This window comes from Triticum aestivum, chromosome 7D, assembly GCF_018294505.1.
Source record: "Triticum aestivum cultivar Chinese Spring chromosome 7D, IWGSC CS RefSeq v2.1, whole genome shotgun sequence".
NCBI lineage: Eukaryota > Viridiplantae > Streptophyta > Magnoliopsida > Poales > Poaceae > Triticum > Triticum aestivum.
This window is the reverse complement of record NC_057814.1, coordinates 543,168,288-543,240,376: the sequence shown is the minus strand read 5'-3', so window position 1 is coordinate 543,240,376 and position 72,089 is coordinate 543,168,288. Positions and strand designations below refer to the sequence as shown.

Below are 72,089 nucleotides of genomic sequence, written 5' to 3'. Positions count from 1 at the left end.
GAACTACAACATACGGATGTATGTAGACATATTTTAGAGTGTAAATTCACTCATTTTGCTTCGTATATAGTCATCTATTGAAATCTCTAAAAAGACAAATATTTTGGAACAGAGGGAGTACATGCTACATGTAAGTTAATCTTTCCTAATCCTAATAATAAAGCACCTATTGCTTCTGCCCGCTTACTCACCGTCGCGGCGGTTTTTCAAAAAAGCCCCTACTCTTTTCTGTATTCAACCCGCGGTCCCTACATAAGTGGATCTGCAAAAACGTTCCGATTTTGCAAATTAACCCCTGTATTTTGCGCTCCTTTCTTCATCTTATCCACCGGCTGGAAGGGGCGCACGCTCACCGACTGCACCCGCCGCGGGGACGCCGCAGCCGCCATGGCAACCTTCGACGCGGCCGTCTCCGGCCCGGACGCGGCGCCCGACCTCCGCCTCGTCGCGCACCAGTACAACCAGCTCCTCCACCTGCTCGCCTCCGCGGACGGCGCCGTCTTCCCCGTCCACCAGGCCGCCGCCGCGCGCCACGTGTTCGCCGGCATGCTGGAGGCCAGGGCGCCCCCGTCCGAGGCCACCATCACCTCGCTCGCCTGCGTCGTCGCTGCAGACGCCGAGGGCGCCTACGAAGCCTTCAGGCTCGTCTCCTCCATGCGGCAGAAGTACGGCCTCGCGCTGCGCCTCCGGTCCTACAGCCCCGTGCTTGCCGCGTTCCGGCGCGCCGGGGAGGCTGGCAAGGCCTACGCGGTCGAGGCCCACATGGCGGCCTCCGCTGCATCGCCGGAAGAGCCCGAGGTCGCCCGCTCCTTGTGGTCAGCGCGAAGGCCAGGGACGCAGACAAGGCGTTTGAGTATATGCACAAGCTGCGGTGAGCTGTCGGCTGTGTGACAGAGGAGATCACCAAGGGGGAGGGGTGGTTCCGGAGCAAGAAGGTGGCAACTGCTGGTAAGGCTGGTGATCCTCGACCGCCGCAGGACGCTGGCCCTATCCCATGCCGCCGCCGGCCGCCTGGACACTGCGCTAGAGGCCCTTGCGGCCGCTGGGAGCCGGGACGCGTTCCTCCACAAAACCTTGATCTGGAGCTTCGACGACGCAGGCCTCCATGCTGGGCTGAGAAGGAGAAGAAGGGGGGCACGTTGGAGGTTCCGGTCGAGCGCGCCATCGAGGACGTTGATGACGGCAGCACGGGCGAGGCCGGGGAGGAAATCATAGTTGATGCTTTACCGCCTGAAGTTGTTGACCTGGAACAAGAGGGTAAGGTGGATTTGAACAGCCGTGGTGCAGGATGTCGTGGTGTCCGAAGCACCTGAGGTGCCGGAACCAGAGGTGAAGAGCGAGGAGGTGGTGGTCCGGGACACAACCAAGGTGCATCCTGCACATCAAACAGAGACGAAGGCCGATGAGGTGCTGGTCAGGGATACGGACACGGCTGTTGTGGTGTAGGAACCGGAAGCAAAGGGTGAGGTGTCACGGTCTCGTGAGGCAGCTGGTGTGCAGACCACAGAATTACATAACGTTTCTGCTTGTTTACCATCCATCCCCAACATTTTGAAGCTGCGATGTCTCATTAGGCGGGCTACTTTTGTTGCTGGTGGTACGGGGGCAGGCAGTGGTGGTGGCTGCTGCTTAGATGTCTTTGCTGGTTCAGAGAGATAGATGGAGGTGAGTTCGTTCTGTGCTTATGATCGTGTTTGATAATGCCTGTTCCATGAGAGTGCCATTCGGTCAATTGTTTGTATGAACTCTGTAAAAGTTGTGTTACTGTGAGTGAACAAAATCTTGTATGCCGCACCTTTGAGTTTGAGATGCAGATTTGTATTCCCTGTGAATAACTTCACTCTGACATCTTTACTTAAAAAAATTGGATGCAACTGGGGAACTAGTATCATTTGTTAGGTATAAATGGCAGGAGCACAGCCTATTCAGTAAATACAAACTATCTGCATCTCATATTCAAAGGGACATCTTAAAGGCTTTGTCTTTCTAGCGCTGTCTGCTCACAATTCACCACCCTTCTTGATGAATTGGTATGCTCTTGGTATTAGCATTTAACATATTCAGTACAAACATGTCTTGAATTGTTTTTGTAGGATTAAATATAGCAGCACTTGTGCTTTTATCATTCCGTCTTAAAGTATTCACACTGCTGGCACCATATGTGTACTGTTGAAAATATGCCCTAGAGGCAATAATAAAATGGTTATTATTGTATTTTCTTGTTCATGATAATTGTCTGTTGTTCATGCCATAATTGTATTAACTGGAAACCGTAATACATGTGTGAATACATAGACCACAACATGTCCCTAGTAAGCCTCTAGTTGACTAGCTCGTTGATCAATAGATGGTTATGGTTTCCTGACCATGGACATTGGATGTCATTGATAACGGGATCACATCATTAGGAGAATGATGTGATGGACAAGACCCAATCCTAAGCATAGCACAAGATCGTGTAGTTCGTTTGCTAGAGCTTTTCTAATGTCAAGTATCATTTCCTTAGACCATGAGATTGTGCAACTCCCGGATACCGTAGGAATGCTTTGGGTGTACCAAACGTCACAACGTAACTGGGTGGCTATAAAGGTGCACTACAGGTATCTCCGAAAGTGTTTGTTGGGTTGGCACGAATTGAGACTGGGATTTGTCACTCCGTATGACGGAGAGGTATCTCTGGGCCCACTCGGTAATGCATCATCATAATGAGCTCAATGTGACCAAGTGTTTGGTCACGGGATCATGCATTACGGTACGAGTAAAGTGACTTGCCGGTAACGAGATTGAACAAGGTATTGGGATACCGACGATCAAATCTCGGGCAAGTAACGTACCGATTGACAAAGGGAATTGTATACGGGATTGATTGAATCCTCGATATCGTGGTTCATCCGATGAGATCATCGTGGAACATGTGGGAGCCAACATGGGTATCTAGATCCCGCTGTTGGTTATTGACCGGAGAGTCGTCTCGGTCATGTCTGCATGTCTCCCGAACCCGTAGGGTCTACATACTTAAGGTTCGGTGACGCTAGGGTTGTAGAGATATTAGTATGCGGAAATCCGAAATTCGTTCGGAGTCCCGGATGAGATCCCGGATGTCACGAGGAGTTCCGGAATGGTCCGGAGGTAAAGATTTATATATGGGAAGTCCTATTTTGGCCACCGGAAAATGTTCGGGATTTTTCGGTATTGTACCGGGAAGGTTCTAGAAGGTTCCGAAGTGGGGCCCACCTGCATGGGGGGACCTACATGAACGTGGGTAGTGGGGGCAAGGCCCCACACCCCTGGTCAAGGCGCACCAAGATCCCACATTAGACGGAATAAGATCATATCCCGAAGGGATAAGATCAAGATCCCTAAAAAAGGGGGATAATAATCGATGGGGAAGGAAAATGATGGGATTTCTTTCCCCCACCTTTGCCAACGCCCCAATGGACTTGGAGGGCAAGAAACCAGCCCCCTCCACCCCTATATATAGTGGGGAGGCGCATGGGAGCAGCACCCCAAGCCCTGGCGCCTCCCTCCCTCCCGTGACACCTCTTCCTCCCCGCTTGCGCTTGGCGAAGCCCTACCGGGATCCCGCTACTTCCACCACCACGCCGTCGTGCTGCTGGATCTCCATCAACTTCTCCTCCCCCCTTGCTGGATCAAGAAGGAGGAGACGTCCCCGCTCCGTACGTGTGTTGAACGCGGAGGTGCCGTCCGTTCGGCGCTAGGATCATCGGTGATTTGGATCACGACGAGTACGACTCCATCAACCCCGTTCTCTTGAACGCTTCCGCTCGCGATCTACAAGGGTATGTAGATGCACTCCTCCCCTCTCGTTTCTAGCATCTCCTAGATTGATCTTGGTGACATGTAGGAAAATTTTGAATTTCTGCTACGTTCCCCAACAGTGGCATCATGAGTCAGGTCTATGCGTAGATTCTATGCACGAGTAGAACACAAAGTAGTTGTGGGCGATGATTTGTTCAATTTGCTTGCTGTTACTAGTCTTATCTTGATTCGGCGGCATTGTGGGATGAAGCGGCCCGGACCGACCTTACACGTACTCTTATGTGAGACAGGTTCCACCGACTGACATGCACTTGATGCATAAGGTGGCTAGCGGGTGTCTGTCTCTCCCACTTTAGTTGGATCAGATTCGATGAAAAGGGTCCTTATGAAGGGTAAATAGCAATTGGCATATCACCGTTGTGGCTTTTGCGTAGGTAAGAAACGTTCTTGCTAGAAACCCATAGCAGCCACGTAAAACATGCAACAACAATTAGAGGACGTCTAACTTGTTTTTGCAGGGTATGCTATGTGATGTGATATGGCCAAAAGGATGTGATGAATTATATATATGTGATGTATGAGATTGATCATGTTCTTGTAATAGGAATCACGACTTGCATGTCGATGATTATGACAACCGGCAGGAGCCATAGGAGTTGTCTTAATTTATTGTATGACCTGCGTGTCAATAAAAACGCCATGTAATTACTTTACTTTATTGCTAACCGTTAGCCATGGTAGTAGAAGTAGTAGTTGGCGAGACAACTTCATGAAGACACGATGATGGAGATCATGATGATGGAGATCATGGTGTCATGCCGGTGACGAAGGTGATCATGCCGCGCCTCGAAGATGGAGATCAAAAAGCGCAAGATGATATTGGCCATATCATGTCACTTTATGATTTGCATGTGATGTTTGTCATGTTTACATCTTATTTGCTTAGAACGACGGTAGCATAAATAAGATGATCCCTCACTAAAATTTCAAGAGATGTGTCCCCCCTAACTGTGCACCGTTGCGAAGGTTCGTTGTTTCGAAGCACCACGCGATGATCGGGTGTGATAGATTCTAACGTTCGCATACAACGGGTGTAAGCCAGATTTACACATGCGAAACACTTAGGTTGACTTGACGAGCCTAGCATGTACAGACATGGCCTCGGAACACAAGAGACCGAAAGGTCGAACATGAGTCGTATAGTAGATACGATCAACATGGAGATGTTCACCGATGATGACTAGTCCGTCTCACGTGATGTTCGGACACGGCCTAGTTGACTCGGATCATGTATCACTTAGATGACTAGAGGGATGTCTATCTGAGTCGGAGTCCATTAAATAATTTGATTAGATGAACTTAATTATCATGAACATAGTCAAAAGGTCTTTGCAAATTATGTCATAGCTTACGCTTTAGTTCTACTAAAGATATGTTCCTAGAGAAAATTTAGTTGAAAGTTGATAGTAGCAATTATGCGGACTGGGTCCGTAAACTGAGGATTGTCCTCATTGCTGCACAGAAGGCTTATGTCCTTAATGCACCGCTCGGTGTGCTGAACCTCGAGCGTCGTCTGTAGATGTTGCGAAACATCTGACATACACGTTTTGATGACTACGTGATAGTTCAGTGTGTGATGCTAACGGTTTAAAATTGTGGCACCAAAGACGTTTTTGAAACGTTGCAGAACATATGAGATGTTCCAAAGACTGAAATTGGGATTTCAGACTAGTGCCCACGTCAAGAGGTATGAGACCTCTGACAAGTTTCTTAAGCCTGCAAACTAAGGGAGAAAAGCTCAATCGTTGAGCATGTGCTTAGATTGTCTGAGTACTACAATCGCTTGAATCGAGTGGGAGTTAATCTTCCAGATGAGATAGTGATGGTTCTCCATAGTCACTGCCACCAAGCTATTAGAGCTTCGTGATGAACTATAACATATCAGGGATAGACATGATGATCCTTGAGCAACTCGCGATGTTTGACACCGCGAAAGTAGAAATCAAGTAGGAGCATCAATTGTTTATGGTTAGTAAAACCACTAGTTTCAAGAAGGGCAAGGGAAAGAAGGGATACTTCATGAAACGGCAAATCAGTTGCTGCTCTAGTGAAGAAACCCAAGGTTGAACCCAAACCCAAGACTAAGTGCTTCTGTAATGAGGGGAATGGTCACTGAAGCAGAACTACTCTAGATACTTGGTAGATGAGAAGGTAGGCAAGGTCGACAAAAGTATATTGGATATACATTATATTAATGTGTACTTTACTAGTACTCCTAGTAGCACCAGGGTATTAGATACCGGTTCGGTTGCTAAGTGTTGGTAACTCGAAATAAAAGGCTACGGAATAAACTGTAGCGACCCGACCCGAATGGATCAAGTCTCTGTGCTTAAGTGTCATCCCTGGATCGGTATGCTGACACACACAGTACTCGAGGATTTATAACAGAGGTAAATCACATGTATAAAGTAACGTAAATACTATTACCTCAATCCAAAAAGCGGAAGTAACAAGGTTGTGGATTCCCATCAACACCAACGGCAAAGTTGAGTGTAGAAATCGTAACCCTAACGTATCACTTACTCGTCATAAGAATCCTACAACATGAAACGTTGCATCCCAAAAACGGGTTAGCACATGGAATATGCTGGCAATGTAACACATAGAGAGTAATGAACAGAATAATGCTATACTACATGCATATATGGCTGGTGGAAAAAGCTCTATGGTTATAATGTTTTTGCGAAAAGCCAATTTTTCCCTACTGCAAAGGAATAAATTTTATTTAACTATCATGGTGGTTGTTAAACATTGAGAAGGTACCTCCAACTTAATCCCAAATAAGTAACATCATTAACCCAACAAAATTAGTTAAAGTAACATGATGAGACCAACGGGATAATCCAAGAACTAGATACTCAAGATGTCCATAACCGGGGACACGGCTAATCATGATTAGTTTGTACACTCTGCAGAGGTTTGTGCACTTTTCCCCACAAGACTCGATCGCCTCCGCTTGATTTCTCGCACTGCATGATGTTTGAGAAACGGATGACCGAGACACAGTCTTTCAGAAGCTTAAACTCTCTACTCTGGGGTAGACAGTACCACCTACATCCCCTACATCTGCTAGTCTACCTCTTCAAGAGCTCACACAACTTAATCAACTATGCTAGAGCCCATAATAGCTTGTGGCTGCACACAGAAGTTTCTAGCATGAATAATCTCATGATCCCTTTGAGCCTTGGTGGCGGTCCATAGGATGATCACACGGGTACTCCGGGATATCCAAAAATACAGGCAGCACTAGGTTCTCCAGGTGCCTCAATCCACCAGATGAGAGTTTTAGTTGCCACCTTAAGTAAACCATTAATTAACAATCTCACATCTGTCATGAATATCTCTCAAACCCAATCCACATCTACAAGCATAGCATAGCGATATAAGCAACGTAGAAGTAACTCCCAAGGGTTTGATAATAAAACAAGTAATAGGTACTACCTCAACTACTTCCCAATACCCACAATTTAATTAGATCCTAACCATACAATGTTTGAGGATTGATCTAATGCAATAAAACTGGGTAGTGAAAAGTATGATCAAAGTGTTACTTGCCTGCAATGTTGATGAAGATGATTCGCACTCAAAACTCTTGATAGATCTACTCGTCACACTCCGTCAATCTATCGAGAGCAAGCAATAGTAACCACACATAAGCAATCACTCAAAAGATCAGAAAGAACGAGGAAAACAATTCGGAAAACTTCAAAACCAAGCAAATAACTCTTGCAACATAAAACAATTTCTAACAGTACCAAAATTATGTGAATTTGGCCTTATCAGAAAGTTTAGGTCAAGAGCTTTAATTTGCAAAAAGAATCAACTAAATCGGAGTTACGAAACTCAAGTTACGATCAAAAGAAGATTCAAATTCAAATCTGATCTAATTCAAATTTTAAAACTTCAAAAACATGTTTGAGTTGGATTACTGGATAGAGGGGATCATAACAAAGAAGTGGGCGTTGGTTTCGTTGGATTTGGACCAACGAGCAAAAAGTTGTGGTCGTTTGAAAAACAGGGGCTAAACGGTAAATAAAAATCATCACAGATAGGTCCCTTGCGAAAAACTGAAATAAAGAAATAAAAACTAAATAGCGAACGTTCGCTAGAGAAACTTACGCGACGAAACCGTTTGCTACAAAACCTAAACTAGCGAGCGGTCGCTAAATAACTAATCCTAAAAAACAGATCTAGGTTTTCTTAATAAAACCAAAAAAACCGGGGCGGTTCACGGTTTATACCGGTTGGGTTTTCATCGAAAACCGGCGGTTTTCGGCGGCGGATCGGGTCCGGCGAGGTCGGGGCAGTGGCGTGCTCCGGCGACGGCGGCGCGCGGGCAAGGCGAGCGGCGGCGTGGCTCAGGAGGAGGAGCGGCGGCTGCACGAGGCGGTGGCGCTGGCGGAGTGCGGTGACGGCGGAGCGGCGCAGCAGGCGGCGGCAGCGGTGCAGGCGAGGTGCAGCGACGGCGGCGCGAGGGGCGACAAGGAGAGGGGGCGGCGCGGGGCTCCGGGCGGCGCTATTTATAGGCGCGGGAGGCGAGGCCTGCCGTGGGCGAGGGGCAAGGGGAGGCGTAAGGCGGCGGCGGTTTCCGTGGAGGTCACGGCGCGGCGGCGTGCTGGCTCGGGAGTCCTTCCCGAGCTTGGGGACGACGAGGAGGTGGGCTGGGCCGCGGCCTGGCCTGGGAGCTGGGCCGACCCAGTTCGGTGGAGGGAGAGAGAGGAGAGAGAGCAGTGCTGGGCTTCGGCCTGGCACTGTTCGAAGAGTTTTTTTTTAACAAAGAGAAAAATAAAAGAAATAAAATATAAAATAAAATATTATATAGGCATATAATATATCAAAATTTTCAGAAAAAGATTTCCTACAAGATGAACATTTTTGTAAAGTCAAATAAAATCCACACAAATTTAAATAAATCAAACAGTGCTACTGCCTTAATAAAATCCAATAAAAATAATTTTAAAAATACCAAAATGATTTCAAATTTATTTCTCTCCAATTTTCTGATGTAGGGAATCATTTTACCCTAATTTCCATATATTTTATTTTTGGAGAAAAATAATTTGAATAACACTCAAATAACTCCAATATTGAAAATAATTTCAAAATGGATTTTAATTTTGCGTTTCTTTGAAACTCCCAACTCATATTTCATATATTATGAAGAAGTCATTTTATCTTCTCTCGTGAAAATCATTGAGTTGCATAAAGTTTTAGAATTGGAAATATTTTCAAATGAAATTCAAATATTTTCGACACCCCTTGTCATTTAAATAAATGGAAGAAGTCATGTCATCTTCTCTCCAGGGTTTTGTGGTGAAAAGAATTTGAATTCATGGAGATCATAACAACAAAAATGAAAGTTTGGGAAAGTCCTTTTATTCCTTCTCATTTAACTTTCAAAACGTTTCGAATTCCACTCAATTTCACTCAATCAATCAAACAATCAATCTAATCTATCTGTTTATTATAACATTCCATAATTTAGAATTTTGGGATGTTACAAACCTACCACCCTTAAAATGAATCTCGTCCTCGAGATTCGGAGAGGCTAGCAAGAAGTAGGTTAGGGTTTGGGGTCTTCTCAAAATCCATCGATTAACACAGGGGGTCTAGGGTGCTACCACCCTTAGAAGCATGGTTACGGTTCCATCAAAACTCATATACTCCATCCTTATTCTTGACAGGGTCGGTCTTCTCAGATTCTCGAGATTACTCCTTCTCTGGGCTCTTCCGGTGGTGGCATAACCTTTACCTCAATTCTTTTGTCCTTTTTCTTGGTAAGGTTGTTCCGAGACTGGGTCTTCATAGCTGACGGGTCTAGCGCCAATACTAAACAACTATCGACATCTCATGGTGGTCAACAATTTACGGTTTCTCCTGCAGGAAATGGGTCTGGGTTGAACCTCACCGTATAACCTACAGTTGGCAACAACTGCCGTGTACAAGGGACAATACCTATACCATTCTAAGGTTTAAACAAGGTTTAAATCGTCGTCACTCTACTATAGGTAAGTCACTCAGATTTACCATCCCGTATAGCAAGGCGAATAATAAGAGTAAGTCGGTATGGTGATCAATCCATCCCGCACCCAAATCATTACCTTGTATATGGTTTAGCGAATCTCGCATTCTAACACTCGGTCATCCTCACAAGCATTGCAGAATTTCTCTTGTCAACGAACTAGGTTCGGATAAATCCATTGATTCTGCAAGCCAAACAAACCTCTATCGTTCCTTCCCAACCCTCAGGTTTTGCGTAACTCCTATAAGATCGTTTGTCGATAAAATCGTAACTTCTTCCAGGGTTTTTCCTTCAGCAAGAATGTGCTTGCTTCCTGGCAGGTCCTGGGGCCTGTGGGTTATGGCCCATCTCATCACTTGTAGTTCCTTGAACTTATCATCGAGCAACTGATCATTATTCCAACATCCAGCTTCCAGCATTCTTAAATCCATCCAATTTTATTGTCTCACTTCCTTCTATTTGCACTAAACTAGGACATGTTTACTCAGACTCATCATGGAATTTCCATTGATCCATATTTCCAACATCATACCTCCTTTATATCCAATAGTAATTTATCTCTTCATCCTCGTGGGATATCCCACATACCAAGATAAAAAAAACTTATACTTATGAAGTCCATACTCCACTTCGTGGAACATCATTATCCTTTCCAGGGTCAAGCGTCCTTACAAGGGAATATTGGCCATCTCCGCATGGCACTCCTTCCACTGGGAAACGTGAAACACATCATGAACTCCTAACAGTCCTTCGGGTGACTCCAGCTTGTTGGCCACTTCACCCATACGCTCTAAAACTCGGCATGGTCCTACAAATCTCGGGGCTAACTTTCCCTTAACTCAAAATAGTTTAACTCCTCGCAGAGGGGACACACGAAGACATGCTCTGTCTCCAATTTCATAGACTACCTCCTTTACATCCAATAATACTCCATACCCTCATATTCTTGGGGTATCCAACATATCGAGATAAAACTCATACTTATTTTGTTCGAAATCCACTTCGTGGAATATCATTACCTTTTTCCAAGGGTCAAGTTTCCTCACAGGGTACTACCACCTTTAAAATGCACAATCTTCCATAGACCATATTTCTCATATCCTCGAAAATGGTCAAAATCTTTCTTCATAGAGTAACAACTCATAAAATCCAAATCAATACCAATGATGCTAACTTTATTGATTCTCAAATTATTACAATCTCCACACCTCACTAATAAAAGAAATGCCCACACTTCTACTACTATATTTCTCGTTGCACTCAACTATTTGTCACAAGTCTCCGTCTCCTTGGGGCATTTTCTGGCAAAGTGCCCTGCTTCATCACAACGGAAACATATTACTTATGACATATCTCGGGGTTTCCTTGTGATTATATAGCCTCCTGGGGTCCTCATCTTCCCTTTTGGGCAATCATTGTGGTAGTGTCCTGAATTTTTGCACCTGAAACATGTGATATGACTCAGGTCTCTCTTTGTAGAAATTGGGTTGTTCCTGGGATCCAATCTACTTCTCTTCCTGGACTTTTCCGTTCCCATCAGGGCTTCTATTTCCTGTGGGTCATACTCTACTTCCTCTGTCGGGAATTCTACTAAATCCCCATTCAGACAATTTTGGGAGATATGTCCTTCTTCTCCACATGAATAGCATGACTTGGTGCAGGGTTTAATTGGTTCTTCTTTGGGTGTGTCCTCCACCTCTTCCTTCATCACAGATTCCTCTAAAATTTCCATGAGGGCTCTTTTCATTGCTTCTTTCTTCTGCTGGATGGTCCTTTGTACCATGGGGTAGATGTGACACTGAGCAGGGTAGTGGGTAGTCCCTTCACACAAGAAACAAGTGATCTGCCTAGTTGGGCATTCTTCAGCTGGGTGACTTCCTTCACAATTAGGGCATTCATCCTTGTGTTCCTTATGGTTGTGTCCTATTTCTCCACAAGGCTTGTATGCACAAGGTTTCTTCACATCCTTTCCATAAGGCTTAAATTTCTGGGACACAAGACGAGATCTTTGTAGAGTCCACTTAAATTCTTTCCAAGTGGTTACTCCTTGCCATCCATTGGTGGTTTGGTACATCCTCCACCAAGTAGCAGCACCTCTTTCAAAACATTGAAGAGCATGCCGGGTCATATCCTTTCCGACTATAGGGTTATTCTTCATGTGATCCTCCATGTTCTGAATCCATCAGTCCGTCTCCAATTGAGTCATTGGTCCAGAAAATATAAGCTCATCTCCATTCATCCTCTATTGGGTCCATGGGTTTGGGGTGGGATAAGAGAGATAGAGAGAGATGCACACAATACAAACAATAGTTTTGAAGAGACAGGTTTTTTATTGTGGCTGTCGGAAAAACAACAAACAAATGACAGCTCACAAACGTCGCAACTAACGTAGGTATATAACAGGGGTTGGGTCTTCTAGAGGTCAAAATCTTCAAAGTCATCAAACTCTTCAAGTCTTGTTCATGTCTCCGGTGGCTTCTTCTGATCATGCTTGTCTTTCTCAAGTTTTTTTGCCAGATCATCTCTGTTGACGCGAAGTCTCTCATGACATCCTTTAATATTTGCGTTCCAAACTTCTGGGTCTCAACATCCTTGGCATGAACCATGGTACTACTGTCCTTCAGTTCCTGACGAGTCTCCGTTATCTCGAGGTTTTGCTTTCCCAGCTTGGCTACTTTCAGTTTCTGGGTTCTGAGTTCTTCACGAAACACTTCCTTGTCAAATACAGCTTCCTGCAGGTCCATCCTAAACTTCTTGATGTAATACTCCAGATCCTGGTGATACACCGGTCTAAAGTTAAAACTTCATCTTGCTGATAGGTGCTCCATCAGCCTTCTACCATCCAATCCTTCCATACATCTGCATGCTTAACTCCGCACGGTGACAATAACATAAACGGTAATAACACCATGGTCAGCCATGTCTATGCCCATGTTACTGCCATGAGCTTTCATTCCATAACTGATATCTCCTGTCTTTGGGTTTTCTTAACAAAACTTTGAGTTCTAATGCTCCATGTTCCGGTCTTTCCCCGATACACCTTGATCTCGGGCATTGACGGCTTCCATAGTCTGCCAACTTCCATAAAGGTAACCTTCCTAGGTCATACACATCTGGCAATTCTTCAGAGCCTTCAAAATCTCCTAGTCTTCGGAGTCTTCAACTGTTGTAGTTTCCATTACTATATTGCATGGTAAAATCCTCTTCATTCCAAAATGGTCTTAGTTGTCCAATATCTTGTACTTCTTGAAGTGGTCTTATCCGTCGAATCTTCGAGTGGTCCAAAAGGAAAAAGGGTATGGTCTCACTTAAAGGGAATATTTGAATAAGCTCAGGAAAGGAGAGAGGTAAAAGATCTTTTTGAAAAGGAAAGTTTTAGGGAAAATCCTTCCTATGGGCTTGCCAGTTTCTAGGGTCACGTCCTACAGTCAACATGTGCTCTGATACCATCTTGTAGCGACCCGACCCGAATGGATCAAGTCTCTGTGCTTAAGTGTCATCCCTGGATCGGTATGCTGACACACACAGTACTCGAGGATTTATAACAGAGGTAAATCACATGTATAAAGTAACGTAAATACTATTACCTCAATCCAAAAAGCGGAAATAACAAGGTTGTGGATTCCCATCAACACCAACGGCAAAGTTGAGTGTAGAAATCGTAACCCTAACGTATCACTTACTCGTCGTAAGAATCCTGCAACATGAAACGTTGCAGCCCGAAAACGGGTCAGCACATGGAATATGCTGGCAATGTAACACATAGAGAGTAATGAACAGAATAATGCTATACTACATGCATATATGGCTGGTGGAAAAAGCTTTATGGTTATAATGTTTTTGCGAAAAGCCAATTTTTCCCTACTGCAAAGGAATAAATTTTATTTAACTATCATGGTGGTTGTTAAACATTGAGAAGGTACCTCCAACTCGATCCCAATTAAGTAACATCATTAACCCAACAAAATTAGTTAAAGTAACATGATGAGATCAACGGGATAATCCAAGAACTAGATACTCAAGATGTCCATAACCGGGGACACGGCTAATCATGATTAGTTTGTACACTCTGCAGAGGTTTGTGCACTTTTCCCCACAAGACTCGATCGCCTCCGCTTGATTTCTCGCACTGCATGATGTTTGAGAAACGGATGACCGAGACACAGTCTTTCAGAAGCGTAAACTCTCTACTCTGGGTAGACAGTACCACCTACATCCCCTACATCTGCTAGTCTACCTCTTCAAGAGCTCACACAACTTAATCAACTATGCTAGAGCCCATAATAGCTTGTGGCTGCACACGGAAGTTTCTAGCATGAATAATCTCATGATCCCTATGAGCCTGTGTGGCGGTCCATAGGATGATCACACGGGTACTCCGGGATATCCAAAAATACAGGCAGCACTAGGTTCTCCAGGTGCCTCAATCCACCCAGATGTGAGTTTTAGTTGCCACCTTAAGTAAACCATTAATTAACAATCTCACATCTGCCATGAATATCTCTCAAACCCAATCCACGTCTACAAGCATAGCATAGCAATATAAGCAACGTAGAAGTAACTCCCAAGGGTTTGATAATAAAACAGGTAATAGGTACTACCTCAACTACTTCCCAATACCCACAATTTAATTAGATCCTAACCATGCAATGTTTGAGGATTGATCTAATGCAATAAAACTGGGTAGTGAAAAGTATGATCAAAGTGTTACTTGCCTGCAATGTTGATGAAGATGATTCGCACTCAAAACTCTTGATATATCTACTCGTCACACTCCGTCAATCTATCGAGAGCAAGCAATAGTAACCACACATAAGCAATCACTCAAAAGATCAGAAAGAACGAACAAAATAATTCGGAAAACTTCAAAACCAAGCAAATAACTCTTGCAACATAAAACAATTTCTAACAGTACCAAAATTATGTGAATTTGGCCTTATCAGAAAGTTTAGGTCAAGAGCTTTAATTTGCAAAAAGAATCAACTAAATCGGAGTTACGAAACTCAAGTTACGATCAAAAGAAGATTCAAATTCAAATCTGATCTAATTCAAAGTTTAAAATTTCAGAAACATGTTTGAGTTGGATTACTGGATAGAGGGGATCATAACGAAGAAGTGGGCGTTGGTTTCGCTGGATTTGGACCAACGAGCAAAAATTTGTGGTCGTTTGAAAAACAGGGGCTAAACGGTAAATAAAAATCATCACAGATAGGTGCCTGGCGAAAAACTGAAATAAAGAAAAAAAACTAAATAGCAAACGTCCGCTACAGAAACTTACGCGACGAAACCGTTTGCTACAAAACCTAAACTAGCGAGCGGTCGCTAAATAACTAATCCTAAAAAAGAAGATCTAGGTTTTCTTAATAAAACCAAAAACGAATAAAAAAAATAAACCAGGGCGGTTCACGGTTTATACCGGTTGGGTTTTCATCGAAAACCGGCGGTTTTCGGCGGCGGATCGGGTCCGGCGAGGTCGGGGCAGTGGCGTGCTCCGGCGACGGCGGCGCGCGGGCAAGGCGAGCGGCGGCGTGGCTCAGGAGGAGGAGCGGCGGCTGCGCGAGGCGGTGGCGCTGGCGGAGTGCGGTGACGGCGGAGCGGCGCAGCAGGCGGCAGCGGTGGCGCAGGCGAGGTGCAGCGACGGCGGCGCGAGGGGCGACGAGGAGAGGGGGCAGCGCGGGGCTCCGGGCGGCGCTATTTATAGGCGCTGGAGGCGAGGCCTGCCGTGGGCGAGGGGCAAGGGGAGGCGTAAGGCGGCGGCGGTTTCCGTGGAGGTCACGGCGCGGCGGCGTGCTGGCTCGGGAGTCCTTCCCGAGCTTGGGGACGACGAGGAGGTGGGCTGGGCCGCGGCCTGGCCTTGGAGCTGGGCCGGCCCAGTTCGGCGGAGGGAGAGAGAGGAGAGAGAGCAGTGCTGGGCTTCGGCCTGGCACTGTTCGAAGAGTTTTTTTTAACAGAGAGAAAAAGAAAAGAAATAAAATATAAATAAAATATTATATAGGCATATAATATATCAAAAATTTTAGAAAAAGATTTCCTACAAGATGAACATTTTTGTAAAGTCAAATAAAATCCACACAAATTTAAATAAATCAAACAGTGCTACTGCCTTAATAAAATCCAATAAAAATAATTTTAAAAATACCAAAATGATTTCAAATTTATTTCTCTCCAATTTTCTGATGTAGGGAATCATTTTACCCTAATTTCCATATATTTTATTTTTGGAGAAAAATAATTTGAATAACACTCAAATAACTCCAATATTGAAAATAATTTCAAAATGGATTTTAATTTTGCGTTTCTTTGAAACTCCCAACTCATATTTCATATATTATGAAGAAGTCATTTTATCTTCTCTCGTGAAAATCATTGAGTTGCATAAAGTTTCAGAATTGGAAATATTTTCAAATGAAATTCAAATATTTTCAACACCCCTTGTCATTTAAATAAATGGAAGAAGTCATGTCATCTTCTCTCCAGGGTTTTGTGGTGAAAAGAATTTGAATTCATGGAGATCATAACAACAAAAATGAAAGTTTGGGAAAGTCCTTTTATTCCCTCTCATTTAACTTTCAAAACGTTTCGAATTCCACTCAATTTCACTCAATCAATCAAACAATCAATCCAATCTATCTGTTTATTATAACATTTCAAAATTTAGAATTTTGGGATGTTACATAAACGGAGACTAGCTAAAGGTGAGATGACGATATGTGTTGGAAGTGTTTCCAAGGTTGATGTGATCAAGCATCGCATGCTCCCTCTACCATCGAGATTGGTGTTAAACCTAAACAATTGTTATTTGGTGTTTGCGTTGAGCATAGACATGATTGGATTATGTTTATCGCAATACGGTTATTCATTTAAGGAGAATAATGGTTACTCTGTCTATTTGAATAATACGTTCAATGGTCTTGCACCTAAAATGAATGGTTTATTGAATCTCGATCGTAGTGATACACATGCTCATGCCAAAAGATATAAGATAGTAATGATAGTACCACATACTTGTGGCACTGCCACTTGAGTCATATTGGTATAAAACGCATGAAGAAGCTCCATGTTGATGGATCTTTGGACTCACTCGTTTTTGAAAAGATTGAGACATGCGAACCATGTCTATTAGTATATATGCATGAAGAAAGTCCATACAGATGGATCGTTTGGACTCACTTGATTTTGAATCACTTGAGACCTGCAAATCATACCACATGGGCAAGATGACTGAAAGGCCTCGTTTTCAGTAAGATGGAACAAGAAAGCAACTTGTTGGAAGTAATACATTTTGATATGCGCAGTCCAATGAGTGCTGAGGCATGCAGTGGATATCGTTATGTTCTTACTTCACAGATGATTTGAGTAGATGCTGAGTATATTTACTTGATGAAACACAAGTCTGAATTATTGAAAGGTTCAAGTAATTTCAGAGTGAAGTTGAAGATCGTCGTGACAAGAGGATAAAATGTCTGTGATATGCTCACAGAGATGAATATCTGAGTTACGAGTTTGGCACACAATTAAGAAATTGTGGAAATTGTTTCACGACTAATACCACCTGGAACACTATAGTGTGATGGTGTGTCCGAACATCATAACTGCACCTTATTGGATATAGTGCATACCATGATGTCTCTTATCGAATTACACTATCGTTTATGGGTTAGGCATTAGAGACAACCGCATTCACTTTAAATGGGGCACCACGCAATTCCGTTGAGACGACACCGTATGAACTATGGTTTAGAGAAACCTAAGCTGTCGTCTCTTAAAAGTTTGGGGCTGCGACGCTTATGTGAAAAAGTTTCAGGCTGATAAGCTCGATGAAGGAAATATGCCCTAGAGGCAATAATAAAGTATTATATATTTCCTTATATCATGATAAATGTTTATTATTCATGCTAGAATTGTATTAACCGGAAACATAATACATGTGTGAATACATAGACAAACAGAGTGTCACTAGTATGCCTCTACTTGACTAGCTCGTTAATCAAAGATGGTTATGTTTCCTAGCCATAGACATGAGTTGTCATTTGATTAACGGGATCACCTCATTAGGAGAATGACGTGATTGACTTGACCCATTCCGTTAGCTTAGCACCCGATCGTTTAGTATGTTGCTATTGCTTTCTTCATGACTTATACATGTTCCTATGACTATGAGATTATGCAACTCCCGTTTACCGGAGGAACACTTTGTGTGCTACCAAACGTCACAACGTAACTGGGTGATTATAAAGGTGCTCTACAGGTGTCTCCAAAGGTACTTGTTGGGTTGGCATATTTCGAGATTAGGATTTGTCACTCCGATTGTCGGAGAGGTATCTCTGGGCCCACTCGGTAATGCACATCACTATAAGCCTTGCAAGCATTGTGACTAATGAGTTAGTTACGGGATGATGTATTACGGAACGAGTAAAGAGACTTGCCGGTAACGAGATTGAACTAGGTATCGAGATACCGACGATCGAATCTCGGGCAAGTAACATACCGATGACAAAGGGAACAACGTATGTTGTTATGCGGTCTGACCGATAAAGATCTTCGTAGAATATGTGGGAGCCAATATGGGCATCCAGGTCCCGCTATTGGTTATTGACCGGAGAGGTGTCTCGGTCATGTCTACATAGTTCTCGAACCCAAAGGGTCCGCACGCTTAAAGTTACGATGACAGTTATATTATGAGTTTATATGTTTTGATGTACCGAAGGTTGTTCGGAGTCCCGGATGTGATCATGGACATGACGAGGAGTCTCGAAATGGTCGAGACGTAAAGATTGATATATTGGACGACTATATTCGGACACCGGAAGTGTTCCGGAGAAGTTCCGGATTAAACTGGAGTGCCGGAGGGTTACCGGAACCCCCCGGGGAAGTATTGGGCCTTGGTGGGCCTTGAGGGGAGAGAGAGGGCAGCAGCCATGAGGTGGCGCGCCCCCTCCCAAGGGGAGTCCTAGTTGGACTAGGAGAGGGGGGCGCAGCCCCCTTTCCCTCTCCCTCTCCCTCTCTTTCCTTCCCCCCCTCTTTTCCTAGTAGGACTAGGAAAGGGGAGTCCTACTCCTACTAGGAGGAGGACTCCCCCTCTCTCCTTGGCGCGCCTAGGGCAGCTGGCCTCCCCCTTGCTCCTTTATATACGGGGGCAGGGGGCACCTGAGGACACACTTGATATATGATATTTTAGCCGTGTGCGGTGCCCCCCTCCACCAGATTACACCTCGATAATACCGTCGGAGCTTAGGCGAAGCCCTGCGTCGGTGGAACATCATCATCGTCACCACGCCGTCGTGCTGACGAAACTCTCCCTCAACACTCGGCTGGATCGGAGTTCGAGGGACGTCATCGAGCTGAACGTGTGTAGAACTTCGGAGGTGCCGTGCGTTCGGTACTTGATCGGTCGGATCGTGAAGACGTACGACTACATCAACCGCGTTGTGATAACGCTTCCGCTGTCGGTCTACGAGGGTACGTGGACAACACTCTCCCCTCTCGTTGCTATGCATCACCATGATCTTGCGTGTGCGTAGGAATTTTTTTGAAATTACTATGTTCCCCAACAGTGGCATCCGAGCCTGGTTTTATGCGTTGATGCTATGCACAAGTAGAACACAAGTGAGTTGTGGGCGATATAAGTCATACTGCTTACCAGCATGTCATACTTTGGTTCAGCGGTATTGTGAGATGAAGCGGCCCGGACCGACATTACGCGTACGCTTACGCGAGATTGGTTTCACCGTTGCGAGCACTCGTTGCTTAAAGGTGACCGACGGGTGTCTGTCTCTCTCACTTTAGTTGAACCGAGTGTGGCTACGCCCGGTCCTTGCGAAGGTTAAAACAACACCAACTTGACAAACTATCGTTGTGGTTTTGATGCGTAGGTAAGAACGGTTCTTGCTAAGCCCGTAGCAGCCACGTAAAACTTGCAACAACAAAGTAGAGGACGTCTAACTTGTTTTTGCAGGGCATGTTGTGATGTGATGTGGTCAAGACATGATGTGATATAATTTGTTGTATGAGATGATCATGTTTTGTAACCGAGTTATCGGCAACTGGCAGGAGCCATATGGTTGTCGCTTTATTGTATGAGATGCTATCACCATGTAATAGTTTTACTTTATCACTAAGCGGTAGCGATAGTCGTAAAAGGAATTATTTGGCGAGACGACAACGATACTATGATGGAGATCAAGGTGTCACGCCGGTGACGATGGTGATCATGACGGTGCTTCGGAGATGGAGATCACGAGCACGGTGGTTCGGGGATGGAGATCACAAGCACAAGATGATGATGGCCATATCATATCACTTATATTGATTGCATGTGATGTTAATCCTTTATGCATCTTATCTTGCTTTGATTGACAGTAGCATTATAAGATGATCTCTCACTAAAATTTCAAGATAAAAGTGTTCTCCCTGAGTATGCACCGTTGCAAAAGTTCTTCGTGCTGAGACACCACGTGTTAAGCGGGTGTGATAGGCTCTACGTTCAAATACAACGGGTGCAAAACAGTTGCACACGCGGAATACTTAGGTTAAACTTGACGAGCCTAGCATATACAGATATGGCCTCGGAACACAGAGACCGAAAGGTCGAGCGTGAATCATATAGTAGATATGATCAACATAGTGATGTTCACCATTGAAACTACTCCATCTCACGTGTTAATCGGACATGGTTTAGTTGCTTTGGATCACGTAATCACTTAGATGATTAGAGGGATGTCTATCTAAGTGGGAGTTCTTAAGTAATATGATTAATTGAACTTAAATTTATCATGAACTTAGTCCTGATAGTATTTTGCAAATTATGTTGTAGATCAATAGCTCGCGTTGTTGCTTCCCTGTGTTTATTTTTGATATGTTCCTAGAGAAAATTATGTTGAAAGATGTTAGTAGCAAAGATGCGGATTGGATCCGTGATCTGAGGATTATCCTCATTGCTGCACAGAAAAATTATGTCCTTGATGCACCGCTAGGTGATAGACTTATTGCAGGAGCAGATGCAGACGTTATGAACGTTTGGCTAGCTCAATATGATGACTACTTGATAGTTTAGTGCACCATGCTTAACGGCTTAGAATCAGGACTTCAAAGACATTTTGAACGTCATGGACCATATGAGATGTTCCAGGAGTTGAAGTTAATATTTCAAGCAAATACCCGAGTTGAGAGATATGAAGTCTCCAACAAGTTCTATAGCTAAAAGATGGAGGAGAATCGCTCAACTAGTGAGCATGTGCTCAGATTGTCTGGGTACTACAATCGCTTGAATCAAGTGGGAGTTAATCTTCCAGATAAAATAGTGATTGACAGAATTCTCTAGTCACCATCACCAAGTTAGTAGAACTTCGTGATGAACTATAGTATGCAAGGGATGACGAAAGTAATTCCCGAGCTCTTCGTGATGCTGAAATCGACGAAGGTAGAAATCAAGAAAAACATCAAGTGTTGATGGTTAACAAGACCACTAGTTTCAAGAAAAGGGCAAAAGGATAGAAAGGGGAACTTCAAGAAGAACGGCAAGCAAGTTGCTGCTCAAATGAAGAAGCCTAAGTCTAGTCCTAAGCCTGAGACTAAGTGCTTCTACTGCAAAGGGACTGGTCACTGGAAGCGGAACTACCCCAACTATTTGGTGGATAAGAAGGATGGCAAAGTGAACAAAGGTATATTGGATATACATGTTATTGATGTGTACTTTACTAGTGTTTATAACAACCCCTCGGTATTTGATACTGGTTCAGTTGCTAAGAGTAGTAACTCGAAACGGGAGTTGCAGAATAAACAGAGACTAGTAAAAGGAGAGGTGACGATGTGTGTTGGAAGTAGTTCCAAGATCGATATGATCATCATCGCACACTCCCTATACTTTCGGGATTAGTGTTGAAACTAAATAAGTGTTATTTGGTGTTTGCGTTGAGCATGAATATGATTTGATCATGTTTATTGCAATACGGTTATTCATTTAAGTTAGAGAACAATTGTTGTTCTGTCTACATGAATAAAAACCTTCTATGGTCATACACACCAACGAAAATGGTTTGTTGGATCTCGATCGTAGTGATACACAATAATGAAGCCAAAAGATGCAAAGTTAATAATGATAGTGCAACTTATTTGTGGCACTGCCGTTTAGGTCATATTGGTGTAAAGCGCATGAAGAAACTCCATACTGATGGGATTTTGGAATCAGTTGATTATGAATCACTCGATGCTTGCGAACCATGCCTCATGGGCAAGATGACTAAAATGCCGTTCTCCGGAACTATGGAGAGAGCAAGAGATTTGTTGGAAATCATACATACAGATGTATGTGGTCCAATGAATATTGAGGCTCGTGGCGGATATCGTTATTTTCTCACCTTCACAGATGATTTGAGTAGATATGGGTATATCTACTTGATGAAACACAAGTCTGAAACATTTGAAAAGTTCAAAGAATTTTAGAGTGAAGTGGAGAATCATCGTAACAAGAAAATAAAAGTTTCTACGATATGATCGCAGAGGTAAAATATTTGAGTTACGAGTTTGGCCTTCAGTTAAAACAATGTGAAATAGTTTCACTACTCACGCCACCTGGAACACCACGGTGTAATGGTGTGTCCGAACGTCGTAATCGTACTATATTAGATATGGTGCGATATATGATGTATCTTACCAATCTACCACTATCGTTTTGGGGTTATGCATTAGAGACAGCTGCATTCATGTTAAATAGGGCACCATCAAAATCCGTTGAGACGACACCTTATGAACTGAGGTTTAGCAAGAAACCAAAGTTGTCGTTTCTTAAAATTTTGGGGTTGCGATGCTTATGTGAAAAAGTTTTATCCTGATAAGCTCAAACCCAAATCGGAGAAATGTGTCTTCATAGGATACCCAAAGGAGACAGTTGGGTACACCTTCTATCACAGATCCGAAGGCAAGACAGTCGTTGCTAAGAATGGATCCTTTCTAGAGAAGGAGTTTCTCTCGAAAGAAGTGAGTGGGAGGAAACTAGAACTTGATGAGGTAACTGTACCTGCTCCCTTATTGGAAAGTAGTTCATCACAAAAATCTGTTCCTGTGACTTTTACACCAATTAGTGAGGAAGTTAATGATGATGATCATGTAACTTCAGATCAAGTTACTACCAAACCTCGTAGGTAAACCAGAGTAAGATCCACACCAGAGTGGTACGGTAATCCTGTTCTGGAGGTTATGTTACTAGACCATGACGAACCTACGAACTATGAAGAAGCGATGGTGAGCCCAGATTCCGCAAAATGGCTTGAGGCCATGAAATCTGAGATGAGATCCATGTATGAGAACAAAGTGTGGACTTTGGTTGACATGCCCGATGATCGGCAAGCAATTGAGAATAAATGGATTGTCAAGAGGAAGACGGACGCTGATAGTAGTGTTACTATCTACAAAGCTAGAATTGTCGCAAAAAGGTTTTTCGACAAGTTCAAGGTGTTGACTACGATGAGAGTTTCTCACTCGTATCTATGCTTAAGTCTGTCTGAATCATGTTAGCAATTGCCGCATTTTATGAAATATGGCAAATGGATAAACAAAACTGCATTCCTTAATGGATTTATTAAAAAAGAGTTGTATATGATGCAACCAGAAGGTTTTGTCAATCCTAAAGGTGCTAACAAAATATGCAAGCTCCAGCGATCCATCTATGGACTGGTGCAAGTATCTCGGAGTTGGAATATACACTTTGATAAGTTGATCAAAGGATATAGTTTTATACAGACTTGCGGTGAAGCCTGTATTTACAAGAAAGTGAGTGGGAGCACTACAACATTTCTGATAAGTATATGTGAATGACATATTGTTGATCGGAAATAATGTAGAATTATTCTGCAAAGCATAAAGGAGTGTTTGAAAGGAGTTTTTTTCAAAGAAAGACCTCGGTGAAGCTGCTTACATATTGAGCATCAAGATCTATAGAGATAGATCAAGACGCTTGATAAGTTTTTTCAGTGAGTATACACCTTGACAAGATTTTGAAGTAGTTCAAAATGGAACAGTCAAAGAAAGAGTTCTTGCCTGTGTTACAAGGTGTGAAATTGAGTAAGACTCAAAGCCCGACCACGGCAGAAGATAGAAAGAGAATGAAAGTCATTCCCTATGCCTTAGCCATAGGTTCTATAAAGTATGCCATGCTGTGTACCAGATCTATTGTATACCCTACACTGATTTTGGCAAGGGAGTACAATAGTGATCTAGGAGTAGATCACTGGACAGCGGTCAAAATTATCCTTAGTGGAATAAGGATATGTTTCTCGATTATGGAAGTGAAAAAAGGTTCGTCGTAAAGGGTTACGTCGATGCAAGTTTTGACACTAATCTAGATGACTCTAAGTCTCGGTCTAGATACATATTGAAAGTGGGAGCAATTAGCTAGAGTAGCTCCGTGCAGAGCATTGTAGACATAGAAATTTGCAAAATACTTACGGATCTGAATGTGACAGACCCGTTGAACTAAAATTATCTCACAATCAAAACATGATCACACCTTAGTACTCTTTGGGTGTTGATCACATAGCGATGTGAACTAGATTATTGACTCTAGTAAACCCTTTGAGTGTTGGTCACATAGAGATGTGAACTATGGGTGTTAATCACATGGTGATGTGAATTATTGATGTTAAATCACATGGCGATGTGAACTAGATTATTGACTCTAGTGCAAGTGGGAGACTGAAGGAAATATGCCCTAGAGGCAATAATAAAGTATTATACATTTCCTTATATCATGATAAATGTTTATTATTCATGCTAGAATTGTATTAACCGGAAACATAATACATGTGTGAATACATAGACAAACAGAGTGTCACTAGTATGCCTCTACTTGACTAGCTCGTTAATCAAAGATGGTTATGTTTCCTAGCCATAGACATGAGTTGTCATTTGATTAACGGGATCACCTCATTAGGAGAATGACGTGATTGACTTGACCCATTCCGTTAGCTTAGCACCCGATCGTTTAGTATGTTGCTATTGCTTTCTTCATGACTTATACATGTTCCTATGACTATGAGATTATGCAACTCCCGTTTACCGGAGGAACACTTTGTGTGCTACCAAACGTCACAACGTAAATGGGTGATTATAAAGGTGCTCTACAGGTGTCTCCAAAGGTACTTGTTGGGTTGGCGTATTTCGATATTAGGATTTGTCACTCCGATTGTCGGAGAGGTATCTCTGGGCCCACTCGGTAATGCACATCACTATAAGCCTTGCAAGCATTGTGACTAATGAGTTAGTTGCGGGATGATGTATTACGGAACGAGTAAAGAGACTTGCCGGTAACGAGATTGAACTAGGTATCGAGATACCGACGATCGAATCTCGGGCAAGTAACATACCGATGACAAAGGGAACAACGTATGTTGTTATGCGGTATGACCGATAAAGATCTTCGTAGAATATGTGGGAGCCAATATGGGCATCCAGGTCCCGCTATTGGTTATTGACCGGAGAGGTGTCTCGGTCATGTCTACATAGTTCTCGAACCCAAAGGGTCCGCACGCTTAAAGTTACGATGACAGTTATATTATGAGTTTATATGTTTTGATGTACCGAAGGTTGTTCGGAGTCCCGGATGTGATCACGGACATGACGAGGAGTCTCGAAATGGTCGAGACGTAAAAATTGATATATTGGACGACTATATTCGGACACCGGAAGTGTTCCGGAGAAGTTTCGGATTAAACCGGAGTGCCGGAGGGTTACCGTCACCCCCCGGGGAAGTATTGGGCCTTGGTGGGCCTTGAGGGGAGAGAGAGGGCAGCAGCCATGAGGTGGCGCGCCCCCTCCCAAGGGGAGTCCTAGTTGGACTAGGAGAGGGGGGCGCAGCCCCCTTTCCCTCTCCCTCTCCCTCTCTTTCCTTCCCCCCTCTTTTCCTAGTAGGACTAGGAAAGGGGAGTCCTACTCCTACTAGGAGGAGGACTCCCCCTCTCTCCTTGGCGCGCCTAGGGCAGCCGGTCTCCCCCTTGCTCCTTTATATACGGGGGCAGGGGGCACCTGAGAACACACTTGATATACGATATTTTAGCCGTGTGCGGTGCCCCCCTCCACCAGATTACACCTCGATAATACCGTCGCGGAGCTTAGGCGAAGCCCTGCGTCGGTGGAACATCATCATCGTCACCACGCCGTCGTGCTGACGAAACTCTCCCTCAACACTCGGCTGGATCGGAGTTCGAGGGACGTCATCGAGCTGAACGTGTGTAGAACTTCGGAGGTGCCGTGCGTTCGGTACTTGATCGGTCGGATCGTGAAGACGTACGACTACATCAACCGCGTTGTGATAACGCTTCCGCTGTCGGTCTACGAGGGTACGTGGACAACACTCTCCCCTCTCGTTGCTATGCATCACCATGATCTTGCGTGTGCGTAGGATTTTTTTTGAAATTACTACGTTCCCCAACACTCGAACCCAAAGCGGATAAATGCATCTTCATAGAATACCCAAAACAGTTGGGTATACCTCCTATTTCAGATCTGGAAGCAAAAGTGATTGTTTCTAGAAACGGGTCCTTTCTCGAGGAAAATTTTCTCTTGAAAGAATTGAGTGGGAGGATGGTGGAGACTTGATGAGGTCATTGAACCGTCACTTCAACTAATGTGTAGCAAGGCACAGGAAGTTGTTCCTGTGGCACCTACACCAATTGAAGTGGAAGCTTATGATAGTGATCATGAAACTTCAGATCAAGTCACTACCAAACCTCATAGGACGACAAGGATGCGTACTACTTCAGAGTGGTACGTAATCCTGTCTTGGAAGTCATGTTGCTAGAAAACAATGAACCTACGAGCTATGGAGAAGCGATGGTGGGCCCGGATTCCGACGAATGGCTTGAGGCCATAAAATCCGAGAGGATCCATGTATGAAAACAAAGTATAGACTTTGAAAGAACTACTTGATGGTCGTAAGGCTGTTGGGTACAGATGGATTTTAAAGGGAAGACAGACAATGATGGTAAGTGTCACCATTAAGAAAGCTCGACTTGTCGTTAAGATGTTTTCCGGCAAGTTCAAGAAGTTGACTACGATGAGACTTTCTCACTCGTAGCGATGCTAAGAATCTGTTAGAATTATATTAGCAGTTACTGCATTATTTATGAAATCTTGCAGATAGGATGTCAAAACATTGTTTCCTCGACGATTTCCTTGAGGAAAGGTTGTATGTAATAACACCAGAAGGTTTTGTCAATCCTGAAAGATGCTAACAAGTATGCAAAGCTCCAGCAATCCTTCTAAGGATTGGAGTAAGCATCTCGGAGTTGGAATGAACGCTTTGATGAGATGATCAAAGATTTTGGGTTTATACAAGGTTCATGAGAAACTTGTATTTCCAAAGAAATGAGTGGGAGCACTATAGAATTTTTGATGAGTATATGTTGTTAACATATTGTTGATCAGAAATGATGTAGAATTTCTGGAAAGCATTCAGGGTTATTTGAAAAGTGTTTTTTTAATGGAAAACCTGGATTAAGCTACTTGAACATTGAGCATCAAGATCTATAAGGATAGATAAAAAACGCTTAATAGTACTTTCAAATGAATACATACCGTGACAAGATTTTGAAGGAGTTCAAAATAGATCAGCAAAGAAGGAGTTCTTGGCTGTGTTACAAGGTGAGTATTGAGTAAGACTCATGACCTGACCACGGCAGAAGAGAGAGAAAGGACGAAGGTCGTCCCCTATGCTTTAGACGTAGGCTCTACAGTATGCTATGCTGTGTACCGCACCTGAAGTGTGCCTTGCCATGAGTTAGTCAAGGGGTACAATAGTGATCCGGGAATGGATCACATGACAGCGGTCGAACTTATCCTTAGTATCTAGTGGACTAAGGAATTTTCTCGATTATGGAGGTGGTAAAACAGTTCATCGTAAAGGGTTACGTCGATGCAAACTTTGACACTAATCCGGATGACTCTGAGTAGTAAACCGGATTCGTATAGTAGAGTAGTTATTTGGAATAGCTCCAAGTAGCGCGTGGTAGCTACGTCTACAAGATGACATAGAGATTTGTAAAGCACACACGGATCTGAATGTTGCAAACCCGATGAATAAAACTTCTCTCGTAAGCATAACATGATCAAACCCTAGAACTCATTGAGTGTTAATCACATGGTGATGTGGACTAGATTATTGACTCTAGTGAACTTTGAGTGTTAATCACATGGTGATGTGAACTAGATTATTGACTCTAGTGCAAGTGGGAGACTATTGGAAATATGCCCTAGAGGCAATAATAAAATGGTTATTATTGTATTTCCTTGTTCATGATAATTGTCTGTTGTTCATGCTATAATTGTATTAACTGGAAACCGTAACACATGTGTGAATACATAGACCACAACATGTCCCTAGTAAGCCTCTAGTTGACTAGCTCGTTGATCAATAGATGGTTATGGTTCCTGACCATGGACATTGGATGTCATTGATAACGGGATCACATCATTAGGAGAATGATGTGATGGACAAGACCCAATCCTAAGCATAGCACAAGATCGTGTAGTTCGTTTGCTAGAGCTTTTCTAATGTCAAGTATCATTTCCTTAGACCATGAGATTGTGCAACTCCCGGATACCGTAGGAATGCTTTGGGTGTACCAAACGTCACAACGTAACTGGGTGGCTATAAAGGTGCACTACAGGTATCTCCGAAAGTGTCTGTTGGGTTGGCACGAATCGAGACTGGGATTTGTCACTCCGTATGACGGAGAGGTATCTCTGGGCCCACTCGGTAATGCATCATCATAATGAGCTCAATGTGACCAAGTGTTTGGTCACGGGATCATGCATTACGGTACGAGTAAAGTGACTTGCCGGTAACGAGATTGAACAAGGTATTGGGATACCGACGATCGAATCTCGGGCAAGTAACGTATCGATTGACAAAGGGAATTGTATACGGGATTGATTGAATCCTCGACATCGTGGTTCATCCGATGAGATCATCGTGGAACATGTGGGAGCCAACATGGGTATCCAGATCCCGCCGTTGGTTATTGACCGGAGAGTCGTCTCGGTCATGTCTGCATGTCTCCTGAACCCGTAGGGTCTACACACTTAAGGTTCGGTGACGCTAGGGTTGTAGAGATATTAGTATGCGGAAATCCTAAATTCGTTCGGAGTCCCGGATGAGATCCCGGACGTCACGAGGAGTTCCGGAATGGTCCGGAGGTAAAGATTTATATATGGGAAGTCCTATTTTGGCCACCAGAAAATGTTCGGGATTTTTCGGTATTGTACCGGGAAGGTTCTAGAAGGTTCCAAAGTGGGGCCCACCTGCATGGGGGGACCCACATGAACGTGGGTAGTGGGGGCAAGGCCCCACACCCCTGGTCAAGGCGCACCAAGATCCCACCTTAGAAGGAATAAGATCATATCCCAAAGGGATAAGATCAAGATCCCTAAAAAAGGGGGATAACAATCGGTGGGGAAGGGAAATGATGGGATTTCTTTCCCCCACCTTTGCCAATGCCCCGATGGACTTGGAGGGCAAGAAACCAGCCCCCTCCACCCCTATATATAGTGGGGAGGCGCATGGGAGCAGCACCCCAAGCCCTGGCGCCTCCCTCCCTCCCGTGACACCTCTTCCTCCCCGCTTGCGCTTGGCGAAACCCTGCCGGGATCCCGCTACTTCCACCACCACGCCGTCGTGCTGCTGGATCTCCATCAACTTCTCCTCCCCCTTGCTGGATCAAGAAGGAGGAGACGTCCCCGCTCCATACGTGTGTTGAACGCGGAGGTGCCGTCCGTTCGGCGCTAGGATCATCGGTGATTTGGATCACGACGAGTACGACTCCATCAACCCCGTTCTCTTGAACGCTTCCGCTCGCGATCTACAAGGGTATGTAGATGCACTCCTCCCCTCTCGTTGCTAGCATCTCCTAGATTGATCTTGGTGATACGTAGGAAAATTTTGAATTTCTGCTACGTTCCCCAACATGTACAACTGGAAACATATTTTACCGAGTTAAGAGAAAATGATGCCAGGAGGCGTCAGCAGCAGCGGTGGCTCGGAGCACAGGCGAGGGCGTTTTAGAGAAAAATTAGTATTTTTTGATAGAGACTACTGGTAGTTAGAATGATTTCACTGTCGAGGCGATCCTTACACATTCATCAATATTTAATAACAACAGTGAATTTATCTCTATATATCTGCCTTCTTACCTTTTGGGGGCTTGGACTTGCTCTGTATGATATTACAGGGCTTGAATGAACTGCAGATTTCGTAAATCAGTAGTGTTGCTATGATTTTTCACTGCCACATGTTTTAACTTAAGTATTGGAATCGGGAGCCCTCTCGAATTACTTATGCCTCTGGTGATTTGAGAGCTAATATTCTGTTTCTCCAAATACCAGTATGATGATTGCATTAAGGATTGTTATACGGCTGTTGAGAGGGGAAGGGAACTTCATGCTGACTGTCCTGACTTCAAGATGGTCTCAAGGGCACTGATAAGGAAAGCAACTGCTCTTGCCAAACTTGCCAAGTCTTCCAAAGACTACGATGTTGCCATTGAGACTTTCCAGAAGGCTCTAACTGAGCATCAAACCCAGATACCCTGAAAAGACTAAATGATGCTGAACGAGCAAAGAAGGAGCTCGAGTAACAAGAGTATTATGATCCATAAAAAACTGATGAGGAGCGAGAGAAAGGTAAGCTGCGTGAATTATAATGTTAACACTGCTTTTCTGCCCCTAATAGTCTGGGGCAGTTAATGATGAGGTTCTCTATTCTTGCTACTGCCCTGCAGGTAATGAGTTCCCTAAGCAGCAAAAATACCCAGAAGCAGTGAAGCATTACACTGAAGCGCTCAGGAGAAACCTGAAGGATCCGAAGGTAATTCCTTGATCTTTTATGTTACTCAATTGCTTCAGCAAACACATTAGTTGAAACCATTTCACTGTTATATTCGAAAGAATTTTTTTTAATCTGACGGGAACCCGCATAAGATTAACCAATAATGCAGAGAACATACTGAACTGTGTATATATATGCCTTTTGAATTAGCCTGTCGATGACGACTGGTGCATCAGGTGCTTCTGCAGTATAGATTTGTCCTGTAGTGGGTTTGGTATAACTGCGAAGTTGTTGTTTGCGTGGATTGTATATTTCAGGTATACAGCAACAGGGCTGCCTGTTACACCAAGCTGGGTGCCATGCCTGAAGGGATGCCGAGAAGTGCATCGAGCTAGATCCTACATTCTCCAAGGGATACATCAGGAAAGGCACAATCCAGTTTTTCATGAAAGAGTATGACAACGCAATGGAAACTTATCAGGAAGGCCTAAAGCATGATCCGAGTAACCAGGAGCTGCTTGATGGTGTAAAGAGGTAAGTAGCACTGAAAGAGATCGCCAATCAGTCAATGGTTTCTCATCTTAGATTCCACCAAACAGCTCCTAACCGTTGCTGTCCGTTCTCAGATATATTCAGCAGATCAACAAGGCGAACAGAGGCAAACTTTACCCCAGAGGAACTGAGACAGACAGGGCAAAGCTATGCAGGACCCTGAAATCCAGAACATCCTGACGGACCCTGTGATGCGGCAGGTAAGTTCATCATCAGATGTCTGTTTACTCCTCTTTCTTGAGCCAGAGGTTGGTTTGGCGAACGGTGCGATAACATTGAGGTGTTTGTTGTCTGCAGGTGTTGATTGATTTCCAGGAGAATCCAAGGGCTGCTCAGGATGTCTCGGGAGCACGAACGCAACGGCGGTCGGGCTTGGGCATCGTTGGGTTCAGTGATTGGAGACGTGGCCGTTCGTCCCCTACGGATCTCCGCCGCCACGGCCTGAGAGAGCCTAGAGAAGGGAGGGTACGGATGAGCACCTGTAGGACGACCTGCCATCACGGCCAGCGCTTGTCAGACTCCAACAACATCCATGTGGTGTGGTCATAGTCGAATCCTCCTGTCCTCTCGCGCCGTGTATATTCAGACTTATTTGCGTGCGCCGTAGGTTGTATGAACATGGAGGTGCAGTCACCCGAGGTGCAGAAGCTCCATCACCTACCTCTACCTCCTCTACGCTGACAAGTAAGCTAAGCCCCCATCATCTACCTTGCTTCCTCCCTGCCTGTGATTTATTACTTCGAGCCTGCTGTTCTTCTACCATATATACAAACCTATCTATGCTTAAGTGTGGTCATTAGGTTATGGAACAAGAGAAACAAAGTGTTCTTTAGCAGATCCAAACCTGTCCATTTTAGAATTGGACCAAGAATTACTTGCGTTGCCTGTTTGATATGAATAACCATAATTTTTTTGGATGTCATAGAAAAATCATGCTACAGCATAATTTTTAATCTTTGTAAACAAGTTAAACTTGGAATAAGATCCTGAAAGTAATAGAGCGCTTCTTGAATGCATGGAAACAAAAAGAGTTAGATATCTCAGAGTCAATATGTCATATATTCTGAAAGTGGTGCACATGGATATGTATATTCTTGGTTAGTTTTTGTTCTGTTCCTGTTGTATATGCTCTAGGAGTCTAAAAGAAGATGAGGTAGCGCTACTTGATTTCCTGTCAAATTTCAGTAACAGTCAAGCAATAATGCAATATTGGCCTTTTCTTTTTCCTGTATTACGTAGTGACCATGGAGTCAAAGCTCATGTCGATGGTCAATTACTGACTGTTGCACTTATATAGAGCACACTGATATAATATCTGCACATATATTCTGGAAGAAGCCTATAGGAGTGGATGAGCAAATAACACATCACATTCGAATAATATTGAATGTGTTGCATCTGTTCACCTAAATTAATTTGGTATTCTGCTCTACAATGTTAATTGCAGAACAAAAGACTAGCGATGGTACAAATAGAAGATAGGTTTGAAATATAACCAAATTGCAATGGTCACGTGTTTGGAAGTGCAGGTCGAGGACTCAAGATGGGATTGCGAGTGGAAAGGAGGAGGACAAGGAAACTAATGCTATAACGGTGAAAGAAAGTCGAGAAGGCCGCATGAATATCCATATGTTAGATACCAATGATGTTGAATCACTCAAATATGCCCGTTGCAACGCACGGGCACCTTTACTAGTCAAATAATAATACATAAAAAACATCAAAAATTATGTATGAAAACGAAAAAAAATCAAATAATAATACATAAAAAACATCAAAAATTATGTATGAAAACGAAAAAAATATAACTATGCGGACTGCCGTCGGCATAGCTACGGCCAGGGTTTAGGCGGGCGGCATGCCGCGGATCGGTGACATGGCAGATATGCCGACGGCAGCCGTCGGCATATATGTTGGTCGGTGCGCCCCGGATCGGTGACGTGGCATGCATACCTATGCCGACGGCCGCCCGTCTCCACCGTCGGCATAGTTCGGACGCCGTTAGCCACCCGTCACGAGCGGGGTCGACGGGCCCACAAGTATGCCGACAGCCCGTGTATGCCGACGGCAGCGGTCGGCGTGCTCGTAGCTAGGCGGACGACCGTTCTGTGCCGACGGTGGCCGTCGGCTTATCTTGGGGTAGCCCGACGGCCTGGATACGCCGACGGCCTAGACCTGGCTGTCGGCATAGCTCTGAATAGGCCGACGGGGGCTGTCGACATTGTTTCGGCCGTCGGGGTAGCGCCCTGTTCCGGTAGTGAGGGCTGCCACATCAGCTTTCCTTTGACCACTCACGAACTAAATGTTTTTATAGGGGTCTATTTGCAAATATGCTGATTTTTTTCCTCATAAACCATGCTGACGGTGTCTGGAGGAAAAAGAACTCACATTGCACGGGCAGTGTAAGTTTCTTGTTAAATGTTTACCTCCACACGCTGTTAGCAGGCTTGTGAGAAAAAAATCAGCCATTTCAAAAATTTGTTCCAGTAAAAAAAAGTTAGTTCTCGAGTGGCAAAGAAGAAACACTGACGTGGCAGCCATGTGGTCGGTTTTTTCCTCTTAAACTATTTTTGGCCTTATTTGATCAAATAAACGAGTTTACGACCTAAATTGATCAAATCCGGAGTTGTGGGCCTAAAGCATGCAATTAGTTTGAGGTAATGGACTAGTGACACATTTCACTTTAATCAAGAAGAAGAGCTAAGTGTGATTGATGATCAATCCCACCTTGGTGATTGTACCCAGTCATGTGTCAAAACTGTTGAGACAATGTTTCCAAAAGCTACAAAATCATGGGGGCATGTGCGTCGCGGGGTAGAAGATTCAGGGGCCTTGTGCTCAGATCCGATGGGCTCAGGTTTGTTGGTGTGTTCAGGCTGACAGACGATGCAACTGGGTGTTCTAGGCCATGTGGGCGGCCAATGTGGCGGAGCAGGAAGGCCAGGGCGATGACCTCGGGATGTGGCGTGCAGATCTGAAGTGGTTGCGCTTGATCTGCCTAGCCCGCGGTCCCTGGAACCGATGTGGGCGCTTCATGGCAGGCCACCATAGAAACGTGTGGTCGTACGCGTGGAGTTATGCCTCGCTCTCACAGATTTGCTAGGGTTGAGCTCCCTCCATAGGCATGTAAAGGAGGTGAAGCATTAGGTCCGGGGCGGAAGCTTTCTATTTGGTAGGGCTCATTATCGGTGATGAGCATGCTCATCGGCATTCGCCCCCTCCTTGGATACATTAGCGAAGAGTACACCGCTATCATTGGCCGTGTTCGATCAGAGTTAGAGCTGCGGTGGTGGATGTTGGCAGGGCAGCATTCGAGGTCCGGTGGCCCGGTTGTGTGAGTATCTGGGCGAAAGCTTTGTGCTTGACGGTGATTGATCATGTCAGTTCTTGGGCATTGCTTCCCTTATCGAAGGCACTTTTGAAAATCTCGCTCTCAGTTAATTCGGGTAGAAGTCATGCTAGGTTATTTGCTTGGATCCTCGTTTCCCTCATAAATGGTGACTCTGGCCCCGTTCGTAATCTCTCTGCTCCCACTCCGCGGAGTTGGTGGAGCTCGGTCTTCGCAGCTCCGTTAAAGTGAGGTCCGCTCCGGGAGCAGAGTTAAGAGAGCGGAGAGGAACCCAACACTCCCTCTGTATTCTTTTTTCCTTTTCCTACCTTATTAAAAAATCGGCAGAGCTCTTGCACCGAAAAGAGAATGGCTGGAGAAACTGAAATGTGAAAGCACCAGATTCAACCGTGTGCCAAGCGCACAGCTGCATGTTTGTGTGTTCGGAAAAAGTTGTGCTACGGAACAAACAAGCGCTCAAAAGATATCTCTCCTCTAGAGGTTTCACCCGGCCGCTCACATTCGGCCAAGTGGCCTCTTGCTCATCTCAAGATAAGCCTTCTAGTCTCCTACTGCCCTTCCTCCTCCTCCAGCCAAAACGCGGCAATCCCTGAAAGCTACAAGATTACCCTTCTTTCACCACTTCCCATCTCAAACTGCAGCAAGCAATCAAGAAACTCAGAGAAGGAAGAAGACATAGCAAGAGCAAGCAAAGCAAGCAAGCTAGAAGCCCAGGGAGAGATCACGGCCATGGCGTTAGCCCCCACATCTCTCCAGAGCTTCCTCACAGGGAGGCCCCTATGCACGGCCCCGCAGCTCACGAGGTCGTCAATTAGGCCGGCATCGGCGAGGCTCTCTTGCAGGGCGTCCGACCAGAAGGACGCGCCTCCGTCGTGGGCCGGAAACCTCGAGCTGAAAAATCTTGGGAAGCTGGCGATGGTCGCCATGGCCGCCGGCGTGCTCGTACTCGCGCCCGTCGACGACGCCATGGCGGGCAAGTCCGGCGGCAGGATCGGTGGGAAGGCGTTTCGGTCCGCGGCACCGCGCTCGTCCGGTCCAAGGATAAACAACTCGAGGTAACCATCAATTAAACATCTGCCAGATGGCCAGATCTAACGTAGCAATAGCCTGATGCAATTCTGATTTGTTTTGTGATGCTCGCGCGCGTGCTCGCAGGACGAACATCTACGTCAATCCCGGCGTGGCGCCACCGCTGGTCGGCGGCTACGGCTACGGTGGCTATGGCGGGTACGGCTTGTCGCCGTTCGGCTTCTACGGTGGCCCGAGCGTCGCCCTCGGGGTCGGTGGCGGCTTCGACACACTCGTCCTGTTCATTGTGGGCGGGGCGGTCGTCGGCGCCGTCCGGCGGTTCCTCAACCGCAGGGATAACGATGATTACGACGACTAAATGATACGAGTCATGTTCATGTAATGTCATCCGACCCTTGTAATATAGCGAGATTACTATTTTGCTCTTGTCAATGGTAATTTTGAAGTAAACATAGTAATATCGAACGAGCAATGAGAATCAGAAAGTGTGTATAAATTTGTTATTTTCACAGAAATGGAAGAAGAAATTATAGTTAGTACTCTACCTTTTTTTAAAAAGAAATTATAGTTACTTTATGCTGTTCTGCACTGCTAATACGGTGCATTTCTCTTTCATCTTACAGAGGTGCCAACGCTACTTAAAAAATCTCGTCCCATAATGTAAGATGTATAGCTTAAAAAACGTTTGACGTTATGGAACAGACGGATGACAAATTTTATATTTGTCTATCTACTTATATGTATAGAAAAATAAATGACATCCCGTGAAAAATTTCGTAATATAAGATGCATAAATGATTAAGTAATTAAAAGATTCAATGGCATACCTTGTTTTTTCTATTTCTATATAGATCCGAAGAGCAAACTATTCCTATATTACAACTGAACACGGCCCTTTGATGATACTCCCTCCGTCCTTGAAAGAGTGTAGTTTCAACTTCGTTGGAGGGTCAATCTATCTTAAAGTTTGACCGAGCTTATGCAAAAATATGTCAATATTTGTGAAACCAAATAGGTATATGACGAAAATATATTTTATCATGAATGTAATGCTACTAATTTGATGGCATATATGTTGGTCTATTATTTTATATATATGGTCAAACATAAAAAAAGTTTGACTTTTCAATAAAGTTGGAAGTACACTCTTTTAAGAATAGAGGGAGTAAGTAATGTAGGCAACATTGGTTGTCAGTAGTATATATACTGGATGTTCATCGTGGTGGATGACGGCGGCTATTGATATTTGAAAAAGGAACACAACAAAATATTAGGATTAGAAAATATTTTATTTAAAAAAATGCATGCTGATATAGGATAAAGGCAAATTGAACAACCAACGGTTCATGCTCGATCATGACTTATGAATGACCTGAATTGCATGAACCAATAAATGCCTCCATTAAAAGTTGATCAAAATGCTTCTAGGATGCAGACTCATCAAGGAGAAGCATAGCAACGGGCGGGGAAAGTGTGTCCATGTACCCTCGTAGACCGAAAGCGGAAGCGTGGAGTAGGATGCTGGCCGGCCCTAAGGGGCGCGCCCAAGGGGGGGAATCCTACTCCAAGCAGGAATCGCCCCCCTTCCTAGTCCAAGTAGGAGAAGAAGGAAGGAGAGGGAGAGGGAGAGGGAAAGAGGGGCCGCGCCCCCTCCCCTAGTCCTATTCGGACTCCCCTTGGGGAGGGGGGGGGCGCCACCTCCTGGCTGCTGCCCCCTCTCTCCCCTAAGGCCCACTAAGGCCCATTACTTCCCCGGGGGGTTCCGGTAACCCCTCCGGCACTCCGGTTTTATCCGAAATTATCCGTAACACTTCCGTTGTCCGAATAACATGGTCCAATATATCAATCTTTATGTCTCGACCATTTCGAGACTCCTCGTCATGCCCGTGATTTCATCTGGGACTCTGAACAACCTTCGGTACATCAAATCACATAACTCATAATACAAATCGAAATCGAATATTAAGCGTGCGGACCCTACGGGTTCGAGAACTATGTAGACATGACCGAGACACATCTCCGGTCAATAACCAATAGCGGAACCTGGATGGTCATATTGGCTCCTACATATTCTACGAAGATCTTTATCGGTCAAACCGCATAACAACATATGTTGTTCCCTTTGTCATCGATATGTTACTTGCCCGAGATTCGATCGTCGGTATCACCATACCTAGTTCAATCTCGTTATCGGCAAGTCTCTTTACTCGTTCTGTAATGTATCATCTCATAACTAACTCATTAGTCACATTGCTTGCAAGGCTTATAGTGATGTGCATTACCGAGAGGGCCCAGAGATACATCTCCGACATTCGGAGTGACAAATCCTAATCTCGATCTATGCCAACTCACCAAACACCATCAGAGACACCTGTAGAGCATCTTTATAATCACCTAGTTGCGTTGTGACGTTTGATAGCACACTAAGTGTTCCTCCGGTATTCGGAAGTTGCATAATCTCATAGTCATAGGAACATGTATAAGTCATGAAGAAAGCAATAGCAATAAAATAAACGATCATAGTGCTAAGCTAACGGATGTGTCTTGTCCATCACATCATTCTCTAATGATGTGACCCCGTTCATCAAATGACAACACATGTCTATAGTTAGGAAACTTAACCATCTTTGATTAACGAGCTAGTCAAGTAGAGGCATACTAGGGACACTCTGTTTTGTCTATGTATTCACACATGCACTAAGTTTCCGGTTAATACAATTCTAGCATGAATAATAAACATTTATCATGATATAAGGAAATATAAATAAGAACTTTATTATTGCCTCTAGGGCATATTTCCTTCAGTCTCCCACTTGCACTAGAGTCAATAATCTAGTTCTCATCACCATGTGATTTAACACCAATAGTTCACATCATCATGTGATTAACACTCATAGTTCACATCGCCATATGACCAACACCCAAAGGGTTTACTAGAGTCAATAATCTAGTTCACATCGCCATGTTATTAGCACCCAAAGAGTACTAAGGTGTGATCATGTTTTGCTTGTGGGAGAAGTTTAGTCAATGGGCCTGCCACATTCAGATCCGTATGTATTTTGCAAATTTCTATGTCTACAATCCTCCGCACGGAGCTACTCTAGCTAATTGCTCCCACTTTCAATATGTATCCAGATTGAGACTCAGAGTCATCTGGATCAGTGTCAAAGCTTGCATCGACGTAACCCTTTACGATGAACTTTTTGTCACCTCCATAACTGAGAAACATATCCTTATACCACTAAGGATAATTTTGACCGTTGTCCAGTGATCCACTCCTGGATCACTATTGTACCCTCTTGCCAAACTCATGGTGAGGTATACAATAGGTCTGGTACACAACACATCATACTTCATAGAACCTATGACTGAGGCATAGGGAATGACTTTCATTCTCTTTCTATTTTCTGCCGTGATCGGGTTTTGAGTCTTACTCAACTATACACCTTGCAACACAGGTAGGAACTCCTTCTTTGACTGTTCCATTTTGAACTACTTCAAAATCTTGTCAAGGTATGCACTCATTGAAAAAACTTATCAAGCGTCTTGATCTATCTCTATAGATCTTGATGCTCAATATGTAAGCAGCTTCACCGAGGTCTTTCTTTGAAAAACTCCTTTCAAACACTCCTTTATGCTTTCCATAAAATTCTACATCATTTCCGATCAACAATATGTAGTTCACATATACTTATCAGAAAGGCTGTAGTGCTCCCACTCACTTTCTTGTAAATACAGGCTTCTCCAAAAGTCTGTATAAAACCATATGCTTTGATCACACTATCAAAGCGTATATTCCAACTCCGAGATGCTTGCACCAGTCCATATATGGATCGCTGGAGCTTGCATACTTTGTTAGCACCTTTAGGATTGACAAAACCTTCTTGTTGCATCATATACAACTCTTCTTTAAGAAATCCATTAAGGAATGTAGTTTTGACATCCATTTGCCAGATTTCAAAATGTGGCAATTGCTAACATGATTCGGACAGACTTAAGCATCGCTACAAGTGAGAAAATCTCATCGTAGTCAACACCTTGAACTTGTCAAAAAATTGTTTTTCGACAATTCGAGCTTTGTAGATAGTAACACTACTATCAGCGTCCATCTTCCTCTTGAAGATCCATTTATTCTCAATGGCTTGCTGATCATCGGGCAAGTCAACCAAAGTCCACACTTTGTTCTTCATACATGGATCCCATCTTAGATTTCATGGCCTCAAGCCATTTTGTCGAATCTGGGCTCATCATCGCTTCTCATAGTTCGTAGGTTCGTCATGGTCTAGTAACATGACTTCCAGAATAGGATTACCATACCGTCGGTGTCAAAACCGGCGGATCTCGGGTAGGGGGTCCCGAACTGTGCGTCTAAGGTCGATGGTAACAGGAGACGGGGAACACAATGTTTACCCAGGTTCGGGCCCTCTCTATGGAGGTAATACCCTACTTCCTGCTTGATTGATCTTGATGAATATGAGTATTACAAGATTTGATCTACCACGAGATCGTAATGGCTAAAACCCTAGAAGTCTAGCCTGTATGGCTGTCTGCTGATCCGGACTAAGCCCTCCATTTTATATAGACACCGGAGGGGACTAGGGTTGTACAAAGTCGGTTACAAAGAAAGGAATCTTCATATTTGGACGCCAAGCTTGCCTTCCACGCCAAGGAGAGTCCCATCCGGACACGGGTAGAGTCTTCGGTATTTGCATCTTCACAACCCGTCAGTCCGGCCCATGTCCAACAGGCCGGACGCCCGAGGACCCCTTAGTCCAGGACAACCTCAGTAGCCCCTAAACCAGGCTTCAATGACGAGGTGCCCGGCGTGCAGATTGTCTTCGGCATTGCAAGGCGGGTTCCCCTTTCCAAATACTCCAAGATAGTCTTCAGACGCAATGAAAGTGTCCGAATCTACAACACAAGTACCACACACACAACCGCAGAGAGTATAATATTTCACGAGTCCAATCCGCTGACAACTTTTTGTAATGTGACATCACGTCTGCCCGGTCATTATTTCGAACCGTTTTTGGCTGTCGTTCCACGTTTCGAGACGCGGTTTTCATTGGCACGTCTTGTCGAAGCAGAGATCGTGTCCCCTTATTGCGGGATTCTCATCAATACGGGCGTGGGTAATCCAACCGTACCGTTTGCACAGCCCTTGGGAATAGGCGAGTTTTAAGGCGAGTGGGGAGGCTCTTGATATTCACTGCCTTTATAAGGAGATAAGGATTCCCCTTCTTCACCCACGCCTTCTCTTTCTCTGCCCTTCCATTCTCGAGCTCCAGCGCCCAAGTCTTCATCCTTTTCGCTTCCAGAAAGCATTCAACCATGTCCAGATCTGGAGGGTAAGGCAAGTGGATGGCCTCCTCTGTCAAGGAGAAGGACATCACTGAGCTTCGGGCGGCCAGGTATCTGGCGAAGGAAATCGCCCACCGTCTTCCGGCAAAGGGGCAAGTCATCCCCACCCCGAAGCCCAATAAGAGGGTGGTGTTTATCCCCCATTTTCTCCGCGGATTAGGGTTTCCTCTCCACCCTTTCGTCCGCGGACTCATGTTCTATTGCGGGCTAGATTTCCATGATCTAGCCCCAAACTCCTTCCTCAACATCTCATCATTCATTATCATGTGCGAGGCCTTCCTCCGCATTCCTCCCCACCTCGGACTATGGCTCAAGATCTTCAACGTGAAGCCGAAGGTGGATGGCCAACACGCGGAGTGCGGAGGAGCCATGGTGAGCAAGATGCCCAATGTCACATGGCCCAAAGGCACGTTTGTGGAGACTGTCAAGGAGTGGCAGAAGCTGTGGTTTTATATCACAGAGCCACGCGATGCTACCTAGGCCGCGCCTCCCGAATTCAAGTCTGGGGCCCCAATGCGACTCACCTCCTTGCTAAAGAAGGGCCCAAATTGGTCTTCGTCGGACGAGCTGATAGCGCTGCAGACGCGCATCCGGAGCATGGTGGATAAAAACATCAAGCTCGTCCACGTGATCCAGGTGATGCTAGTTCGCCGGATCCTTCCATGCCAGAGACGAACATGCCCTTTATGGGAATTTGATCCGGAGAAGCACCAAACCTTGGAAAGACTCTTCGGAACTACTCACGAAGATGTATGGAAGTTGCTCTTTAAGGGCAACGAGACGCCGTCGGACATAGACTCGGACCGCGGGCACGATCTTGCCCATCCTGCCAGTGCGGTAAGTTACGTCTCAAGGCGCATCCTCTACTTGCTTGTTCAAGGAGGATATCTAAACCTTACTTATTTCATTCTTCCAGGTATGGACGGAGAAAGCGGAGCGGATTCGGTGTCCGGATCCGCTGCCCGAGGAACCAGTCATCCCGCTCCTGGCGAAGATGCTGGTTCTAGCGCCCTACAAGGCATCGGATAAGAAGGCCAAGAAGAAGGCCAAGGGGGCCAAAGGTGGCCCTCGCCGTAAGGGCCCTTCGGACGTGACATCCGAAGACAAGACTCACTCCTCTGCCGCCGAAGATGACGACAAGGAGGAGGAAAGCAACTCTCCCCCTAATGGGGGGAGGAAGAAGAGGGCGGCCTCCACAAATCTGGAGGCGGAGGCGCCCAAGAGGGGGAAGGGCCCCCTCCCGGATAACTCTGCGTGGGACGTCGACAACAGCTCAGAGCGATGCCCCCGAAGCAAGCCCCTGGCCGCATCGTAAGTACTAAAAAGCCCATATGCATCCATGTATCCGGCCTCTCCTCTTTATGGTATTAATATGTTTAATCATGCTACTGCAGTCCGGCCCACGACAGCTCCCTACGAACCTCATCAGGAGGTTTGTTGGATTCAAAAGTGATGGGCAGCGAGTCACCGCCAGCCGCTCACTCTCCCAAGGCCAAGGGCGACGCCGAGGTGCTGTGTCGAAGGACCTTCCCCTGCCAGGGGGAAGCCCAGGAGACTGTCCGGGAGGCGCCGGAGGGCGAAACCTCAGTCACCGGACAGATGGGGGAGCAGACCCCCATGGAGACCGGCGATGGGGGCCGTGTTCAGTTGGGCCCCCAACCGGATACGGTTCCGTAGACCTATACGGCTCTGGAATCCGGCGAGCAGCCTCCTTCGAGAGAAGGAGGTGTGCCTATCCCGCCGGTGACCTCTATCCAACCAGAGGCACCGGATAATCTGCTGGAAGCGCTACGCGGCGCTTCCATTGTGGATGAACACCGTATCCTTATGGGTACAGTGATTGAGAGGGTTCAGTCCATCAAGAGCGGACTAACCGAGGCTTACAGCAGCCTGCTGACAGGTTTTGAGGTAAGCGACGCAAAAGAGAAAATCCCCATATAGACAGTAGCCCCTGAGACACTGTCCGGTGTTCGGAAAGAAAGGCCGGACAGAGGATCAATTCATTTTTGCAGGAAACTAACTAAATGTGTCTTATGTGAGTAAGCAGGCGTCATTGCTGGCCACAACCTCTCAAGCAGCGGAGGCCTCCGGACTAAAGCTGAGTCTGGAGCAGGCCGAAGAAGAGCTCGGCCTTGTAAAAAGGCAGCTTGAGGACAAGCAAGGTATGTTGTGGCTAGCTGTTTACTCAGAAATAATGAATGGTGTGTAATGACCATAATGTCATGGTATTTGTAGGAGCGGCGACCGAGGTCGAGGTCCTTAAAAAGGCCCTGGCCGATGCCGAGGAAAAAGCTGCCAAGGAACAAGCCGCCCGTAAGAAGCTCAAGTCCAGGCTTAATGAGGTCCAGCAAGAGCTCCAGGACGCTGTGAAAAAATGCGAGACCTTGGAGTGTGATGTTTCGGCTCGAGAGACCGAACTCGCCAAGGCTCGCGAAAGCGCGGAAGATGTGACACCCAAAATTTTATTTGGCCTTTTCAAAACTTTTATTTGATTTGAGGGAGGTGTTTTAAATTTTTTCTTACTTCTAAAGAACTCTCCCTCTCAAAATGTTTTCTTTTATGACAAGTATTTTGTTTTGGATTTACCCAAGACTTGATTTTTGGTCTTGGAGGTTTTCCCCATTTTATTTGGACTCAAAACCAAAATACCTTTCACTTGGGAAAAAACTCCTTTTGAAAATTCTTTTAAATAATCCTATGACTTTTGGAATGATCCTTTCCACTTTCAAAAATCTCTCTTGCCATGACCTAAGTGTAAATCCCCTCTCATAAACCTTTCCCCACCTTTGGATCATGATGTACCTCAACTACAGCAAGTTGAACCTCTCCATATATTTATTTTCCATTTATTTCTCATCAAAAACAATTTCTGCCTTCTATCTTGATCCTTGGAGGTTTTCAAAGGAGCTACCCTTTCTGTTTTGATTTTTGCCCCCAAACCAATTTCCCTACCTAGTCCTTTGAGCCCTCAACCAGGATCCATGAAGATCCACTGGTCTCCAGTTCAAAATTTTCAAACTACACTTGCTGCAAGTTTGGACCTCATTTGCCAAATTTGATGAAATTCATTTGAATTCTTCTCCTAAAAATCTGAGAAAAATCAGGCAGCCTCTGGGTGCATTGAGAGGTCACCTCACCAAGTCGCCGCTCCAGGAAAAATTTTCTTCTTGCCAAATCATTTCATCGAACACCTGCTGGACACTGTTTCTATAATGTTCAGTCAAGTTCAGTTAACAGTGTCTGAAACTACTGTCGTTTCTTCAGTGTCCGTTGTCGATCTCGCCAGTGTCGCTGCGGCGCCTTGCTCCCCGTCCCCTCCCCCTTGTCCTCTGCACTGCACGAGCGCCTGGAAGGTTGCGGGCGTCGGCGATGAGCAGGAGGAGGTGCGCCGCCCCGTGACCGACGGTAGCGGCGGCTTTGCGGCCGCCAGAGAAAGGCGCAGCGCAGACGGCGCCGTCCAGCGCCGCCCAAGCCACCGAAGGCTGCCGCGTGGTCTTCCACTCCCCAGTGCGCGCTGCCACCCTCGTCGTGAACCGCTAGGCGCGGAGCACGCTCTCTGCCGCCGCCGTGCCCGTACGGCCACCCCGCCGTGGACCGGCGCCATTACGCCAAGCCCGACCAGGATTAGCGGGGGAACGGCACCAGTACACCTCCCTGATGCTTCCTGGCCACTTAAGCTCCCTGCCAAGCCTTTGCCTCGCCGTAATTGCTCGCCGGAGCGATCCCGTTCACGGCCACCCCCTCGAATCACCTATAAATAGAGGCCCCGAGCTCCAACTAGAACCCACACCACCTCTGCACACCTCTGCACACCCCGCCTAGCCACTGGGAGAGCCCCGAGGGAGTCTTCTTCCTCAACTCCGGCCGCCGCGACCCGCCACGGGATCCAGCTCGATTCGCTCCCGTGCGTGCACCTCTACCTCTCAGCTCTTGCCAGTAGCTTCCTTATGCATCCACTCTCCTGACCCGTGCTTCAATTCGGAGTTTGCAGCAACCACCGGAGTTCTCCACCATCGCCCGAGCCGCCGTCCGCCGGAGAAAGTGTCGCCGTCGACGTGGTGCTCTCCGACGACCAAGTCCACCACCCACCGACGCGGAAGAACACGCTGAACCTCTTCGTACACTGCGATCTCCCTCACTCGCCGTGGTTCGACGCCGGCGACCACCGCAGCCTTCGGGCGCCGGCGAGGATTTGAACCTGACATGTGGGACCCCCACGTCAGCCTCTCTTCTTTCTCTCGCCGAAGCGTTTTCTGTTGGCGCCTTCGGGCAAGTACGTTTTCTCTGTGGGCTGGCGCGTTTCTCTTCGAACCATTTTCTATTTTCTCAGTTAAGTCCCTGGATCTTTTCTGTTTCATCACAGATTAGTCCTGGACAAAAACCCTTATAACTTTTTAATAAAAAGTGATTTTTGAGTGATTCTTTTTCTGACAGTCTTATATTTTTGTCTAGTTTTTTATAGTATTTATTTGGAAATTTTTTGGGACAACTTTTATGCACGCATTGATTTTCACGTTAGTATATGTTTTCGCTATACCGTAGGTTCCGGAAGAGGTGACGGAGCCGCGAACTTCGCCGAGCTAGACTCAGACTTCTCCGAACCAGGCAAGCATGTTTGAACCTTTGATATGATAGGTGTTTTGCATGTTTGCGTGAATGGTTGTGCATGGCATATGAGCATCGGTGAGTATCTCGTTGCATGTAAGGCAACTACCCGTGTGTTTCGAAGTTACTATGATCTCTGATGAGAGATGGCCTAGTCATGTGGTGACATGAAGGGCAGTAAGGTGGTACTGTTGTAGCATGCCAGCCTTACGTCATCCGATAAATTCCGTCGTTAACGTGGACGGAGTCACGTTATCGTTCTTCACCCTTCCGTGCTACCACATGTTTTCTGCCAGAATGCGATTTAGTAAGTTGGTAACCTCTTTCTGTGTACACACCAAATAGAGGGGCCGGGATGAGGGTTCCATGGCCCTGGATTAAAGCCAGTCATCCGGTCAGGGGGCATGGGTGTTTCCGGTTGGGACCGAGAGGGGGGCACCCCTTAGAGCGCGCGTATATAAATTTGATCCCATGCTACGCGAGGTTGTAGCCTCCCCGTCTCAAGGTTTTTCTTGAACGTTGCCGAGGGTGATTCCTGGCTTCGGAATGTTGAATGGGTGTGTACTGGTTAGATGTGTTTCTTCCAAAACATCGTAAACGGAACTAGTCCCCGTGACTACTGAAATCCGTTGGCTGTGGTTAAAGTACAACTCTGCAGAGTCAAATCTTTCCGAGTCATCGTATCCATGGTCAGGGACCAGTGCTTCCTTATCCATGTCAAATTCTCGTGGTAATATCCCCGGTAAACAAACTTGAGTGGTAAACTTGGTTAAACATTATTCCTGTGGACGGACTAACCCTGTTGTTTATCTCATACCTGATTATTCTCTTGATATGATTTAAATTCATGAGCTACTAAGTTGTGAATATAAGCCCTTTATGTGATGTCGCTCAGACGTCCGACTGTGGCATGTTTATCGTTTACTTTCAATATAAGCCCTTTATTTGATGTCGCTCAGACGTCCGACTGTGGCATGTTTGTATTTTACTTTCAATATAAGCCCTTTATGTGACGTTGCTCAGATGTCCGACTGTGGCATGTTTATCGTTTACTTTCAATATAAGCCCTTTATGTGATGTCGCTCAGACGTCCGACTATGGCACGCACTGTCATTCATTTCCCATTATAAGCCCTTTATGTGGTGTCACCTTGACGCCCGACTGCGGCATTGTTATTCTTGTATTTTTCTCTCGAGGAGTCATTCAGACACTCGTTTGGCCCTCAGTATCTTACTTTGGGATTCGGGAGGACTACCGCCCGACTTCTCTTCTGTTTCCCACGCATTATTATCCCTATGTCTGAGTGCACTTGTTAATCTGTTCATATGCATCATGTTTACATTTGTTATATCTTATGTCCGAACTGTCTTGCGAGTACTTTCATAGTACTCACCTGGCTTGTTGTTTTGGCCAGATGTTGACGAAGGCGATCTCATGGATGAAGAGTTTGATAGTGAGTCCGACGCCTAGAGGAGTCCCAGTCAGTCCCGTGCGACCCTGGATATTGGTCACTTGTATTATACGCTTCCGCTACCTGCAATAAGTCTCCTCGAGCCTCACTCCGACGCTCGAAGAGTTGTTAGATTCAGGAGTCTTATCACCCACTTCGCTGTGATATATCCACCACCGCCTTTTATCGTGAGTTAGTAGTTTTGCCACCCTATCCGCCGTTATGTTTTATAGGCGCGCTTGTAATAAATTGTTGAGCAGTCTCCGCTCAACCTTGTATTATATTCAGTACTCCTGGTATTTTTCTTCTGTGACCAAGATATTGTCTACCAGTGAGAAGGGATTCTTCTTCACTAGTCCATAAAAGGGATCGGTCTCTCAATAAATATTTTTATTGGAAAACCAGTCGTGACAAGCTTGGTATCAGAGCCAGGCTGACTGTAGGAAGCCACTAGGTGCGATCGCTAATCGGTTATTAGCGTCCTTTGTGCTTTTTCAGCATTTTTGCAAATGTAGCTATATTCTGTTGGTCATCATAAATTTATGACATGACTACTTAGAATTTCTGCCTACTTTTGTAGATGGCTGGCAGCAACTGCGAGACTCGAGTGTTCACGAATGTGCCCGAGGGGTTTGTCAAACTCCTCGTCTCCATCACCAAGCTCGCGATCGGGCCAGCGACTCGTCCGGAGTTCATGCTTTATCAGCACAAGCTCAGCGACAACGTGTCTATGCACCAGGCCGTGGTACAATTCAAGGGAGGACGTTCTGCATCTCGCCACTTCCGTTTTGTGGGAAGGGCCATGCCTACGGAGAGGCATGCCATGCAGATGGCTGCCCGTGAGGCGATAGCTCGCCATATACTTGTCACTATGCATTCGCCTGCCCTAGGGGAGAGCGAGATGAAGCCATCGAGATGGTTGTTGAGTACCTCAAGGCTCTGGAGGAATCTTTCGACAACCTCGTGGACGATCTTGTGGATGCCCGCATGGACTTAGTTCGGGGCGGTCCTGCCAGCAGGAAGGAGCTTCTCCACATGGCACCGCCTCTGACATTCGTCTCGTCCTCAGCATCTTATGCACCGGCCATTTTAGCCACTGCTCGCCGTCTGCCTACCACTGAGGAGTTCGACAGAGTCATCGCTTCTACTCCAGTCAGAGCTGCACCGCCTGCCACACCCGCACTGCCGCCCGTCTCTCCCGCACCATCACCGCAGCGCAGTGCTACACGTCTGGAGCCTGCTAGAGAGGAGGTGGAGGTTGAGTCTCCTGCACCGCTGAGTCTTGCCCTCGGGAAGGGAAAGGACATTGTCACCATCTCTGACTGAGAGCGCCGAGTAGCCGCGCGTTATGTCTGCATGTATGATGTGTTTTATCTGTACGTTAGTTTGTAGTAAGTTGTGTTCGCTGCGTCCCAGAGGGGTGTGCTAGTCTAATAACATGTCAGGATTGTGTACGCACATCCTGAGTGTTGTATCGTGTGTTTGCTTTTCGCGTGTAAGATATGTGCTAAGCAGATCTTCTCCGTGCAAAATCGTTTATGTTTTCTTGAAAAATCTTGAGGTCTTTCATGTTTTATTTTTGCCTTTACAAGATTTTCCTTGTGCCACACAGTTCTTCTCATGAGTTTTGCTAAATAATACCCCAGAGTAGAAAAATGTCTCATCCGTGGACTCGTTCCATGCCCAATCAACCAGAAGAAGTTTATGGGACACAAACTAGCAACAACTTCACTCAGGGACAGTCTAGTCAACAGGACAGCGAAGCGGCCTTATCTCAAGTATGCCGCCTTTTCGAACAAAGCCAACAACAACACCAAGAGATGATGAATCACGTCATCAATATGGGAAACCACCGTGAGCCCTATCAACCACACTCCAAGTTGTCTGAATTACAGAAGACTCGCCCCCCAACGTTTGCTCACAACGATAGGCCACTTGAAGCCGCTGATTGGCTTCGTGACATCGAAAGGAAGCTGATTATTGCTCAGTGTTCAGATCATGAGAAGGTGCTTTATGTACCACACTACCTTACTGGAGCAGCTGCAGCATGGTGGGAAAACTTCCTACACATGCATCCCAGTGAACACAACATCACCTGGGAAGAGTTAAAGGAAGGCTTTCGTGGGGCACACATCCCCAGGAGCATCATAAAAATCAAGAAGAGAGAATTTGATGACCTCAAGCAAAGAGGCATGCCAGTGACAGAATACAATGGCCAGTTTACCCAGCTATCTCGTTATGCCTACGACGAGCACATGACAGAGAACAAGAGGATGGAGAAATTCTTGGACGGCCTGGCACCGGCACTAAGATGCCAACTGGTTGTGCACACTTTCCCAGATTTTAAAACTCTGGTTGACAAGGCCATTACCTTGGAGAATGAGCGCCGTAGTCTGGAAGATATCCGTAAGCGAAAGAGGGATAAGACGACTCTTGCGCGCAACAACCGAAGCAAGACTGATGTTTAGAGGACTGAAGCAAGGAAATCCACGACTACTGCTGTAAGGCCAACCAGACAGTTTCATCCCAGGGACAAGGACTTCACATACCATCCAGGGGTCACTTGCTATGCTTGTGGTGAAGAAGGGCACTATGCCAAACAGTGCCCAAAGCCAAGGAACTCAGCCCCCAAACCGAACAATGGTGGGAACAATCCAGCCCCCAAACGCAACAACTTCAATCCCAACAACAACCACAGGAAGGGTCACCTGAACCATGTGACCAAGGAAGAAGCGCAGGATGCCCCAGACATCGTGCTCGGTACGTTCCCTGTCAACACAGTACCTGCCACGGTTTTGTTTGATCCTAGAGCTTCCCATTCGTTCATTTCGAAGAGTTTTGTTTTGCAACATGGTTTTCCGATACTTCCCTTGGAAAAATCTATGATCATCAAGTCCCCCGGAAATAAGCAGATCGCTCAGAGTTACTGCCAAGGAGTGATCATTGAGTTCGAAGGACTAAAGTTCCAAGCTAATCTCATCGTGTTGGAAAATAAAGGACTGGATGTCATTTTAGGGATGGACTGGTTGACCACCAATAAGGGATTTATTGATTGTTTCAATCGGACTGTGATCCTCACTCATCATCACGGCAAGACGATAAAAGTTACCGCCCAAGAGAGACCACGGTCACGGCAACCAAAGCTGAACAAAGTGGACATTTCAGAACTGAGAAAAGTTCCAGTGGTGTGCGAGTTTCCGGACGTATTTCCTGAAGAACTACCAGGCATGCCACCAGACCGAGAGATAGAATTCAACATTGAACTAGCACCTGGCACCGCCCCCATCTATAAGAAACCTTATAGAATGGCACCCTCAGAATTGGTAGAATTGAAGAAGCAGATAAAGGAATTACTGGACAAAGGTTTTATTCGAGCCAGCTCCTCACCTTGGGGTTCGCCAGTATTATTCGCCAAGAAAAAGGATGGGACACTGAGACTGTGTATAGACTGTCGAGCTCTCAATATGGTCACCATCAAAAACAAATATCCGATGCCACGGATAAATGATTTGTTTGATCAGCTCGCGCAAGCCAAGGTGTTCTCAAAAATTGATTTGAGATCGGGATATCATCAATTAAAAGTACGAACAGAAGATATCCCTAAGACATCATTTACCTCCAGATACGGATTATATGAGTTCACAATGATGCCTTTTGGACTGACGAACGCCCCCGCATATTTCGTCCACCTCATGAACAAAGTGTTCATGAAATTCATGGACAAATTTGTTGTGGTGTTCATTGACGATATTCTGGTTTACTCAAGGACACCAGAAGAGCATGCTGAGCATCTCAGAATTGTTTTGGGAGAATTAAGGAAACATCAGTTGTACGCCAAATTTAGCAAGTGTGAATTTTGGCTAAGGCAAGTTGGTTTCCTAGGCCATATATTAACCCAAGAAGGCGTGGCCGTAGACCCAGAAAAGGTCAAAGCCATACTTGACTGGAAACCACCAGCCAACGTGACAGATGTGCGGAGTTTCCTGGGAATGGCCGGATATTACAGAAGATTTATTGAGGGATTCTCCACTGTGGCAAAACCAATGACACAGTTGCTCAAAAAGGACAAGAAATTAGTATGGACGGAAGCATGCGAGAAAAGCTTCCAAGAACTCAAGAAGAAACTAACAACCACACCGGTCTTAACTGTGCCAGACATACACAAGAGTTTTGAAGTGTATTGTGACGCATCCCGGAAGGGCCTCGGATGTGTACTGATGCAAGATGGCAAAGTGGTTGCGTATGCTTCCAGGCAGCTGCGGAAACATGAGGAAAATTATCCAACTCATGACTTGGAGCTAGCAGCGGTCATCCATGCACTCAAGGAGTGGAGGCACTTTCTGTTGGGAAATCGTTGTGAAATATATACGGACCATAAGAGCCTTAAATATATTTTCACACAGCCAGAGCTAAACTTACGCCAACGACGCTGGTTGGAATTGGTCAAGGACTATGATGTCGGCATTCATTACCATCCAGGGAAAGCAAATGTAGTGGCTGATGCCCTTAGTCGGAACCCCAGCCCGGACAACGACGGTCCACAAAACTTGAGGCCTGAGTTTCAGCAAGAGTTCGCTAGGCTCAACATGGTGTTAGTCTCTGAGGGCACCGTATCAAATCTGGAGATACAACCCACCCTAGTGGAACAAATTAAGAAGGCTCAGCAGGGACATCCCAGCATCGAAGGTATAAAGAGGAAAATGAACCTTGGTAAGGCTTCGGAGTTCGCCACAGACTGTGAAGGAATATTATGGTACGGAGACAGACTTTGCGTACCTAACATTGGGGAACTCAAGCAACAAATCCTAACCGAAAGCCACACCGCTCCATACTCGATCCACCCTGGAGGAACCAAAATGTACAAAGACATTCAGGAAAGATTTTGGTGGCACGGTATGAAAAGGGATATAGCCGCATTTATTGCTTGTTGCGATTCATGTCAGCGCATCAAGGTCGAGCATCAAAAGCCAGCAGGGCTACTCCAGCCAAACAGGATACCAGAGTGGAAATGGGATGAAATAGGAATGGACTTCATCGTCGGACTACCTCGATCACAACGCGGTAATGATGCCATATGGGTCATCACAGATAGGCTAACTAAGGTAGCACATTTCATTCCCGTAAAGACGACCTACTCCACACAAAGGCTGGCCAAGCTTTATCTCTCACGTATAGTTTGTTTGCATGGAGTCCCAAAGACTATAATATCCGACCGAGGCACCCAATTTGTCTCTAAATTTTGGGATCACCCGCAACAAGCTCTGGGCACGCAACTAGCTTTCAGTACAGCGTACCACCCTCAGACTGATGAACAAACGGAACGCGTAAACCAAATCTTAGAGGACATGCTGAGAGCCTGTGTGCTCACCTATGGATCCAGTTGGGAAGAAAGTTTGCCGTATGCCGAGTTTGCTTACAACAAAAGCTACCAAGCCAGCTTACAAATGGCACCCTTTGAAGCATTGTACGGACGGAGGTGTCGTACCCCACTGAATTGGTCAGAAACAGGTGACAGTCGTATCTTCGGCCCAGACATGCTCAAGGAGGCCGAGGAGAAAGTTAAGCAGATCAAGGACAGACTCAAGACAGCACAAAGCCGACAAAAGAGCTACTACGATCAAAAACATCGTGAGGTCAGCTTTGAACCCGGTGATTCCGTATACCTACGAGTGTCTCCTATGAGGGGCCTGCAACGGTTCAAAATTAAGGGGAAGCTAGCCCCGAGATTTATTGGACCATTCTGTATAGTGGCACGAAGAGGCACAGTGGCCTACAAACTAGACCTACCCAAGGAGCTGTCAGACGTCCATGACGTGTTCCATGTCTCACAAATGAGAAAATGTGTAAGTAAACCGGAGAAGCATGTATCTCACGAAGTCATTGATGTGCAACCAGACCTCACCTACAGAGAGCGGCCAGTAAAATTTTTGGAGGAGTCTGAAAGGAGGACCCGTCAGAAAACGACCAAAATTTTCAAGGTCCAGTGGAGCAACCACACTAAGGATGAAGCTACATGGGAAAGGGAAGATTTTCTCCAGGCAGAGTATCCGTATCTATTTGAGGATCAGCTGAAATCTCGAGGACGAGCTTTTTCCTAAGGGGGTAGGTGTTGTGACACCCAAAATTTGATTTGGCCTTTTCAAAACTTTTATTTGATTTGAGGGAGGTGTTTTAAAATTTTTCTTACTTCTAAAGAACTCTCCCTCTCAAAATGTTTTATTTTATGACAAGTATTTTGTTTTGGATTTACCCAAGACTTGATTTTTGGTCTTGGAGGTTTTCCCCATTTTATTTGGACTCAAAACCAAAATACCTTTCACTTGGGAAAAAACTCCTTTTGAAAATTCTTTTAAATAATCCTATGACTTTTGGAATGATCCTTTCCACTTTCAAAAATCTCTCTTGCCATGACCTAAGTGTAAATCCCCTCTCATAAACCTTTCCCCACCTTTGGATCATGATGTACCTCAACTACAGCAAGTTGAGCCTCTCCATATATTTATTTTCCATTTATTTCTCATCAAAAACAATTTCTGCCTTCTATCTTGATCCTTGGAGGTTTTCAAAGGAGCTACCCTTTCTGTTTTGATTTTTGCCCCCAAACAAATTTCCCTACCTAGTCCTTTGAGCCCTCAACCAGGATCCATGAAGATCCACTGGTCTCCAGTTCAAAATTTTCAAACTACACTTGCTGCAAGTTTGGACCTCATTTGCCAAATTTGATGAAATTCATTTGAATTCTTCTCCTAAAAATCTGAGAAAAACCAGGCAGCCTCTGGGAGCATTGAGAGGTCACCTCACCAAGTCCCAGCTCCAGGAAAATTTTTCTTCTTGCCAAATCATTTCATCGAACACCTGCTGGACACTGTTTCTATATTGTTCAGTCAAGTTCAGTTAACAGTGTCTGAAACTACTGTCGTTTCTTCAGTGTCCGTTGTCGATCTCGCCAGTGTCGCTGCGGCGCCTTGCTCCCCGTCCCCTCCCCTTGTCCACTGCACCGCACGAGCGCCTGGAAGGTTGCGGGCGTCGGCGACGAGCAGGAGGAGGTGCGCCGCCCCGTGACCGACGGTAGCGGCGGCTTTGCGGCCGCCAGAGAAAGGCGCAGCGCAGACGGCGCCGTCCAGCGCCGCCCAAGCCACCGGAGGCCGCCGCGTGGTCTTCCACTCCCTAGTGCGCGCTGCCACCCTCGTCGTGAACCACTAGGCGCGGAGCGCACTCTCTGCCGCCGCCGTGCCCGTACGGCCACCCCGCCGTGGACCGGCGCCATTACGCCAAGCCCGACCAGGATTAGCGGGGGAACGGCACCAGTACACCTCCCTGATGCTGCCTGGCCACTTAAGCTCCCTGCCAAGCCTTTGCCTCGCCGTAATTGCTCGCCGGAGCGATCCCGTTCACGGCCACCCCCTCGAATCACCTATAAATAGAGGCCCCGAGCTCCAACTAGAACCCACACCACCTCTGCACACCTCCAACACCCCGCCTAGCCACTGGGAGAGCCCCGAGGGAGTCTTCTTCCTCAACTCTGGCCGCCGCGACCCGCGACGGGATCCAGCTTGATTCGCTCTCGTGCGTGCACCTGTACCTCTCAGCTCTTGCCAGTAGTTTCCTTATGCATTCACTCTCCTGACCCGCGCTTCAATTCGGAGTTTGCAGCAACCACCGAAGTTCTCCACCATCGCCCGAGCCGCCGTCCGCCGGAGAAAGTGTCGCTGTCGACGTGGTGCTCTCCGATGACCAAGTCCACCACCCACCGACGCGGAAGAACACGCTGAACCTCTTGGTACACTCCGATCTCCCTGACTCGCCGTGGTTCGACGCCGGTGACCACCGCAGCCTTCGGGCGCCGGCGAGGATTTGAACCTGACATGTGGGACCCCCACGCCAGCCTCTCTTCTTTCTCTCCCCAAAGCGTTTTCTGTTGGCGCCTTCGGGCAAGTACGTTTTCTTTGTGGGCTGGCGCGTTTCTCTTCGAACCATTTTTTGTTTTCTAAGTTAAGTCCCTGGATCTTTTCTGTTTCATCACAGATTAGTCCCGGGACAAAAACCCTTATAACTTTTTAATAAAAAGTGATTTTTGAGTGATTCTTTTTCTGACAGTCTTATATTTTTGTCTAGTTTTTTATAGTATTTATTTGGAAAATGTTTGGGACAACTTTTATGCACGCGTTGATTTTCACGTTAGTATACGTTTTCGCTATACCGTAGGTTCCGGAAGAGGTGACGGAGTCGCGAACTTCGCCGAGCTAGACTCCGACTTCTCCGAACCAGGCAAGCATGTTTGAACCTTTGATATGATAGGTGTTTTGCATGTTTGCGTGAATGGTTGTGCATGGCATATGAGCATCGGTGAGTATCTCGTTGCATGTAAGGCAACTACCCGTGTGTTTCGAAGTTACTATGATTTCTGATGAGAGATGGCCTAGTCATGTGGTGACATGAAGGGCAGTAAGGTGGTACTGTTGTAGCATGCCAGCCTTACGTCATCCGATAAATTCCGACGTTAACGTGGACGGAGTCACGTTATCGTTCTTCACCCTTCCGTGCTACCACATGTTTTCGGCCAGAATGCGGTTTAGTAAGTTGGTAACCTCTTTCCGTGTACACACCAAATAGAGGGGCCGGGATGAGGGTTCCATGGCCCTGGATTAAAGCCAGTCATCCGGTCAGGGGGCATGGGTGTTTCCGGTTGGGACCGAGAGGGGGGCACCCCTTAGAGCGCGCGTATATAAATTTAATCCCATGCTACGCGAGGTTGTAGCCTCCCCGTCTCAAGGTTTTTCTTGAACGTTGCCGAGGGTGATTCCTGGCTTCGGAATGTTGAATGGGTGTGTACTGGTTAGATGTGTTTCTTCCAAAACAACGTAAACGGAACTAGTCCCCGTGACTACTGAAATCCGTTGGCTGTGGTTAAAGTACAAACTCTGCAGAGTCAAATCTTTCCGAGTCATCGTATCCATGGTCAGGGACCAGTGCTTCCTTATCCATGTCAAATTCTTGTGGTAATATCCCCGGTAAACAAACTTGAGTGGTAAACTTGGTTAAACATTATTCCTGTGGACGGACTAACCCTGTTGTTTATCTCATACCTGATTATTCTCTTGATATGATTTAAATTCATGAGCTACTAAGTTGTGAATATAAGCCCTTTATGTGATGTCGCTCAGACGTCCGACTGTGGCATGTTTATCGTTTACTTTCAATATAAGCCCTTTATGTGATGTCGCTCAGACGTCCGACTGTGGCATGTTTGTCTTTTACTTTCAATATAAGCCCTTTATGTGACGTCGCTCAGATGTCCGACTGTGGCATGTTTATTGTTTACTTTCAATATAAGCCCTTTATGTGATGTTGCTCAGACATCCGACTGTGGCACGCACTGTCATTCATTTCCCATTGTAAGCCCTTTATGTGGTGTCGCCTTGACGCCCGACTGCGGCATTGTTATTCTTGTATTTTTCTCTCGAGGAGTCATTCAGACACTCGTTTGGCCCTCAGTATCTTACTTTGGGATTTCGGGAGGACTACCGCCCGACTTCTCTTCTGTTTCCCACGCATTATTATCCCTATGTTTGAGTGCACTTGTTAATCTGTTCATATGCATCATGTTTACATTTGTTATATCTTATGTCCGAACTGTCTTGCGAGTACTTTCATAGTACTCACCTAGCTTGTTGTTTTGGCCAGATGTTGACGAAGGCGATCTCATGGATGAAGAGTTTGATAGTGAGTCCGACGCCTAGAGGAGTCCCAGTCAGTCCCGTGCGACCCTGGATATTGGTCACTTGTATTATATGCTTCCGCTACCCGCAATAAGTCTCCTCGAGCCTCACTCCGACGCTCGAAGAGTTGTTAGATTCAGGAGTCTTATCACCCACTTCGCTGTGATATATCCACCACCGCCTTTTATCGTGAGTTAGTAGTTTTGCCACCCTATCCGCCGTTATGTTTTATCGGCACGCTTGTAATAAATTGTTGAGCAGTCTCCGCTCAACCTTGTATTATATTCAGTACTCCTGGTATTTTTCTTCTATGACCAAGATATTGTCTACCAGTGAGAAGGGATTCTTCTTCACTGGTCCATAAAAGGGATCGGTCTCTCAATAAATATTTTTATTGGAAAACCGGTCGTGACAGAAGAGGCCCGGGTTGAAGCCCAGGGCACCCTCCAGGAGATCCAAGAGGCCAAGAAAATCATGGGGGTAAGGCGTTTATTATGCAAAGCAAGTATGTGAAGAAGAAGTATTTCTTACTAACCCGGATTCGGAGTTCTCCAGGGGCGTTTGCGGATCTGCCGAGCAGTGTGTCTGACGCTGCGGAGTTCTTCCGAGCCGAAGAAGGGAGCTCAACGGAGAAGCTGTTCTGGTCACAATATCTTGTGCCAAAACATCCAGTGCCCTTTAGCGATCAGCTAAAATAGCTGGTCGAGCTGCATAGGGTGGCCGAGCTAGCCATGAAGGATTTGATAATCCGGCTATGGCCTGCCGAAGCTATACCTAGTAGCTACTTTGGTTTCGTGAAGCGGCTGGTAGATGCCTGCCCTCGGCTAGACGTTGTCAAGCGGTCGGCCTGGATTGAGGGCGCGCGCATGGCCTTCGCCCGCGTCAAGGTGTGGTGGGCGAAGATGGATGCCGCCAAGCTTGTGACCGAGGGGCCACCCAAAGGCAAGGAGCACCGCACGCCCGAGCGGTATTTTGAAGACGTCCTGGAGGGGTCTCGCATTGTGGCGACGCAATGTGCGCAAGACATTATCTTTGAATGAATGTATTCATGTTGTCTCTGCCTTGTATGATGAAACAAAGTTGTTATGTAATATAATGTTTGTGTTTTAAAAAATTTACCTCATGTGCGGCCGTGTTGTATGAAATCTGAGAGTCGGCCAGTCGTCGGCTTCTGCCCCCATGTAGGTAGTACGGGGGTGTTCGGGATGGAATCTAAACACTCTTGATCCAATTGTTTGGTCCTTGAAGGAGGTGTTTAGCGCAACAAACCAGGCAATCAGACTATCCAGCTTGAACACCCTCACTTAGCCATAGGAGTTTGACAATAAAAAAATTAGGCGTAGCCCCTAGTATCCGAACTAGGATGCTGTAAACACCTGATCGGGCAAGTACCAATCCTTTGCGTAATGCGGAAAAAAACTCTAAAGATATGAGACCTCCGAAGAGCTGACCGGCTCTCGCCGCATCATGACAGTCAGTTTTCGGCTTTCTCTACTGAGGTGCTCATCCGGGTAAACCAGGGCACAATCGCAGTAGTTCTCCCTTTACTACCTTAGCCGATATAGCGGAACGTAAGGTAGCAAGCACAGGAGCCGGGCAACCTAACTATTGACCAAAGACATGATTCGGAGCCAATGCATATAGTGCTAAATTCGGGGTGCCGAATTGTACTGCGAAAAGTGTTCGGACCTTGTTGCCGTAGTGCGGGGCGCTATGAAGCCCCTGGCAAATGTGAAACGTACCAAAGTGTACGGGTGCTATTTGAAAAGATTATATAAAAAAGGAAGGGTAGTAAGCTAGAGCCGCAGAATATTGGCCGCAAACTTTTTTCCATTATAATTTGATTAATGCGTCAAAGCGCATTTGTACAGGTAGTGCAATAAGCGACAGGCTATTTAATATGCCACAACCAAGGGAGAGCTGCGTGTGGGTCCTGCAAACAGGTAGAGTGATCGTTAAGAGATCACCTAGAATTTCCCCTATACGTATGCTTACTGCCGTCTTGGTGTATTTATCCTTCGAAAGGACCAGTGATTGGGCCATCAGGGAAGACTTGTGGAAAGGAAACCTGAAAAGGAGAAAAAGGAAACAGTGAGAGTATGTGTGTCCGGGAGCGGTCGAGCCGTATTGTGGATCACAAGCTAGTTATGCCTCCGTCTATACCCATGGTATTTTGAGTGCGTAGTTATGTACGCGCGGTACGAACGTCGCTACTTGATCGGGACTGGGATGGAGGCCAAATTGCTAGTCGAGCTCTTGACGAGCTGAGCTGTCCTGCTGCAGAATAGTCTGGACTCTCTTGACAGTGTCCGGGGACTCGGCCGCCGAATTGAGGTTCTGCTTGAAAAGACCGTTCTATACTTCTGCTGCTAAGGCAGCGGTGTGCTCTTCGGCACGGAGGGAGCGCTCCGTGTTTCCATTAACTGTTATGACGCCGCGTGGCCCGGGCATCTTGAGCTTGAGATAAGCATAGTGTGGCACCACATTGAATCGAGCAAATGCGATTCGTCCGAGTAGTGCATGATAGCCGCTGCGAAAAGGGACGATATCAAAAATTAGCTCTTCGCTTCTGAAGTTGTCCGGAGATCCGAAGACGACCTCTAGTGTGATTGAGCCCGTACAGCGGGCCTCTACACCTGGTATGACTCCTTTAAAGGTAGTCCTTGTGGGCTTGATTCGTGATGGGTTGATGCCCATTTTGCGCACTGTATCCTGATATAGCAGGTTCAGGCTGCTGCCGCCATCCATGAGGACTCGCGTCAGGTGGAATCCATCAGTTATTGGGTCAAGGACCAATGCGGCTGAGCCGCCATGACGGATACTGGTCGGATGATCCCGGCGATCGAAGGTGATCGGGCATGACGACCATGGATTGAATTTTGGGGCGACTGGCTCTATTGCATAGACGTCCCTGAGTGCGCGCTTACGCTCCCTCTTGGGGATGTGGGTAGCGTATATCATGTTCACTATTTTGACCTGAGGGGGAAACTTCTTCTGCCCCCCTGTATTCGGTGTCCGGGGCTCCTCTTCATCGTCCTCGCTTTGCGATCCCTTCTCCTTGTTTTCGGCATTTAATTTGCTGGCATGTTTAAAAACCCAACAATCTCTGTTGGTATGATTGGCTGGTTTGTCTGGGGTGCCATGGATCTGGCACGGACGGTCGAGTATGCGGTCCAAACTGGATGGTCCTGAATTATTTCTTTTATATGGCTTCTTCCGTTGACCGGACTTGGGGCCACTGAATCCGGCGTTGACTGTAGTGTCATCGGTGTTATCACCATTGCTTCGACGTTTGAACTTATTGCGTCGGAGCTTGCCGTTGCTGTTTTTGACTTCGGAGGTGCCCGCTTCGCTTGCCGTGTTTTTGCTACGGGCCAGCCAACTATCCTCACCCGCACAAAAGTGGGTCATGAGTGCCGTGAGGGCTGCCATGGACTTCAGCTTTTCTTGGCCAAGGTGGCGGGCGAGCCATTCGTCGTGATGCTGTGTTTAAAGGCCGCTAGGGCTTCGGCATCCGGACAGTCGATGATCTGGTTCTTTTTAGTTAGGAACCTAGTCTAGAATTTCCTGGCTGACTCTCTGGGCTGTTGAACTATGTGACTTAGGTCATCGGCATCTGGTGGCCGGACATATGTACCTTGAAAGTTGTCGCGGAAGGCGTCTTCCAAATCCTCCCAGCTGCCAATAGAGTTTTCAGGCAGACTGTTTAACCAGTGCCGAGCTGGCCCTTTGAGTTTTAACGGGAGGTATTTGATGGCGTGGAGATCATCTCCACGGGCCATATGGATATGGAGAAGAAAATCCTCGATCTACACCGCGGGATCAGTTGTTCCATTGTATGATTCGATGTTCACGGGTTTAAACCCTTTTGGGAATTCATGCTCCATTACTTCGTCAGTGAAGCAAAGGGGGTGTGCGGCACCTCTATATCGGGCCACATCGCGACGTAGCTCCGATGGAGTCCGTATGCGGTTTTCGGCTTGGGCGTGGCTAGGCTTGTCACGTACGAATAGATAGCCGTCGTCACGTATCGGGGCACGTCTTCACGATCCGTAGATCGATCTGGTATGTCCTGCTCTACTATCCAGGTCCTGCCGCAGGTCATATGTATAACCCCGAGCTGTTTTATCTCTGCATTTACGGCGAGGTGGGGCGGTCTGGTGTTCGGCTTGAGTTGTCGCTTTGTCCCGACCACGTGGTGGTCAGTCAGCCACATTGCGCGATGATGGTACGGGCTCCGGTGCCTCATCATCGAACAGAGGTAGCAATTTGCGCTTCGGATAACTTTTGGCTGGGCGCTTAAGGCCGTATTCTTCGGCTGCCAGGACATCAGTCCATCTATCATTTAGCAGATCTTGATTAGCTTGAAGCTGCCACTGCTTCTTTTTCAGGCTCCTTGTAGTGGCTATTAGCTGGCGCTTAAAGCGCTCCTGCTCGAGGGGTTCCTCAGGCACGATAAAATCCTCGTTGCCGAGGCTCGCCTCCTCCTCGGAGAGTGGAAGATAATTACTGTCCTCCGAGTCTTCGTTTATGGCCTGTTCATCGGGGCTAACTTGCCCATCTTCCTGTTCTTCTTGTTCAGAAGTTGCTTCAACGGGGTCTTCATTATCTTCAGCACTGTCCGGAGTATTATCTTCTCCTGTGCCGGTGTTACTATTTTTGCTGCGGCGTGATTTTGAGCGGCGCCGTTGACACCGGCGCTTTGGTGGTATCTCAGGAGATTTATCCTCGACTAGATCCTTCTTGTTATCGCCCTTGTTCTCTTAAGGTGTGTCCACCATGTATAAGTCATACGAGGAGCTGGCCTTTCAACGTCCGGTAAACGGCGGGTTTTGGGCCTCCTCTTCTCCGGTATCGTCGTCCATACCGTCGATGTCTTCGGAGCCATAATCGAGCATGTCAGTTAGGTCTTCGACAGTGGCTATGAAGTGGGCGGTGGGTGGGAAGCAAAATTCCCCGTCATCAGCCTCCAGTTCGAACCGGATAGTGTTCGGCTGCGAGCCCCCCGCTAGGGATAGTGCTCTTAACGAGTTTAACACGTCGCCCAAAGGCGAGTGCCGAAAAATATCCACGGAGCTGAATTCAACGATCGATGACTGATCGAGCTCGACGCTTGTGGACACACATGGTTCGGAGCCTGTAGCCGGAAACGAGTCCGAGGCTCCGGTAACACAGATTCCACTCGAGGTTGGGTCTGTGTGCGGCTCTGACGCCGCGAATACTGCGGCATCCGTGGCGGGGTTGAGCTTCCCATCTTCGGATGGCGCGATCTGCTCCGGATCTAAGGCCAGAGCAGTCACAGGTGCTATCCCCTGGGTGTGGTCCGATGACAGATTTAAGTCATGTTCATCGTGGTGACGGGAAGCGGCTGCCGGGGTCTCGAATCCGTCGAAGATCAAGTCTCCGCAGATATCTGTGACGTAGTTCAAGCTCCCGAATCTAACCTGACGGGCAGGGGCGTAGCTATCGATCTGCTCCAGATGGCGAAGCGAGTTGGCCCGTAGTGCGAAGCCGCCGAACACGAAGATCTGTCCGGGGAGGAAGACTTCCCCTTGGACAGCATTGTTGTAGATGATTGAAGGAGCCATCGAACCTTTTGAGGACGGCACAGTGGAACTCTCAATGGAAGCACCAATGTCGGTGTCAAAACCGGCGGATCTCGGGTAAGGGGTCCCGAGCTGTGCGTCTAAGGTCGATGGTAACAGGAGACTTCAGATCACTCCTAGTTCGTAGGTTCGTCATGGTCTAGTAACATGACTTCCAGAACAGGATTACCGTACCACTCTGGTGCGGACCGTACTCTGGTTGACCTACGAGGTTTGGTAGTAACTTGATCCGATGTTTCGTGATCATCATCGTTAGCTTCCTCACTTTGGTGTAGGAATCACTGGAACTGATTTCTATGATGAACTACTTTCCAATTTGGGAGAAGGTACAATTACCTTATCAAGTTCTACATTCCTCCCACTCACTTCTTTCGAGAGAAACTCCTTCTCTAGAAAGGATCCATTCTTAGCAACAAAGATCTTGCCTTCGGATCTGTGATAGAAGGTGTATCCAACAGTTTCTTTTGGGTATCCTATGAAGACGCACTTCTCCGATTTTGGTTCGAGCTTATCAGGCTGAAGCTTTTTCACATAAGCATCGCAACCTCAAACTTTAAGAAACGACAGCTTAGGTTTCTTGCTAAACCATAGTTCATACTGTGTCGTCTCAACCGGTTAGATGGTGCCCTATTTAACGTGAATGTAGCTGTCTCTAATGCATAATGCCAAAACGATAGTGGTAAATCGGTAAGAGACATCATAGATCGCACCATATCTATTAAAGTACGATTACGACATTCGGACACACCATTACTATGTGGTGTTCCGGGTGGCATGAGTTATGAAACTATTCCACATTGTTTTTAAATGAAGGCCAAACTCATAACTCAAATATTTGCCTCCGCGATCAGATCATAGAAACTTTATTTTCTTGTTACGATGATTCTTAACTTCACTCTGAATTTCTTTGAACTTTTCAAATGTTTCAGACTTGTGTTTCATTAAGTAGATATACCCATATCAGAGTAGGATTTTCTACAAGTGCTTGCCACAAAACTAGTTAAGGGTTTCAACGGTGCGAAAGTTCTCAAAAATTCTGAAAAAAATAATGAACCAACACACGTATAATATAACATGATCCAACGGAGGGATTAAAAAAATACGACTGTATGCGTCCTGGACAAAAAAACAAATAGTTCAGTATATATTTATGTCGCACTGAGCTGAAATACTTATTATTTTTGCGAGGACACATAGATGCATATTTTGAGAATCCCTCCGTTGGATCATCTTATTACATTAGAGAGATGCTCCCATATTTATTTCATATTTTTTGATAACTTTTAAACAGTTAAACTTTAGCGACCCTTAACTAGTTCTGTGGCAAGCTATGGTAGACACAGTTTTACCTACCCATATCTGCTTAAATGATCTGTGAAGGTCAGAAAATAACGATACCCGCCGCGAGCCTCAACACTCATCGGAACGCATACATCGGTATGTATTATTTCCAATAAGTCAGTGGCTCGCTCCATTCACTACAAAAAAAGACACATTCGTGACATTTTGGGCCGAACGAAAAAAAATTCTGTCATACTTATGACACTTCTATGACGATAATTGTGATAAAACCCGGTATCATCATAGATGTGGTGGGCTCCTACTTCTATGACAGAAAATCATGACAGAAAATGGGCTTTTCATCCTGGGCGGGCCGGAGACGCAGCTGCATGACATTCTTTGGGCCGTCCATGACGAAAAAAACAGTGGTAGAAGTGAGGGCGAGAAAATATCGGGGAGTTCCTGGTTACGGTGGGTGGTTGGGGGCCGAGCGATGCGCGTTTCTCTCATACGTACACGCGTGTGTGCGAGGCGTTGCGCTCTAACTGAACCCGAGCGAGGCGTTGGGCTCTAACTGAACCCGAGCGATTGCACTGCAGGCTACGCGTTATTGAACCTGAGCGATCGATCGGTCCCTTGCTGTTAACTGAACCCGAGTGATTCCTTCGCTACTACTGCTAACTGAAGCCGATCGAACACTGCTGCCTCCTTCCCTTGATGAACAATGAGCGTTGTTGGGGGGTTTGGATGAACAGTTCCCGGTGGGGGTTGGATGAACAGGACCCCGTGGTAGTAGAGGCCGTTGCTGCTGGATGAACAGTACCCCGATCAATCGAGCTAGTGGATGAACAGGACCCCGTGGAGGGCCGGTTGAACAGTAGCTGGTGGAGGGCTGGTTGAAAAGTAGCCGGTGCAGGGCTGGATGAACAGTAGCCCGTGGAGGGGTGGTTGAACAGGACCCCCGTGGATAGAGCTGGTTGAACAGTAGCCGATGGAGGAGCACGCGGTGGAGGCTGGATGAACACGAGCCCGTGGATGAACAGTCGCCGGTGGAGGCTGGAGGAGGTCGACGGTGGATGAACAGTAGCCCGTGGAGGTTGGAGGAGGTCGACGGTGGAGATGAACAGTATCCCGTGGAGTCCGGTTTTGCGGTACGCCACACCCCTCCCGATGAACATGACCCCGTTTCGACCGTAGCGCTCCAACACAAGTCCGTTTCCTCTGTTTTGCGGTACGCCACACCCCTCCTGATCAACAGGACCCCGTTGCGGCCGTAGGAGGTCCATTTCCTCCGTTTTGCGGTACGCCAGACCCCTCCCGATGAACAGGATCCCGTTTCCACCGTGGCCGGTCGAACACAAGGCCATTTCCTCCGTTCTGCGGTACGCCAGGCCTCGTTTCCATCGGCTGTTCCGTCCAAGCCGGTTGGCTCCTGATGAACAGCACACGTTCCGTTGCCTCCCGATGAACACGACACATTCCGTTGCCTCCCCATGAACACGACGACGACGCAGTTTCTCCGTTCTGACCCAGCCACAGCCATGTACACGAGCCCTGGCCGTACGTATGCGCGAGTAGGCGTTCGAGACCCCACCCGTATGTACGTACGTGGCTGTATTTACTTTCTTGCACCCTGGCCGTTGTACGTACGTGTACATGCTATGTGCACGCCTCTACTACGACACGTGCCGCCTCTACATCGACCAGTATGTACGTACACGTTCGCGACCAGAATGACATCGCTACGTACGCTTCGACTAGGTGGGTTCCGACTTTCAGGCACTTCCTTGCGTGCGAAGATGTAGCTGGTGGGTCCCAGCAGTCAGGGGGGAAACATTTTTTTTGCAAAATACGGTGGCCCATCTGGTGGGTCCCTGCTGTCAGGTGGAGGAATAATTATTTTGCGTGTAATAAGGAGGCACTTCCTTGCTGCGGCCGTGGACCCAGCTGTAAGCCTCTCCACGTACAGTACTCTTCCGATGGAAGTCGTTCTTTGACCACGTTGACCACGCCGCGCCGAGAGCACCAGGGCGGTGGACGACGGCGAGGCCTAGGAATGGGACGATGCAGAGCCGGGGAAGATGCGGCAGTGGATGCCCACGCGGAGAGGAGTACGAGGGTTCACTGGTTTGGCTGCGGTGTGAGGCTGCCATCGCTGCAGGGCCTGGCCAGCGGTGGGAGTAGTAGGGGGCGGTGAGGCTTCCGCGGCAGCACAGCCGGCCACGGGAGGCAGGAGCAGGCGGTCTCGCCGGCGCTGGTTTGGGCGGCTGGTGCAAGAAGAGCAGCGATTGAAGAAGCAGCAGGACCGTTCGATTCAAATCCAACGGTCACTGCTGCTAGAATCGTTTGTTGACTAAGTTGACAAGCCCTGCGTACGCGTCAACTTAGTAGGCCCACAGGTCAGCCTCCCAACCGGTGCGCCCCAGATGTCAGTGGGAGGAATCATTTTTTTCGCGTAATAAGGAGGCAGTTGATTGCGTGCGGCCAGGCCAGCGGAGGGAGTAGGGTGGGCCGGTGAAGCCTGCGCGGCATCACAGCGGGCCACAAGAGGTGGGAGCAGGCAGTCCCGCCGGCGCTAGTTTAGGCGGCTGGAGCAGGAAGATCAGAGATTGAAGAAGCACGTCGGCCGTTGGATGGACATCCAACAGTCACTGCTGCTAGAATCGTGTGTTGACTGACAAAGCCTTGCGTAAACAAGTCAGCCTCGAAATCTGTGGCGTGTACAGCCCATTTGCTATTATTTTTATAATTTTTACTCATTTTCTAATTCATATGGAATTTATTGCAGCCCATTTTCCATTTTTAGAATTGCTGCCCATTTTCTGGTCAGTACCAGGGTTAAAAAATTGAACTAAATATGTGCGAAATTTTGAAAATTCGCAAATTTTTGCTGGGGAACAAAATATTCTTAATCCAAAAATTAGTAGCCATACTAAAACAAATTTAAAAATAAATTAGTACTATGTCATGTTAAATCCAATGAAATATAAAATATCAGTGAAGAACAAAAACAAAAAAGAAACTAATTTCCCATTTGCTATAATTTTTTTGGAATTTTCAACCCCTTTGATATTACTTTTAACAGACACTGACCATACTCTTTGGCCAGGCCGGAATGCATCCCTCCTCGTCTTGAAAGATTTGCAGCCCAGTAAGTCGGAGAAAACAAATAGGCCTAGCTTGGGTATTCTTCAAAAAGAAATACTGGGCTACCTATTTTCCCAAAGAAAAAACTGCTGGGCTGGTCATGTTGTTAGACGGGCCGCAGAGACCGCACAACCCAGTTTATAGCCTGCTCCTCCGAATTACTACTCAAAAAAAGTTGTGCAATTCTGTCGTTAATTGACTATACGTTGAAAATGATGTGGGTCCCAGATATCAGCAGGGTGGATTAGAGTAAAAAACGAGGGGTGCATCTGAGTAGTAAAAGAGGCGCTTGCTTGTGTTCGGGAGTGGACCTGGTGGGTCCGTACTGTCATACTCACAACTACAGTCCTCTCCCGATTCACTATGTTGACAGGGCCGGACGGCGGCGCCGCGGCGAGCGCACCAAGGCGGAGGATAAAGTGTTGTCGCCAATGTGCTGGGCTGGGTTGGACATTCTTATTGAAAAATAAAAATGGACCGGAACTATTTACGACGTTGACTACGATTTGCATGGGTCCGCTGGTTGCAGGAAGAAAATGGTGGGAGAAAGAAGACTGGTCGCTATCTTTGCCTAAGAATAATATCGACTGAATGTAACGACACTATCATAGGAAATAATATCCTCCTGTTAAATCGTGAATTTAAAGAACTGGTGCATGAGCATTTAGCTTTATTTATTTATTTACTTATTTATGTTTAGGGGAACATGAGCATGTACCTGGGCCGGATTCATGTGAGAGCCTCCCTTCCAGTTAATTATGGGCTCCTCTATTGGGCCTTCATCAGTGGGCTGCATGTTATCAACAAGTGGAAAATGTGTTCCGTACCAAAAATAGTATGCGCTACGTACGGTACGGGGCACTAAAGGATCGGACCGTGCAACGACTTCCAAAACATTGTGTTTGTCGTTCTAACAACACATTTATTCAACCAACAGACGAAATATACTACTGATTGTACATTGAAAACAGCAGCAGCAGCAACCAGGGCTGGGGGTGCAACAGAAGCAGTAAGCAGGCCAGAAGAGTAAAGACGCAGCTCTCTCTTCCAAACCAAACATCAGCCATCATTACAAAAGGGCTACCAAAAAAGAACAAGTGTATGCATCAAACTAAATAAAGATCCTACTACACCAAGTGTACGCATCTAACTAACTGGCTCAGTTAGACGTTACTATTTATTAAGCTGTGGAGATTGGCTGACGGCTTGAACCAGATGGGTGCCTGACGGGGGAAACTCCAGCCAGCAGGTCGAAGTCTGATACTTGCGACCCTCTCTCCTACTTTGGGCTGCAGAGCGTGGCGGCACATATCAGGGTATGGTGCATGCAGAGACGCATGGTACGCTGTGTACACACAGTTTTGCCTGATGAACGAAACCGCGCTGCCATCATGATCCTTGCCGTCGGTTATCTCCTGGTTAATCGGATAATTCAGTCCGAGAAACAGAGAGCGTGTACCAAGGCTACTTACCAGCCTCCAGTCAAAAATTCCTGAAGGCCCAGAGAAGCTGGGATCCTGCTCAAAGACCTTGCAGTGACTGTGATTGTATTCCGCGAAACAACACGTCCGGTACGTGCGAACGATCATCAATCGTTCGCCGTCGTCTGATCGAGCCAGGAACCACCTGCAACTGCCATGCCGCTTTTCTTTGAAAGGTTCTGGGATTAGGAAGGGTAGGGACACCAGGCGGCCTACAACATCATATCAAGTTGGAGTCAAATAAAAAAGGGCTCTTAATGTAGTCAATCTTAAGAACAACATGTTATGAGCATGAATATTTTTTCAGTAAATGTTGACAGTAATATAAGCAAGCCATCATGATATCATAGGAAAGTAACATACTGCTGTAACAGCCGTTTGTAGCGATGACTGGAGTAGGCCAGCAATACGTCCAGCCATAGAAGGAGTCGACAGCGTAAATGAAGCCCTTGTGTTCAATGGCATCAGAGAACCATGGAGGATGTATGATCCTGCGATGGACGTGCAGATTTATCCACTTACCGCAGTGACCTGTCAGATAGGCGAGACCGCGGTTGAAGAACGCAATTAGCCTGAAGTCTTTATAATTCGCAGATCTTGTGGGCACTTGGCAGATTACAACCTTGAGCAAATCAAACTTGGTATCATGTTGGCTACTGTAAGATTCCGAGTATTCTGGGCCGCGGTGCCAAAGCAGTGCAGTGTTAATCGAAGGAAGGGGGATCAATCGCCGGGTGTAGACCTCCACGAGCATCCAGCTGCCGCGACCGTCGACGAGCACCATCCAAGACGTGTTCATGCCGACCCAGTACATACCGTTAATGTAGTTGAGGGTGACGGGGATCGGATCGCAGTCAAGGGGGTTGATGCTCGCCACCCTACGATCGTTATGCTGCGTGACACGCCGTTTCTGAAGATCAGGCGGCATCAGCAAGCAAGGAGCTGGCTTAAAAAGCTCCGGCCTGAGGGCTTTGAGTAAACGGTACAGCCCCGACGAGCACGCGGCGAGCGGCATGGTACTGAGATTGTCCACACGCGAAACAATGAGCTTGATTACCTCTGTGGGGAGCGAATTCCAGCCACTCTTTCGGCGGACGCTGCTCGGTTCTGCCATTGTTAGTGCTTGGGTTTCGGACGAGGGGGGAGGCGCCTTAGCGGGGATGGAAGATTGGACGAGATTATGTGCGGACAAAGATGGAGAAGCGAATATGTGCTGCGGGAAGTGGACAGGTGATGATGACTACAGCACGCCGCTTGACTTACGAGACACATACCAGCAGCGTAGGGTCATATCGATGCCAGACAACTTGCTTGAGTGATCACAGTACTGGTACTCCCTACAGTACCTACTACTATGCCCTAACTTGCTTGAGTAGAGTAGTAGTGGAGTAGGACTGGAGGAGTAGTATATTCTAATCTAAAATAGTTACAAAGTTCAATGCCCGAGCGTGGAACGACTACGAACCGCCATCGGTGCTAACTCCAATCCCCAGCAAACGTTCGCTGGGAGACATGGCAGTTGCAAACGCCCGCGACGCAGTTACAGTACGTGTGTAAGGGTGGCGGTTTTGTCAAATACTATGGCTTAAAAACAGGCCACCGTCGGATGGAAATCTGACGGTTACGTGGGATTTGCCAGGATTGAGCTCGTGGCGAACAATCGCCAGATATCATTACTAAAAAAAGGTTAAAACACCCGGGGCTATAACTTGCACCGGCTGACCACTAACAATGATACTAACATAGTTGTAAAATGGTCAAAGACCGTGTCTACGTGGTGTTTGGAATTATATGCAGAAAAATTAGCAAGATGCCCGTGCATTGCACGGAACATCAAGATGCATTTTTTTACAAAACACCTGTTGTGATTGACCCATGCAGGAGTAATCCCATGTGTAAAAACTAATGATATCTTGAGAATTTTATCGGAAAATGGTATGTCGACCATTTCATCGAAAAAATGATATCTCGAGAAAGATGATAGATAAGGTGAGGAGGAGTGGGGCGTGGTGGTGACTGGTGGTCGGACTGGGCGGAGGCATGGGGATGGACGGCGCCGGCAGCGGCCACCATGCCAGATTGTTCCAGAGACTTCCTTTTTTAATTGCTCAGCAATGAGGTTGTGGGAGATAAGGATGAACGAGGCAAGGCCTTATCTGTAAATGTGGAGAGAGGTGCGGGTATCTTTTGTAAAATTGTCATTGTTTGCTTTCTATCCGTCAGATATAGATCGGACAGTCTATATTATAAGATGGCAGGCACACCATCATCACCAACTCGGTTTTTTCTCTACTCCTACTCCTATAAAAGACTCAGTTGGTGATGATGGTGTGTCTGCCATCCGCCATTTCTGACCATTAGATCTGCATCTAACGGCTGTGATTTAAGTTGTGGCCTTTTGCAACAATTCCCACTTCTCTGCTCCAGTTTACACAAAACCCCTTAGTATCTTGAAACCAACCACATTCCTCCCTTACTTCATCAAAACAGCCCAAAGAATATATTTGGAGTGAAACATAAGATATTTTTAGTGATATGTATATCAAAACTAAACTGTTTTCTTTCAAATTTGTGAATATGTATTATTCTACTTTGGATCCGTTGCAACAGACGGGCTCATTGTTATAAAGGTTTATCTCTTGCATTGTCCGCAACGAACACCTAGTGTACCGGTCCGGCCCGGATGCTCGCAGCGCGATGACCTGAGTTCAAATTTCTGTCCTAAACTTTAGATTTTTATATTTTTTAATATATACTTCTTTCGCTACTGTACTGGCAGTGGAACCCACAGAGTACTTAGAATACAAGATTAAGGATGGATTTGTTTCGTTTTAACTTTCCGTATGAATCTGTAGCCAGCCTGCAAGTCATGGACACTGTACTGACAGTGGAACCCACAGAGTACTTAGAATACAAGATTAAGGATGGATTAACTTTTTATAGAGGGAGAATCATACACGCAATTAACTCAAATGGATTGGATGTGACTCTATTATTCTCCAACGGCAACCGGCAAATTTCCTCCCGCGGGCCGGAGTAGGTTTCTCGGTTTGCATGCGGGTTTAACGGAGGGGTTTGATGGATGCGAGGGGGCGTGTTCAGCTGGGCTGCAGCGGACGGTGCAGTACTATTCGATTTGACAGCTACAACTAGTATATTATAAAAAACAAAGAAGTATAGTAGAGATAGAGATAAGATTATAGACTAGGGAGGAGCACCATCTACTGCTTCGTGGGCTACTCCTGTGCTCCATTTGGTGGCCGCAACGTCCCCTACAGCCACTCCCTCCTGCGCTCCATTCGGCGGGCGCTGTTGAAATTTGGGGAGCGCACTCTCGCGACTACTGGCAGCGACGACTTCTTCCCCGACCTCGGAAACCTCTTCCTCAACGACATGGGCGATAACCTCAACACCAACGGTGCTGCTTCCGTTGCACCGTATGTGTTTCTTTCCTTCCTGTTCGAAATCGTGGTAGAATTCATGTTTCTAGTCTGTGTCCTAGATTCGATCTGTTCATCTACTATGCTAGTCCACATGATTAGTTTAATCTCTGCTATAGCCGTCATGATTTATTTTGTGCTTATTCAGACTAAATCTCGTAGTAACTTGCTCATATATTCAACTGGCGCACCGTCCCCTACAGCCACTCCCGTTTCATGGACGGCTGGTCGATGCCTCCAAGGAGCCCTTCATCTACTGCTATGAGTGCCCGATGCTGTTTTGGGGCTCGCCGGCGGACCTCGTGCATCACCTCACGCAGGCGTCCGTCTATCACTACTGGCCCGTGGCGAAGAACATCAAGTACGAGACGTGCTACCCGTTCACCATGCCG

The 72,089-nt window shown here is 46.4% G+C and overlaps 1 protein-coding gene across 1 annotated transcript; it reads left to right on the top strand.

The window, feature by feature from the left end:
- The first annotated feature begins 35,053 nt into the window (after positions 1 to 35,053).
- On the top strand, positions 35,054 to 36,143 carry LOC123167511 (uncharacterized). The gene is made up of 2 exons (XM_044585351.1): positions 35,054 to 35,633; positions 35,734 to 36,143. The coding sequence occupies exons 1-2, from the start codon at positions 35,308 to 35,310 to the stop codon at positions 35,963 to 35,965; spliced, it is 558 nt and encodes a 185-aa protein (XP_044441286.1). The 5' UTR covers positions 35,054 to 35,307; the 3' UTR covers positions 35,966 to 36,143.
- The last annotated feature ends 35,946 nt before the right edge of the window (positions 36,144 to 72,089 follow it).

Bases quoted from the DNA above. Each gene is read 5' to 3' on its own strand.
- LOC123167511 (XM_044585351.1), top strand. From the start codon at position 35,308: ATGGCGTTAGCCCCCACATCTCTCCAGAGCTTCCTCACAGGGAGGCCC. The intron at 35,634-35,733 runs GTAACCATCAAT...GCGTGCTCGCAG, and splicing joins CCAAGGATAAACAACTCGAG to GACGAACATCTACGTCAATC.